Raw genomic sequence first — 71,604 nt, 5'->3', positions numbered from 1 at the left:
ATAGTTCAAAGGAACATACAGTCTTTGCCTCCTCAACTAAAGCCAAAGCTTCATAGAGGACAAATCACCCTGCCATTCTGGTGAGTAGAGGAAGAGTTAAAAGAAATCAGAGAAGGACAAACTCACTAGCCTGGCAATAATTCCACAGGAGAGGCTTTTATAGTGAGTGACTAAGTATGGAAAAACTCTAGAAATTCCATGATCTAAGGATCTTATATGGCCTGAGGGCAAGACTTGAATTCTTTCGACAGTGATGGAAAGCTTAGGTCATAATACTACAACTCCCAGAGTGGTTCGCTCAGAATAGGGCTTCCCTCATAGCTCAGTCGGTAAAGAATCTGCCTGCAATGCAGAAAACACCCGGGTTTGATTCCTGGGTTGTGAGGATCCCCTGGAGAAAGAAATGGCAACCCATTTCAGTATTCTTGCCTGGAGAATCACATGGACAGAGGAGCCTAGCAGGCTCCTAGCAGGCCATGGGATCACAAGAGTCTGACACGACTTAGCAACTAAACCACCACCACAGACCAGTTCAGGACTTGAAAAGGCATGTGAGTCAAAGCACCCCAATGATGAAATCAACAGGCAGAATTTAACGGCTCAGACTGCAATTCCTGTAGCCCAAAAACCAAGTTTTCAGTAATAAAAGTAATGTGAGGACACAGAAGAAGAATCACCAATCCCGAGACTCTTTTTTACTCCACATTCCCCACTGACTTTGAGAACATGCCAAACTTACTTACCATAGATACTTGCTCACTCCTGCTGATCATGAATCCTTAATACTCAGCTCAGTGACCTGTATCTGCTAACTGCTCAGTAATGCATCTTCACGACCCTATGATTCCCACAAGGGCTCACTGTGAACTGTGATATAGTTCACAAGACAAAGTGGCTGACACTTCCCACCCCAACCCATCCATATATTCCTTTCTGGGACACTTTTCCTTCCTATGGGAGAAAAGAAAAACAGGTTCAGTCCAGAAATCACAGAACACTGTCCCCTTTCAGAAAGGTTTAGTATTGCAGTCATAAAAGCAAGATCAGGGTCCAGGCAGATTATTTCAGTGAACCAACAGGGGGTCATGAGAAGATAAAAAATTAATAACTCCAGCTTGTAGAGCCTGACAGGCTTGTAGGAGACAAAGAGGAGTCTATATTATTTTCTTTCTGTGATCTGATCCCTGAAAAGGAAGTCATGTACTTCCTTCCACAAGCTAATTCTGAATAATTAGTACATTATTCTACACTGTAGATATACACATATGAATACAGAAACGATCCCTGGCCTTGAAGAGTTCAATGTGTTATTCTTCAGCCTCTTGTTTCCTATCATTCCATTCATAACTCCTTAGGGATATAATTGCATTTTGTGGCTTGAACACTTGTACAGTGTGTTGACTCACAAATCTATAGTAAAATCTAGTGGTAACACTTTACTTGGAACACAGTTTTTTAATCTTATCTGAATGACATTCAAGATATGCTAGTTTGGTTTAAAAAACAGCAACAACAAATGTGCATTTTCCCCCCCAGAAAATTGCTTTGTCTCTGTAATTCCTCACCTTGTGAACAGCTTCACTGTCTATCCAATAGCTTAATGCAAAAACCAATCTTAGAAATTTGGGATTAAAATATACACACTACCGTATATATAATAGGTAACCAACAAGGACCTATAGGGAACCACACTAATTAACTCATAATAAATGGAGGGGAATGTAAAAAAAGAATATATATATATATAACATACATATGTGTGTATGTGTGTGTGTATTTACATATATGGGCTTCCCTAGTGGCTCAGACGGTAAAGAATCTGCTTGCAATGCAGGAGAGCTGGGTTGGATCCCTGGGTTGGGAAGATCCCCTGGAGGAGAGCATGGCAACCCACTCCAGTATTCTTGCCTGGAGAATCCCATGGACAGAGAAGCCTCATGGGCTACAGTCCCTACACAGGGTTGCAAAAAGTCGGACACAACTGAAGGGACTTAGCACACACACACACATACACACAATAGGAAATAGATGAGCAGGTACATTACAGGACAATAGCTCTTCATTACCTGACCTGCCAGTTAATTTTAGGCAAACAAATGTAAATTGGGAGTCTCAGAGTTTATTTGTAAAGCAGATATTTCACCTTTCACTAACTTCTCTGTGATAAATTGAATTTCAAGTGCAAAAATCAAATCTATAAGGTCAAATGAAGATATCTTTTTAAGGGGTGGGGGTGAGTGGATTGGGCCTGAATAAAGTAGGGGTTCAAAAATGTGGAATAAAGTGAAGGAAATAAGGAAGATCAAGGAAAACTTGTTAGGAGAACCGAAAGATAAAAAGACATTCTAAAAGCAGCAGTGTAACTTCTACCTTGAAATTCTGGAGTAGCTATTCTCAAAAGAAAAACAATTCAGACGAAGAAAACGCAAGTTGTATTGAATGGAATGTTATAAACTCTTTGGTTTACTAATCCTCAAGTTTAAAAAGAGCTTTTGATGAAATGAATTTTGAGCTAATTCCTGAGCTAGATATCATCCTTCTTTTGCATTTATTCCTTGCTAGATACTGGTCTTCTTTAATATCAAGGCTCTCTTGAACTATTTTTTTTTGGCTTTTTGCTCTGGTCCTTCAAGGTGCTTTCCCTGGAAATATCTTTCTTCAGTGGGCTCCTTTGAATATCAGCTCACATTTCTCTTCTTACTCGTATTTTTCATCTCTTAATTTTACCTTTTCTTCTGAATAGACTTCATTAAGATGTGAGAGTAAAAGATCTGGCTATACATCGTGATTTACTTATCCTAAATTTCCACCTACACTTTGTCATCAATTTCAGGAAGAGAAAACCAATTATGAACAAATTCATTGTCTTCTAGCTATACTCAATAGAATCTAGTTAAGCAATTTTCCTCCAAATTAAAGCAGTAATTAGACATTTATTTTCCCTGGACTTAGGCATTGTCTGTCACCTTCAGACCTCTTCAACCTGATCAGTGCTGCCAGGTGATCTTTTCTTATATAACATTTAGACATTCAGAATATTTCATTCCCAACTACACCCTACAATCTCTCTCTCTTTCACACACACACATACACACACAAACTCCTTAATGATTTCCCAACAATGTCAAGACAATCCAGTGAGGAAAAAATATGTTCCTGAGACAACAGGCTGGCTATCCACACTCAAAATAATAAAACAGAACCTCTATCTCACACAGTAAAAATGAACTTAAAATAGATCATAGCTTTAAGTGTGAGAGTTAAATTATAAAATCTTTAGAAAAAAATATAGGAGAAAGTCTTCAGGACTTTGGGTTGGGCAAAACCTTCAAAGACATGACATCAAAAGTACAAGTGACCAAAAAAAAAAAAAAAAATGGATTTCATCAAAATTAACAATCTAATCTTCAAAGGGTGCAATCAAGAAAATTAAAAGACTACCCTTAGAATGGTAGAAGATATTTACAAATCACAGAACTCATAAAGGACTCATATTTAGAATATATGAAAATCTCAGAAAAAGACAAATAACCCAATTAAAAAAAGGACCAAGGACATGAATAGACATTTCTCAAAAAAGGTACACAGACAGTAAAGTGTATGAAAGGATGATAAACACTATTAGTCCTTAGGGAAATGCAAATTAAAATAATGATGAGATAGCACTTCACACAAAGTAAGTTATTATAATAGAAAACAAAACATATAATAACAAGTAGAGGCAAAGATGTGGAGAAACTGGAACCCTTCGTACAAAGCTGGTGGGAATGCAAAAATCACAGTCACTTTGGGAAACAGCCCGGAATTTCTTCACAAAAGTAAATACATGATCCAGCAATTCTATTCTTAGGTATATAACCAAGAGAAATAAAAAGCCTATGCTTATAAAAAAAAAATTGTACAAGAAAATTCATAGACACATTATTCACAACAGCCAAAAAGTAAAACCAATCCAAATGTCTAAAAACTGATGGATGAACAAAATGTGAAAAACCCATCCAATAGAGTATTACTCAGGTGTCAAAGGAACAAAATACTCATACAGGATACAACATGGATGAACCTAGAAAATACTATGTTGAATCACAGAGCCCTCTGCTCTGATTTTTATCTGGACACCCTCATATGTCCAGGTCCCCCTTCCCTATCTGCCTTCTCAGACTAAGTCAGTTTCCTTGGGGCAGAAGTTTAGCCTTTCTTTTCTTCTCAGAATTGCTGTGCTATTAACCCCCTACAGTTGAAGTTCCTGAAGCTTCATAAAGCTTGCTTGTATTCCTAAAGACCTAAGTAGAAACATTGACAGTCTCTCAGTTATATCGATTAAAATTAATACAGTTATATCCGTAATACAAGTTCCAATTATAGTCGTAATTTTAAATTGCTAAACTTTAATGATCTTTTTGCAAAGCATGCCGTTATAACACCAAGTTGTTATCTTTCCTTATCCATATAACTTTATACTTTTATTCGGACATTTAAATTGATACTTTAATATGGAGTACAGGTATACTCAATGTTACTAACACTGACATGAAGTCGGAAAGTCAAACTGAAAACAATCTACAAGTACCATCCCAGGCCTTCAGGTGTTGGCCGAGACCTCCCAATTTGCGGTTCAACCGGTAAGCAGAACCGCCCTCTGGAAGCCGCTTGCGGCCCTGGAGTGCAGGACCCAGCGCGGCGCTGGACAAATCAGCAGCATCTCCTCCCCCCGGCCCCGCCCCCGCCCCTTCCCCCGAGCCTCTCTGCCTCGGTGGCGGCGGCAGCAGCTGTAAAGCCTCGGCTCTGATCCAAGTCACAGATTCCAGGTTGGTGAGCGAATCCATTTTGTGGCCAGCCGCCGCTGTCCCCACTAGTGTTCAGAGTTTGACCCGTCCTACAGGTTGGTTGGGGGTGTTCGCGGGTGGAGGCCGAGTGAGGGAGACCTCTGCAGTTTGGAGACGACGCAAGTTCAGGAAAGGAGTGAGAGAGAGACACCTTTGGAGCTGGGAGTGGCCTGTGTCAAGGTGGTGATAATGAAACCCTGCTTCTGGAAGCTAAAGGATGTCGGGGAGTCACCTCTGAAAGTCCTGTTAGGGCATGACGTTAGGGAATAACGGCCGACCTGGGGACTGGCTTGGATCCAGAGGTCAGCAGCCCTTCCCCCATCGCCAACTTTCCTGCTCCAGGAAGTGAGCTCGTTTATCCTGCCCCACCCCCACGCCCACCCCTGAGGCCCCGACTCCTCCCGGAGGGAGTTGGGAGATGAGCCTTCCGGACGCGCTCAGTCGGACCTGCGGGCTGCGTGCAATTTCCCCGGAGCGGGCAGGGCGGCGCCCCGCTGAGCTCAGGGGGGGGGGAAAAAAAAAAGACCTGTTAGTGAGCGTTGTCTGTTCTTCAGAGACTATTTGAAAAGCCGTTCGTTTGCCTTGACTATCTGAAGTCTCTACGTGCCCTTCACCCGGAGATGTCTGCCCTCTGTGGCTGGACCACTTACTGTCACTTGAAGTGACAGGGCGGTAGAAGAAATGGGATCCCTTCCCTTGTGGGGCTCATGATACAGATCATTTATCTTTATTTCTTTCTCATCCTCACTGCGAATGAGCTCAGCGAGATTAGAGACAACGTTTAATCTGTCAATGAAGACAGAAATGTGTGGTTAGGAGCATAGGAGCTGCGGCCAGAGGGCCTGGGCTCAGCGTCAGCCTCGGACACTTAGACCCAGAGTCTATGTGCCCCTTACCTATTGCTGGAGCTTCAGCTTCTTCCACCTATATAATGGACAGCGTCAGAATTACATTCTAGAGTTTTGGTGAGGTTTAAGTGAGGCAGAAGTTTAAAGACAGGAGAGCGCCTGAAAAAATCGTAAATACTCAAAATATTAATCAAACTCAATACCTACCTTAGAAAAGTACGAAATCAAAATTTTGGAAAGAATACCGATATACTGACTTTTACTCTGAAAGCCGTTTTAATATCGAGTTGTGAGCTTTCATTCTAAAAGATGTTTCAGATCTAAGTATCAGTTCATTCTCTGTCCTTCCCCACCCACCTTCCCCCCTTCCTATTTTGCACCCTAAATTGTATTTACCTGGGAAGAAGGCAGGGCTTCTGAGGACCTACTGTGCATACGAATCGCCTGAGATCTTATAAAAATGCAGATACTGAATTGGTCTCTCTGAGACCCAGAAATTCTGGATTCCAGTGTGGCAAGTTAGCACACCACTTGACCATTTTCTGGAGGCTGCTTCTTATGTAACTGGTCCCACCCAGTCCTAGATTTGGCTTCTTTCATTTGCTAATTTGGGCTTCCCAGGTGTTGCTAGTGGTGGAGAACCCGCCTATCAATGCAGGAGAGCCGTAAGAGAATGCAGGTTCGATCCCTGGGGTGGGAAGATCCCCTGGTGGAGGGCAAGGCAATCCACTCCATTATTCTTTCCTGAAGAATTCTCACGGACAGAGGAGCCTGGCAAGCTACAGTTCATGGGGTCCTAAAGAGTTGGACCGGACTGTAGAACTTTCAGTTTCATTTGCTAATTTGATCTTCAGAGTTCTTCCGCTTAGGCTCTGGTATCTGCTCTCACACAGCGGGACTAGTTTCTCTACCGCTCACACTGCTCTCGAGACAAGGGACTCGGCTTTTCCTGTGTCATTTGGGATGCATTGAGCAGTAGCCATTGGTGAAGGGCCTAATGGGATGTGGGCAGGGCTCACTCAAACCCTTTATAGCTGAATGTCAGCTGAGTCTGTTTTCTTCCTTTCCCCAGGTTCAACTTCATGACAAGAGACATCAACTCTTACATAATCTTTTCTGTTCAAGAATCTTACTCTGCCTTGAATATCTCAAGTAGAGCATTAGATAGAAAAGTTATGTAGAATTATAGGGCCACATATATAATTTAAATTTTTCTATTGGCCTCATTAAAACATTAGAAGAAACTGATTTTAATATATTTAACTTCATGCTCCTCATAAATATATTTAGGCAATGTAATCAATATTTATAAATCCATTAATGAAATGTTTTAGATTATTTTTTCTTACCAAATTTTTCTTACCAGATTATTTTTTCTTACCAAATCTTCAGTGTGTATTTTATACTTAAAACATCTCGTTTCCAATTAGCCACATCTCAAAGTGCTCAGTAGCCACATGTGGCTACTGTGCTTGACAACACATTTCTAACTTGTGTTCAGGAGATCAGAAAATTAAGCCTCAGTTTTTCGTATTGTATTTCTTCTATTTTTTGTTAGCTCTACTGAGTTGTCATTTACATTTAATAACTTAGCAATTTTAAGCCTACAGTTCCATCAGGTTTGACCATATATAGTTGTCCAAACAACACAGTCATGATACAGTCATGATATATACAGGAGGTTTCCATCATCCTCCAAACTTTTTTGTGTCCCTTTGTAATTCATCCCCTTCTGACAGCCCCGGGCCCTGGTATCCACTAGTCTGTTCTCAAATAGTAGACTTTTTTGTCGTTTTTAGGATTTCATATAAATGAAATCATACAGTACCTTATCCTTGCTGTCTAGTTTCTTTCATTTTGCATAATTCTTTTGAGGTTTATTTTGTTGTATATATCAGTGCGTCCATTTTATTGTTTGGTAATATGCACTGAGGTCATGGTTTCAGCTCACTAGATCCCTAGCAATGCCTTATACTCACTTATCTCACAGATTGTTTTCTTGGTCTGGGGCACTTTTTTAGGCTCTTCTGTAAGGGCTTGCTACTGACAGGCAACTTGATTTTTTTTTTTTAATCCTATCACACCCTCAAGAGGGGAAAATTAATGTCAATTACAGGACCTGTCACCAGATTCAATGGGTCGATATATTGCTTGGGGTGCATCGCCAATGGACCACCAACTACTGATTAAAGTAGAAGTGTTTCTTACTTGTGACAAGTAAGGAGACAGGGAGAAACTCTCAAAAACTGTTTTTCTGAACAGCAGGATCAGGGAAATTTTGTATCTGGGGTGCATGGCTATTCATGAAATGGAAGGCTTGGTCTTCCATATAGAATGGGTTTCTCTAGCTTGCCAAAAATGGCGAGCAAACAGGTGCTTGGTTGTTTGCTCACACTGTGGTTATCTTGTTGATTGGAATGCACTGTATCCTTTGTGAAACATCTGGTATTTGGAAATTTTTGCAACTTTTTGCAATGGTTAGTTTCTTCAAAACAATGCATACCTTGGTTTAACTCCATCAGTTCCCTGCTGCTGCCTAGCTAACAGATTTTGCCCACACTGAGCATGTTGTACACAGTGTACATCCACCTTTGCTGGGGGCCAGTCAAGAAACATTATGGAATTATAGCTGCTCTCAGTCACTCTGTGGCCTACCTTGTACATGAGGGTCACAGCTGGAATCAGAGGTAGTGTACCTTCAAGAAGGCAGTGCCTTTGTCAGCTGGCTCTTCTTTGGTGACCCAAACTAGATTCCTAGGCCCATTCCTATATAGGCAAGTGGAACATGTGGTTTCCAATGAGTGATTCAATGCTGGAATACTATAAACAAATAATTTTAAATGTCTTTAAAATTATGTGATTTAAACCAACAGTACTATAATTTAATGACTGAAAACTTTCAAGAATGAGAAGATATTTTTCAGTGAGGACACCTATATTAAGCACAGACAAAAAATAAAGTTAGGGTCAGTTCCAATATCTTGAGTTGTCTCATCAGAGAAGCTACTAGCTTCCCTAACTAACTCTTATGTGAGGCACAGAAAAAAGACTGGGCCAGGTCCAGCTTTCTCACCTTGTTCTTAAATGACATCTTATTAAATCTTGTAATGATTTGAGATAGTGGATTTTTTCCCCCTAGGTCCAAAAGTAGGAGGAAGATCTGAAAGGGATGAGAAAGTGATGCATTTATCATTATAACAAATATTTATATAGAGCTATCCATTCATCAGATTTTGCTGTATCCCTGTTCCTGGTAAAAATATCAAAGAGGCTCTTTTCATCATGGTACTAGGGCAGAGCACTAAAGGACTGGCAAGCAATGATGGTATAAATGTAGTGACAGCCAGTTTTTACTGAGACTCTTCCACACAGGTTCAGGTAATTTATGACAAGTGTGCTATAAGGGAGGACTTGTCATCAGCAATTCACAAAACCACATCTCAGATCAGGAATTACCCCAGTGTTCCAGAACCAGAGACGACAAATTCAGGATTCAGAGCTGCATCTGTATTACCTCAGTTGGCAGTGCCTTCTCTTCTCATCTCACACTGTCAGGGAAAGGGAAGCATGGAGTCCCAGGGATGTGCCATGAGGAATGAAGCACAGCAGGGCTGGAGAAGGAGCTGCAGATAGCTTAGGAAGTGCTGTAGGATGCTTTCAAACATCAGAAGAAGGGAGCTATCGTGCTGAATCAGTACAGCTGAAAAATGAGACAAGCACCAGTCAGGAGTGGGTAGAAACAAGCTGAGCCACTTTGTGGTCTGAGTGCCTTTGTAGGTGGTGTGGGGGGTGGGGGGTGCGTAAAGGAAACATTCTCTTCTTTTAAGGACCAGCCAACAACTGAGGTTTGGATTTGCATAAAACTAGATTATAACCTTTGCTTCATCAGTTATTCATTCCGAGACCTTTGGTAATTGAATTTTAAGAAGTTCACTTTTTGCATTTGTAAAAAAAAACAAAAGGGTGTTATTCCATTTATCTGATTGAGTTATTATGGGATTAGATTATATAATGCCTGTAAAAAGTTCAGCCATTGCCTCTCATATAAAAAGCAATCAGAAAATGGTCTCTATGATTATTTTTTGTTTTCCACTGTCCCTTGCAACAAATAACTTCATGTGTACATACTTGCTTGCATTAATAATGATTGTCTTTGCTGTGTGTTCAAAAGAGGATGTGTTTCCTGCTCAAAGTCTGAATGGTACACTTCCTTGTACAGGATTTATTTCAACCATCCCTATCTCCCCATATCAACTACAGCACTGTGCTTGACTCAGGTCTTTTCCCACAGCTGCCTTGTGTAAAAGCTGTGGAGTTGGGAGAGCTCTGAACCAGAAGTCACAAGATAGCCTCTCCCTCTTTTTTTTCCTGTCATATAATTTTTAAAAATTGAGATACAGTTCATATACCATAAAATTCACCCTTTCAAGGTATACAAATAAGGTGTTTTTTTTTTTAATCACAAAGATGTTCACTAGTACCACTGTCTAATTCCAGAATATTTTCATCACCCCCACAAAGTGACTCTACGTGCATCAGTAGTCATTCTCTATTCCCCATCCCACCAACTTGTGGCAACCACTAATCTACTTTGTGTGTCTGTAGATTTGCCTACTCCAGATTATTTTTAAATTTTATTTATTTATGCTGCACTGGGTCTTCATTGCTTTTGCGTGGGCTTTCACTAGTTGCAGCAAGTGAGGGTTACTCTTCGTTTTGGTGTGCGGGCTTCTCATTGTGGTGACTTCTCGTTGCGGAGCACAGGCTCTTAAGTGCATGGGCTTTGGTAGTTGCAGCACACGAGCTCAGTTGTGGCATGTGATCTCTAGGGCACGGGCTCAGTAGTTGTGGCACATGGACTTTGCTCCGCTGCATGTATAATCTTCCTGGACCTGGGATCGAACCTGTGTCTCCTGCATTGTCAGGTGGGTTCTCATCTATGCCACCAAGGAAGTCCTAGACATTTCTTATAAAAGGAGTTATATAATATATGATCTTTTGTATCTGGTTTTACTCACTTAGCATGTTTTCACAGCTCATCCATGTTATTAAAGGCATCAATTCTTCATTCCTCTTTTTCCTCCATTTTTATCCTTTTCTCCTATTAGCGATTCTGAAATACTTTCCCCAAATGCTATAAGACCTCTTTGTCCCAAACACCCCACTTGCATACTTCTGCCTAGGTCTGCTCTCGGTGAATTATCCTATCCCTAGACCATATGTGACCTCAACTGCCTACCTGTCCCTTCCTCTCCCATTCACTTGGGCCCCTTAAGCCTGCTAGAGTTTTGGACAGGCCTGGTGAAGTCTTGTCCCCAAAGCACCAGGTCTGTCCCGGACTTTGAGCACCCATAAGACCATCTTTGCAGTCCATGGGATCTCAAAGAGTTGGACACGACTGAGCAACTAAACTGAACTGAACACCATCTTTCCTGGAGAAGGAAATGGCAATCCACTCCAGTATTCTTGCCTGGAGAATTCCATGGACAAAAGAGCCTGGCAGGCTACAGTCCATGGGGTTGCAAAGAGTTGGACATAACTAAGTGCTAACACAAACACACCCCCATCTTTGGGGTTAAAGTTACAAGATTGAGGATGGAGCTTTGAACTAGGACTCTGGACGTGAGAAGTGTTGCCGACTCTGTGATTTATAAGCTGTTTGATTTTTATAAAATCGCTTAGTTTCTCTGTTTATCAAAAGGCCAAAAATAATTTATTCATAGTTTTCCTATGAGGGATAAAGCAGGGGAATGTGGTTTTGAAATCACAACTGGTTATAAAAGTGTTGGTTGTAAAGATATGACATCACCTTATTGCGGTCATTGTCATTTCTTTGGGTTTTTCTGGGAAAGTGACTGTGAAAGATGAAAGGGCTCTTTGTAAAGCTCTGCTAGAAGGTGGTCGTGTCTTCCCAATAAGTGATAACCTTTGAATTTGGAGATTAGATCCTGGAGAGCCATGCCAGCAGGATGGCAAAGAGAGGTGAAGAAGCTGATGAGAAAGATCTAATCATCTATGGAGAGATGAGGAGGTTCTAGTTTTCTTCATCAAAAGTTGAGGACCTGTGTGTCAGGCACTAAACTCATTCAGTAATAAGCAAAACAGTCCCTGATCTCATGGAGCTTATATTCCAGTGCGAGGATTCAGGCAAATACAGATGCGTATTGTTGTTTAGTTGCTTAGTCATGTCTGATTCTTTGTGACCCCATGAACTGTAACCCACCAGACTCCTCTGTCCATGGGATTTCCAGGCAAGAACACTGGAGGGGGTTGCCATTTCCTTCTCCAGGGGATCTTCCTGACCCAGGTATCAAACTTCCATCTCCTGCATTGGCAGGCAGGTTCTTTACCACTCTGCCACCAGGGAAGCCCCCCAAAAGAAATGTGTTAGGTGGTGATAAAAAGAAAAATCAAGCCATTGAGTCTATGGAGAAGGATGGTGTGGGTGGCTGTGCCTTAGCTAGGCTTGACAGAGAAAACCCTTCTGGTAAGTAAACGTGTAGGGAGAGAGTTGCAGGAAGTCAGAGAGTCATGTGGATACCAGGGTGAAGGGGCTTCCTTGCAGTAGGAACAGCAAGTGCAAGCATCCTGAGGCAGCAGCATGTTCTGGTGCTTTGAACATTGAGGATGTGTGTTGGTGGGCTGAGAAAAGGTTAAACAGATGGTGACTCACCCAAGGCCACTTCTCTCCAGGATCTCATTGTCCCTTTATCCAGTGAGTAAAAAGAAATTGTTTTATTGCTATAATGCGGACCTCATTGCTATAATGAGGGTGCAAATTGATGTCTAATGTGAGGCAGGGGCAAAGAACATGTTTGAAGTTAGAATGAGACGTTCCCATTACCCCAGTGCCTGACCTCTTTATCCAGAACAGTCAGCTTCCCTTTGTCTCCCTCATTTCTTACCCTGAACCCTTTTTTGTGTGCCCATCTACTCAGGATTCTAAACGCTGGAAGCACCTTAGAAGTCAGGGCTGGCCAGGCAGAGGCCAGGAAAGTGGCTACAATGACTTCAGCAGTCCTGGTGGACATCCAAGATGAAGTGACCTGCCCCATCTGCCTGGAGTTCCTGACCGAACCCCTGAGCATAGACTGTGGACACAGCTTCTGCCAAGCCTGCATCACTGCAAACAACAAGGAGTCCGTGCCTGGCCAAGATGGGCAGAGCAGGTGTCCCGTGTGCCAGACCAGCTACTGGCTTGCGAACCTGCGGCCCAATCGGCACCTGGCCAACATAGCTGAGAGGCTCAGGGAGGTGGTGTTGGGCTCAGGGAAGCAGCTGAAGGTGATTCTTTGTGCACACCATGGAGAGAAACTCCAGCTTTTCTGTGAGGAGGATGGGAAGCTCATTTGTTGGCTTTGCGAGCGGTCTCAGGAGCACCGTGGTCACCACACATTCCTCATGGAGGAGATAGCCCAGGAGTACCAGGTGGGGGCCCAGGTGGAGGGAAGACAGGCAGGAACAGACTGCTTGGTAGATTTTAACTTTTCTTTATGCTCTAATCTAATTTCTTTGTAGTCTTCTCATTTACCTAGAGGGTGAACCTAGAAAAAGCCCTTCTGACCAAGAGCAGAGACCGTCTCTTTCTTGCTTGCCACGATTGGCTCTGCATGTGTAGAGACTGCTGCTGAAGGCCAGCAGGGGGCTGGACAGGTTGAGGGCAGGGGATATATTGGCAGTGAGAGTAAAGAACTTAAAGTGATTCATGGTCAGGTGGTTCCCCTGCAGAAAAGAGAATGTGCCTATTCTCACTGGTTTCCATCCCTTGTTTGTAAAAGGTAACTTTGACTTTCTCAGTTTTTCATTCCAGGGTTGGCATTTGGTATCTCCTGAGGTCAGCGTAATCTCTCCCCCATTCATTCCATGTCTTGGCACTGAGACAGTTTGACACTTGACCCTACCTGACTTGATGTGTTTCTTCCAGGAGAAGTTCCAGGAGTCTCTGAAGAAGCTGAGGCAAGAGCAGCAGGAAGCTGAGAAATTAACAGCTGTTATCAGAGAGAAGAGGACATCCTGGAAGGTAAGAGAGTCTTCTGAAGGTGTCCTGGAGCAGAAATCAAGCCAGGGCATGGGAGCTGAGGGCAAAGGAGACCCAGTTTTGTCTGTTTCCCAGTTTGGCTAGATAAGCTTCCCTTTGCCCAGTTCTTCACTGCAAGCCTTCCAAACAAGGGTATTGTTCTTGGTGCACAGTAAGGGGGAGAGAAGGGGAAATAGAAATGAACATATCAAAGGGAATCTAGGTTTCTGAAGATAATTATATGGGAAAATGACCATAGTCATTGGCAGCCCTTAATTAAGGATTCTGGACCTTGTTCTATAGTTTTAAAAGTTGGAAAAATAGGTCAGGCACAGGCCAGTCATTATATCAATATTGATAACTAGAAGAGGAGGCTGATGCCAAGTCCTGACAGGCCAGAGAGGGTGTTTAGAAACTGAACCACCCCCAGGAATCAAAGTCTCTGTCTTAGAAGCCTAGATAAGGCAGCCTGGGACCAGTGGTCCGAGAAGAGCTGAAGGGAGAACAGGAGGAAAGAGCAGGTTCTGCAGGGCCTACTCCCCGATTTGCTCCTCCATCCTAGTGAGACCTTCCAGGAAAACAATGCTGAGCCTGCCTCCCCCACCCCTCCGCCCCTTATACAGGAGACCCTCAGCTCAACAGACTAGCAGCCTCTTTTTTTCCCTTGTTCCTTAAGAATCAGATGGAACCTGAGAGACACAGGATCCAGAAACAGTTTGATCAGTTGAGGAGCATCCTGGACAAAGAGGAGCAGCGACAGCTGAAGAAGCTGGAGGAGGAGGAGAGGAGGGGGCTGAACATGATAGCAGAAGCTGAGGTCGAGCTGGTCCAGCAGAGCCAGTCCCTGAGAGAGCTCATCTCAGACCTGGAGCGCCGTTGTGAGGGGTCAGCAACAGAGCTCCTGCAGGTAGGAATGGGAAAGGGGCCTGTGATCTGAGAGTCAATACCAAGAGAAGATAACTCTCCCCTTCTGATGTGGGACTCCTATCCTGGTGGAGGAAAGAAAAAAAATCTCCTCTGAGAGAATAGCACTGAAACATGTTGGATGCATGAGACAAGTGCTCAGGGTCGGTGCACTGGGAAGACCCAGAGGGATGGGGTGGCGAGGGAGGTGGGAGGGGGGATCTGGATGGGGAACACAGGCAAATCCATGGCTGATTCATGTTAATGTATGGCAGAAACCACTACAATATTGTAAAGTAATTAGCCTCCAACTAATAAAAATAAATGAAAATAGATATTTTAATGCAGTAATAGACAACTAAAAAAAAAAAAGAAAAAATCTCCTTTGATCATATAGTGCCTCTTCACTATTAGACAGTTCAAGGTTTAGCCATAGATAAAGCACAGGATAATTAAAAGTACAAATGCTAAGGGATTGTTTCATTTTTATTTCCTATATATAAAGGATACAAAAGTTCATTTAATACTATGTCAAAGATCTCATATAGTGAGTGATATTTTATAGCATCATTTCTGAGTCTTGGTACTATTGACCTCTTATGCTCTGTTGGGATTGGTCAGGTTCCTTTCACCCAGATTAGTCACAGGCATACACAACCAAACTCAAGTACTTTAGAGCTTTTTTTATGTAATCACCAGCCTTTCTTTGCTGTGACTCTCTTCTTTAGGACAGAATCATTGAACATGTTGTAATAGACGTTCAAACAGAACTTTTGAGGCACAAAGAAAGAACTCTGGTCTCTGTGTGTATATAGACTGGGAGGGTGCAAGCTGTCAAATCCAGAAATCTGAGTGGCTATTTCTTCATAGAGTGAATAGTGTGACTGTTAAGTTGAAGCAGGATGTACCTTGAGACATTCTGAAACCTTCAGGCTGTTCCTCATTTTCTGTTTGGTTTCTTGCTTTCCTCTTGCTGTCTTTGCTAGTGGAATAATCATTTAGTTACTTAATTTTGGGCCCTAGTATTGGAGTCAGTTCAGTTCAGTTCAGTCGCTCAGTCGTGTCTGACTCTTTGTGACCCAAGCACGCCGGGCCTCCCTGTCCATTGCCAACTTCTGGAGTTTACTCAAACCTCATGTCCATTGAGTCGGTGATGCCATCCAACCATGTCATCCTCTGTCATCCTCTTCTCTTCCTGCCTTCAGTCTTTCCCAGCATCAGGGATCAGGGTTTTTTCAAATGAAATCAGTTCTTCGCATCAGGTGGCCAAAGTATTGGAGTTTCAGCTTCAGCATCAGTCCTTCCAATGAATATTCAGGACTGGTTTCCTTTAAGATGGAAAGGTTGGATCTCCTTGCAATCCAAGGGACTCTTAAGTTTTCTCCAACACCACTGTTCAAAAGCATCAATTCTTCGGCCCTCAGCCCTCTTTATAGTCCAACTCTTACATCCACACAAGACTACTGGAAAAACCATAGCTTTGACTACACAGACCTTTATTGACAAAGTAATGTCTCTGATTTTAAATATTATGCTGTCTAGGTTGGTCATAACTCTTCTTCCAAGGAGCAAGTGTCTTTTAATTTCATGGCTGCAGTCACCATCTGCAGTGATTTTGGAGCCCCCAAAAATAAAGTCTGCCACTGTTTCCACTGTTTCCCCATCTATTTCCCATGGAGTGATGGGACCAGATGTCATGATCTTAGTTTTCTGAATGCTGAGTTTTAAGCCAACTTTTTCACTCTCTTCTTTCACTTTCATCAAGAGGCTCTTTAGTTCCTCTTCACTTTCTGCCATAAGGGTGGTGTCATTTGCACATCTGAGGTTATTGATATTTCTCCCGGCAATCTTGATTCCATCTTGTACTTCATCCAGCCCAGCGTTTCTCATGATGTACTCTGCATATAAGTTAAGTAAGCAGGGTGACAATATACAGCCTTGACATACTCCTTTCCCTATTTGGAACCAGTCTGTTATTCCATGTCCGAATCTAACTGTTGCTTCCTGACCTGCCTACAGATTTCTCAGGAGGCTGGTCAGGTGGTCTGGTATTCCCATCTCTTTCAGATTTTTCCTGTTTGTTGTGGTCCACACAGTCAAAGGCTTTGGCATCATCAGTAAAGCAGAGGTAGATGTTCTTCTGGAACTCTCTTGCTTTTTCTATGATCCAACGGATGCTGGCAATTTGATCTCTGGTTCCTCTGCCTTTTCTAAATCCAGCTTGAACATCTGGAAGTTCACGGTTCTCGTACTGTTGAAGCCTGGGTTGGAAAATTTTGAGTATTACTTGACTAGCATGTGAGATGAGTACAATTATGTGGTAGTTTGAGCATTCTTTGGCATTGGCTTTCTTTGGGATTAGAATGAAAATTGACCTTTTCCAGTCCTGTGGCCACTGCTGAGTTTTCCAAATTTGCTGGCATAATGAGTGTAGCACTTTCACAGCATCATCTTTTAGGATTTGAAATAACTCAACTGGAATTCCATCACCTCCGTTAGCTCTGTTTGTATTGGGATCATCGGGTAGTTCGTATTGGGGTCATGGGGTCATGGGGTAGTTGTTTTCCACCTCTTGGAGCTTTTCCTCATTCACTGCTTCTGGTTTCATGTCTTTAGCTTATTCTTCTTCCTTTTTTCTTCATCTTTGATGTTGGGCTGCCCTAATGCTTCCTTCTAACCCCACTTATTCTAACCCCTTTACAAGTGTCCTCAAACTGGAAACATTGCTTCATAAGTACAAATGGATAATCAGTTTGTTTAATAGTTATTTGAGGAACCCGCTCGACTCTTCTACCCAAAACACCCAATGGCCGTTTTAACTAGAGTGTTATCTTAGTCAATTTTCATAGAACTTGCCCATCACAGACACTTCCTTCTTCTCTTTTCCATTATCTGTTTAACATTGTTGTGCATGAAGATTTGACAGCTGGATACGTGCCTGCAGCTTTCAAGTTTCAAAATGTGAACCCTGAGAATAAAGTTAAGCTAAGAGGAAGAGGCATGAAGTGGCACCCTGACTTGATCATTTGAGTGTCTTTAGGACTTCCCTGTAGCTCAAACGGTTAACCTGCCTGGGATGCAGGAGACCAGCGTTTGATCCCTGGGTTGGGAAGTTCCTCTGGAGAATGGAATGGCAATCCACTCCAGTATTCTTGCCTGGAGAATCCCATAGACAGAGAAGCCTGGCGGGCCACAGCCCATGGGGCCGCAAGGAGTCGGACACAACTGAGCAACTAACACACACACACACATTAATAAGTATGCCTTAAGATTAATACAGTCTTGGGACTCCCCTGGTAGTCCAGTGGTTAAGACTCCGTGCTTCCACTGCAGAGGGTGCAGGTTCAATCCCTGGTCAAGGAACTTAAGATCCCACATGCAGTGTGATATGGCCAAAATAAAAATTGTTACAAACCTGAGTCTACATCTGCCACTTTACATATTCAAGCCAGTTTGAGTTGTGTTTTTACAAGATACAACCAAAAATAGCTCCACTACTATGAAAATAGTTATTCTTATATTGCACAGATCAAACCATTGGCCTTTTCTTCTACTGAATTGAAGTGTATAGAGCAGAAGTTAGGAAGATCAATTAAGAGGCCATGAGATAATTCTACTCAAATGAATCAGGCAGTGGTAGTGATGATAGTAAAGAGCAGTAGCTAAAAGAAGTTAAGGGTGTGAAATGGACTACTTTGGTTTAAGATGGGATGTTGGGGTGAATATCAGTTTTTAAGACACTACTTTGCCTACAATTGGTGACTGAATGTTGATGTCATTGAAAAACATGGAAAGGAACAGAGAAGACTTTGAGGTTGCAGAAAAAGTAAGTTTTCTTTCAGACATCTTGAAACTGGTTCCTGTGGCTTCTGTTGTTTTAGTTGCTATGTCGTGTCCGGCTCTTTGTGACCCCATGGACTGTAGTCTGCCAGGCTTCTCTGTCCATGGGATTTCCCAGGCAAGAATACTGGAATGGGTTGCCATTTCCTTCCCCAGGGGATCTTCCTGACCCAGGGGATTGATCCCACGTCTCCTGCATTGGCTGGCAGATTCTTTATCACTGAGTCACTAGGGAACCCTGTGGCTCATGTACTGGGGTATATAAAAGAAATGTGAGCATCATCAACAGGTGTGTGTGTTGAAATCAAGAAAAATACAAAGCAAAGCAACATAGAGGGTTAGGGGAGGTGGGATTTGAGAAACAGCCTCATTTAAGGTCTTGTATCCTCAGCAACCAGAATGTAAGCCTCTAGATCACAGAAATTAGGACTTAGTCATGTAAGAGCATCTAGGACCATGCACAGTGCCTGGCCAATAATAGATGATGTACATATATAACATCACACACATACACACACAGTTATAAAAATAAATGCACTATGGCATGAGTTGAATCATTTCCTGATATGCCTGGATAGGGCCTCAGGGAGAGTCTGCTTTGAATTCTTACCTCTACTTTGTGGCCTCCATACTGGATATCTCTATCCCCAACATATCATGGGGTGGTGAGGGTGGGATGATAGGCATGGATGTGGTTTAGTAGAGGACAAGGTCTATTACTCCTTAACCTCTCTCTTTCTTTTCTAGGATGTGAGTGATGTTGCGAAAAGGTATGTGTAGAACATGAGGTGGTTCCCTTGGGTTGGCGAGATTCCTATACCCTGTGAGGAGGGGTAGGATGCTCCTATGGTAGAGTTATCTTACAGTTAATGAGAAAGGAAAAAAAGGTCACCAGGCAGGGAAGATTTAGGACTGTGGTGTCTTGAATTGCTTAGCATGAGAATTTGGGGTCCTTCAGAATAAAGGGAATGGCTTGGTTTCTGTGTTAGGAGAAATTGGGTTGCGGTAGGTCACAAATTGAGGACAGTGGTGTCCTTAATCAAGGATTACAGTATCACTGATTTACCTTGTACCCTGTGATAGAACAAACCTGTCTATACCTGCTTCCAGCCCTGATTCCAATACTTTATAGCTACCTAAAAATACACAGCGATTTTCTTTGCCCATATACTTTATTACAGGGAAATTTCCCATTTGCTTTTTTTTTTTCGGAGTTCAGGAATCAGCTCTAGGGACCTCTGCTTAAGTTTCCCTTTCTCTCTTGGCTTTGGAACAATCTGTACCTTGCTACCAAGTTTTCCTCAGACTACCATTTTTCTCAGTTATAATAAAAACATAGACTGAGGTCTTGAAAAAAGTGACTTTGGCCCTGGAACAAGAACATATTCTGTATCACATACTCTAGAATTTCATTCTTCAAGGTGACCCCTAAAGTTGCCCACATACCTGGTATCTTGAGGCTCCTATGGACATGTGACCTGTGGAGCCTATTGTCCCTTTGGAAGTTTTCATTCTCAGTCTGGAGGTGAGGACATTTCCTTTCTCCAACTGAGGTAACATTCCCAGAGACTAAGGGACTGTTCTGCAGGTCTTTCTCCATAGGCATCTGTAAGATAATTAAGACCTAAACTACAGACTCTTCAGAGGCAACCCTTCGTCTGATAACTCTGAAGGCCCCATAGCAGGTCCTGATGTCCTGCCTGTCCACACAGATACCTGTAGACTCTCTAAAAGTCACTGATGTTTTAAATATTTTGTGTCTTTTTTAGAGGTAGCAAAAAATTTCCCAGCCATTATTTTATTTAATATTATACAGTCTCTGGGCTTCCCAGGTGGTTCAAGAGGTAAAGAATCTGTCTGCCAGTGCAGAAGATGTGGGTTCAATCCCTGGGTCAGGAAGGTCCCCTGAGGAGAAAATAGCAACCCACTCCAGTATTCTTGCCTGCAGAATCCCATGGACAGAGTAGCCTGGCAGGCTACAATCCATGGGATTGCAAAGAGTCAGACACGACTTAGTGACTTAGCATGCATACAGTCTCTAAGATGCAGACAAAGAAGGGGAAATTTTTGTTTCACAAAACAACAAACCAAATAAAGAAACCAAAATGAGGCTTTGAGGGATAAATTCTATCAACTTAAAAAAAAATTGTTGTATATTTGATTCAAAAGAGTATATTAGTTTAAGGTATACCACATAGTAAATCAATATTTTTATACATTACACTCCATTTAAAGTTATTATAAAATATTGGCCATATTCCCCATTCTATACAAAAGATACATGCACCCCAGTATTCGTTGCAGCACTGTTTACAATAGCCAAGATGTGGAAGCATCCTAAGTGTTGATCATCAGTTGGCTGAATAAAGAAGATGTGGTGTAGATATTAATACATAAATATAGATACAGAGACAGATAGAGATACTGTTTTTGTGACTCTGTGCTCAGTCATGTCCAACTCTGTGCAACCCCATGGACTGTAGCCCACCAGACTCTTCTGTCCATGGGATTCTCCAGGCAAGAATACTGGAGTGGATTGCCATGCCCTCCTCCAGGGGATCTTCCCAACCCAGGAATCACACCTGTGTTTGTTGCATCTCCTACATTGGCAGGCGGATTCTTTACTACTAGTGCCACCTGGGAAACCCAGATGTAGGTACTACACAGTCATAAAAAAAAGCATGAAAGTCTTTTCAACATGTACACATATGGTGAGAAGCTAGTTTTTAGCAAGGTCTTCTGGCTCCTATGCCAGAGCTCTTTGCAAAATGATGCTAATTTTCTTCAGGAAAGAATGTTGAAGTTCACCAGTGGGCCTGGGCCACAGGAATTAGAGGCACCCAAGTTTAGCAGTGTTGGAGTTTTGTAATGTCTTTTCTCTCTAGGAGTGAGTTCTGGACCCTGAAGAAGCCAGAGGCTCTCCCCACCAAGCTGAAGAGTATGTTTCGAGCTCCAGATCTGAAAAAGATGCTGCGAGTGTTTAGAGGTGAGGAGTTTCAGGGAACAGAGTTTGGATGGGGGATCATGGTAGTAGTAGGAAATGAAAAGAATGGAGGGCATAGTTGGTATTTGGGGACAGTGGCAGAGGGAGAGACACAATATGCTGAGGAAGATGGGGTTCATACTCAAAAGGGGAATCAAGTGGCCAGTTCACAGCCGTAGCGAATTCCCAGACACTCCCCTCACCCAGGTAAGAGAGAGACAGCAGACCTGAGACTGCTGGTGTGATTGACTCTTTGTCATTACAGAGCTGACAGATGTCCAGAGCTACTGGGGTAAGTAGAAACTGTGGCCTCTTTAAGCTGACCTGTGCTTATATCCTCACTCATAGCCACACACACTCTCAGATATGAGGTGTCCCTATTCCCCACAACCACCCAGCTCCATTTCCTTCCACTCAGAACCTACGTTTGCTCTTCTCAGAGTCATAAGACCATGTACCCATCCTCTGCTGATGCTGTACTTTTCTCCCACAGTGGACGTGACCCTGAATCCACACACGGCTAATTTAAATCTTGTCCTGTCTAAGAACCGGAGGCAGGTGCGATTTGTGGGTGCCCAGCTGTCCGGGTCTCATCTGGAAGAGCATTACGGCTGTGGTGTCCTGGGCTCTCGGCACTTTTCCTCAGGGAAGCATTACTGGGAGGTAGATGTGGCCAAGAAGACTGACTGGATCCTGGGGGTGTGCAGTGATTCAGTGGGACCTGCTTTCTCTTTCAACCAGTTTGCAAACAATCGGAATGTTTACTCCCGATACCAGCCTCAAAGTGGGTACTGGGTGATTGGATTACATCACAAGCATGAATATAGAGCCTACGAGGAATCGTCCACATCCCTGCTCTTATCCATGACAGTGCCCCCTCGCCGCATTGGGGTGTTCTTAGACTATGATGCCGGCACAGTCTCCTTTTACAATGTCACCAACCATGGCTTCCCCATCTACACCTTCTCTAAGTATTACTTTCCTACAACCCTTTGTCCGTATTTTAATCCTTGCAACTGTGTGTTCCCGATGACTCTGCGTCGCCCAAGCTCTTAAAACTTTGTGAGTTTATACACTGTACTCCAAGCCTCTCCTCATCTCAGTTTATCCTTTCTTTCCTGTTGACCATTTGGTGAAGATTTTTCTTTGTTGATGCAGTATTAGAAAATACTGTTCTGTCTGATGTCAGTTTATGTACTGAATGGAAAATTGAGTTTCAACATGTGTTGTGTCTATAATTACTGAGATAATTACATGTCATTTTTATTCTGTTACTGACTATATATATTGATTTGTTTTCATTTTAAAACCAACACAAATTTCTGGAATAAACCACTATTATTATTCATAGGCAATACTGGATTTGTTTTTGCTCATATGTTGTTTAGGTTCTGTTTTCATCTCTGTTTGTGAAATAAAATTGACCTGTAACTTTATATTCCTGTAACATTGTTGTCAGCTTTTATAAAATGCAATATATGAGCAAAGAAATTGCTGGGTTTCTTGTGTAAGTATACATAGAATTGAGTGCTAAAATCCATTGAGTGTTTTTTTTGTTTAAGTATATAAGATTGAATGCTAAAACATTAATTTTGGTGGTTTTAAATTCAATTTAAAGAAAGGTTCTAACTTCAATTTTCACTGCATACTTCATGGATTTTAAAAATCTTAGGTACTAATTGAAAAAAAAATGATTATAAATGCATTGAAATAAAAACAGGGGAGAAGAGGAAAATGACTAATCCAATACAGATTTTTCTGCCAGAATGTGGGGAAAATGTAAAGAGAAAATAATCAATATAAAGCACTTTTAGGAAGAGAATGATTTCTTCTAGTTTCTCCATACCTCCTTTTCTTTATGTTCATGAACAGCTTGTGTATAAGTGCCTTTGGTAAACAGGTGCTGTATGCTTTTTGAGCCAACTGTAAAATTACAATGAGGTGGCTGTAAGGATGGAAACAAATATCAAGGAGTTGAATATCAAGAGCTTGGCTGTCCATTATGGTAGCCAAGAGGTTCTGGTGGCTCTTGAACACTTGTCTGAATTGAGGTGTATCATACGTATAAGTTGCACACTGAGATTTTGAAGACAGTTCAAAAAAATAATGTTAAATATCTTAATGTCTTTCACATTATAGATAGCAATGATAATGGGCTTCCCAAGTGGCTCAAGAGGTGAAGAATCTGCCTGCCATGCAGATGACCTGGGTTTGATCCCTCGGTCAGGAAGATCCCCTGGAGAAGGGAATGGCTACCCACTCTTTAATATTCTTACCTGGAGAATCCTGTGGACAGAGGAGCCTGGCTGGCTAGAGAGTCCATGGGGTCACAGCATCAGACATGTCTGAAGCGACTTAACACCCATGCACTCATTCACAGTAGTAAAATAGTTCAGTTATATGGTAGTATATGGTTAATTTTTTAACTGCCAAACTATTTTCCAAAGTAATTATACCATTTAATATCTTTTTTATCATTGTAGAAGTTATTCTGCATCCTTGCTATAACTTGATTTTGTTTCCCTTTATGTGTTTTAATAGATGTATGTAGTGAGGTATCTCATTGTGACTTTAATTGTTGCTTATTTTCTCATTACTGAGTTTTGAGAGTTGTTTTTTATACATTCTTGATATGTTTCTCATTATATATATGCTTTGCATATATCTTCTCCTAATATTTGTCTTTCCTATTTATTTACTCTATTTATTAAGAGTCTTTCAAAGAGGATGAGTTCTTAATTTTAATAATGTCCAAATTAGCAAGTTTTTCTTTTATGGATCTTGATTTTGATGTTTTATCTAAGAACTTTCCTAACCAAACGTCGCAAAGAATTTTTCTTTAGTTTTCTAGAAGTTTAGATTTTATACTGTCTATGAACCGCTTTGAGATTTAAAAAAGAAAATAGTGCAAGGTATGTGTCAAAATCCATGTCTTTGTATATGGATCCAATCATTCCAAGCACTATTTGTGGAAAAGACATCCTTTTCCAATGAATTGGCTTTGTAGCTTCGTCATGTCTCAATTGATCATATATATGTGAATTTTTTTCTGGATTCTGTCCTTTCCCATTTATCTACTTATCTATCTTGATATCAGTATCATATGTATCAGTTATTGTGGTTTCATAATATATCTTGAAATAAGAGTATTAAGATTTCTATCTTTTGTTCTTTTCCAGATTTGCTTTCACTGTTCTATATCTTTTGCAGTCACATGTGCTGTTGTTCCTTGATTGATCTTATTGTGATCTCTGTCCACATGGTCTTTTATTCATCTATTCTAAGCTTTCTGAATGGCTACTGGGTTCCAAGAAGGCAAATGAAAGCTGCAAGGTCCATATGCCCTGGAATTCACACATCACTTCAAACTCATTCTGTTGATTAAAGCAACTCACAAGGCCATCTCTAATTCAGGGGGTTGGAGAGTAGGCTGCTGCTCATGTATAGGGGAGTGGCATGTGTGTACAGCAGATGGAACAATGATTGACAGCCATTTTTGTACATGGTCAACCACATTTGGTAAATTAGCAGGTTGATAAATGTTCAAAAGCTTGACAATACACTCTGCTGGAAAGATTATAAGAAAAAAGACGCTCTTACTGGAGTAGGTTGCCATTTTCTTCTGCAGGGGCTCTTCCTGACTCAGATTGAACCCACATCTTCCTCATTGCAAGCAGATTCTTTTATCACTAAGCCATTAAGGAAGCCCCTATACATTGCTAGTAACAATCAAAAATGGTGCAATCACTATGAAGGAATTTTCAATATCTAGTAAAACTAGTATATAAATGCAGTTATTGTTTGACCAAGGTAATTGTGTTTCTAGTAATTAACCTTAAGATTTATTAATAGAATTACCCAACTAAAGAAGAAAGAAAAAGTGAAAAGATTCTTTGATAATAATGCAACCATATCACAAGATTGCATGTAGCTGGAATCCCAAAGTGAAATGAGAGAATGAGACAAAATTCTGGAAGTAATTATTACTGAAATCTGGCAGATTAGGTAAAAATCGTAAATTTACATGTTCAAAACTCTCGAAAAACTTCAGAGTATAAAAACAAGAAATGCTACATCTAGATACATCACAATCAAATTAAAAATTAACATAAGTTGAAAAGACTCAATGCAGTTAAATGAGGCAGGGAAACGAAATACAAATGTCCAAGTTAATAAAGACTCAGGACTCTTCTGTGAATCATTAAGCATGCACTTTTATATTGCCTCAGGTAATAGTTAAACATAATTCATGACTCAAATTTGAAACTTATAAAAACTCAGGGGGTGAATATTTTATAACTTCAATGGGATCCTTTTCATGACTAGCAAAACTTGAAAAATTGGTGCTGTCAAATTGCAACTATTTATATTCCTGTTGAAAATAGATTTCATATTAATTAAAATGAGCCTGTAGCAAGGCTAGATTAGGTGGAAAAGGCTTTCATATCAGAACAACCTGAAAAGAGCAAAAATGAGAAGTTGAAGAAAGAGTGGCAGATTGGCAATGGTTATAGAGATTTAGCCCTCTTGGGAAGAGGGTGAAGTTGGTAGAGACAGCTCTGTCCCTGGAGTCCTGATGTGCTTCCCTCAAGGGCTCCACAAAGGAAGATAAACAGCCCTACTCCTGACCCGTCACATAACAGATCTCCTGCTTGTCTGATTCTATAGTCTCAGCCGAAGGCTGGTGAGTGAATTCAACATCTGTTGAGTGGGTTGTTTTCCAGAATCAAGGAAGGAATGTGTGTGTATTACTTGCTCTATCATGTCCAACTCTGAGACCCCATGGACTAGCTCGCCCTGCTCCTCTGTCCATGGAATTCTTCAGGCAAGAATACTGGAGTGGGTTGCCATTCGCTTCAGGAGATCTTTCCGACTCAGGGATTAAACAGAGGTCTCCTGCATTGCAGCAGATTCTTTACCATTTGAGCCACAAGGGAAGATGCAGATAAGGACTAGGCTAGTGTCATGTCCCAGACAGGCCAGCAGGGACAGGACTCTTGGAAACTATTGGTATATGTGGACAAGGAATGGTAAAGACCAGAGGTGCAGATCTGATTGGTGATAACAGATGTGGGGAATGGAATCTGGAAAGGGATGTTGAGAGCATGTAGGGGCTAGATGAAGGATACTGAAGTGGGGTAAATAATGAGAAACAATTCAATAAATGACAAATATCCTAATAATTAGATGAGAGATGAGAAAACAGAAAACATATTTACTTAGACTATAGTCTCCTCTTGGAAAACTATGAAAGGAGCCCTGAAAATGGCAGGAGACTGTGGTCACCTACCCTGTACCAGACATTTTAAGGAGCTTTGAGGAAACAGTTAGGGAATCTTGAAAGATATGAGAACTAGGAGACAATTTTCCTCCCCAGAATGATAAATCAGAGGTACCAAGAGGAGGAGCTGGAGTGGAAGAAATAATGAGCATAAAATATACCTTAGCCACTGAGCTAGATATTTTAAGATATTCCTTAAATATTCTCAGAAACCCCAAGAAGAGGGTATTCATTGTTTGGCTTCATTTCTCTTCATTCTGTGAAAGGTGGATAGCCATGGCTGTCTTCTCAGAAGTATCATCTGGGTCCATTACACCTGGAACATTTTACAAAATTCGTCTACTTACATATCCACCATGCTCTCAAATCATCTGTCCAAATAGGACTCAGGCACCTGGTATGATGCCTGAAATACAGTCACTGCTCAAAATGTACTTGTTGAATGATTAAGCTCATGAATGAAGTAAAGTGTTTAGTAGGAAATAATTGATGAAATATGTTCATTTCTATCAACTGAAGAATCTTCCACATACCAACTACTGCAACCCCCTGCCCTCCAGCAATAAATTGTTTCTTTTTTCAATGTCATTTATTTCTAAGTGTAGCCTTTTAAAGTGGGAACATCAGGGGTGCCTCGTCTCTGCCATGGAAACCCTGTCTATGTAACCCCTTAAAACTTTCATGACTCCCTTCACAAGTAAGCAAACTGTAGGTAGTGAAGTCAAAAGATTTTAAATTCATTTCTATCAAATTGTTTATTGTGAAATTTGACAGGTGATTCACGTCTCTGTGTCTCACTTTTCTTATGTGTGGAACAGAGGTAGCATCCACTTCCTAGAGTGGATATCTACTTCCTACATAAAGAATATATAACATGTAACCTACATACTATAATCCCTGGGATAAAACAATGCTTAATAAATATCAGTGATTTTTTGTGGCTTTATTATATTTAGATCCATTCTACTTCTGGAATATAAATAATCTTTTAGCACCAGACTCTTCAGTCAAGTACTAATAAACTTTCACAGACAATCATTCTAACTAGAATAATTGTTGTACACTACTTGCTTCAAGACATCTAATGGCTACTCCCCATGTAAAAGATGGAGTCTAAATGTAAGCTGTGATCAAGGCCTTTAACAATCATGGATATCTGCCTGTACAACCCCTATGAAAATCTTAAGTACCTGTTACTATGTGCTGGAAGTGTTCCAGGAGCTTCCTTTATTGCAGAGATCTATATATTTACCTTGTGTTGTGCTATTATATGTTTCACTTCTCATTCATAATTTATGATAAGCTCATCATTTCAAGGTCAAGCTCAAGTATCAATATGTTACCAGGTTTATCAGACATGAATACTGATTTCTTCCCTGTACTTAAATTTTCTCTTTGGAAGAGAAATACATATAATAGCATCTCTTTGTTTAGTTGGAGGTAAGTGTAGTTGGCTATCACTCAATGGAATGCACACCATATCCTTTCACCTTTGCCTGTTTCCTATGATCTGCATGTTCAAAAAAGATGGAGAGTGTGAGATAGGCCAAAAGCTCCTGGTTTATTTGTCACAGAGTGTGTTTGTATGGTGGTGGTGGTTTAGTTGCTAAGTCGTGTCTGACTCTTGTGACTCCTTGGACTGTAGCCTTCTGGACTCCTCTGTCCATGGAATTCTCCAGGCAGCAATACTGGAGAGTGTTTGTATGATTCCTCTTAATAAGTATATTAAAGAATATATATTTTCCTTGATCTCTGTGAATAGGAAGTGCAGTCCCATGTCATCTGCTCCAGGTATGACTTCCTTTAACCATACCGGTGTTAGCCACACAGTCTTCCACTTGCTGGGCATCCCAGGCCTTGAGGACCAGCACGTGTGGATCTCCATCCCCTTCTTCATGTCCTATGTCATCGCCCTGCTTGGGAACAGCCTGCTCATCTTCATTATCTTCATGGAACGGAGCCTCCATGAACCCATGTACCTCTTCCTCTGCATGCTGGCTGGAGCAGACCTTGTCCTCTCCACATGCACAGTCCCTCAGGCCTTGGCCATTTTCTGGTTCAATGTGAGGGAGATCGCCCTGGATCGCTGCATCACCCAACTTTTCTTCACCCATTCCACCTTCATCGCTGAGTCGGGGATCTTGCTAGTAATGGCATTTGATCGCTACATTGCCATATGCTACCCTCTGAGATACACCAGTATTCTTACACACACACTAATTGGCAAAATCGGTGTGATTGCCTTTCTGAGAAGTTATTGTACAATTTTGCCCATAATATTTCTTTTGAAAAGGTTGACTTTTTGCCAAAATAATGTCATTCCACACACCTATTGTGAACATATTGGCTTGGCCAAATATGCTTGTAATGACATTCGAGTGAACATCTGGTATGGGTTTGCTATCCTCATGTTAACAGTGGTCCTAGATGTTCTATTAATTTTTGTTTCTTACGTTCTGATTCTCCATGCTGTCTTCCACATCCCTTCCCAAGATGCTCGTCACAAGGCTCTCAACACGTGTGGTTCCCATGTCTGTGTCATCATTCTCTTTTATGGGCCTGGAATCTTCACAGTCCTTACTCAGAGGTTCGGCCGCCACATTCCACCTCATATCCACATCGTGTTGGCTAATGTCTGCATGCTTGCTCCACCTATGCTGAATCCCATCATTTATGGGATCAAGACCAAGCAAATCTGGGAGCAGGTAGCTCATGTGTTGTTTATAAAGCAGAAATAACTTTAGCATAAGATGTGAGTTTTCAGAATTTCTAGCTATCTGTGAAGAAGTCTATGGAAGTGGTGGGAGGGATCAGCTGAAACACTAGGAAATAACTCAGTGAGTCCTGAGAACAAGTTCACCAATGAGATGGCAGGATTTAGTCTTCTGTTGTCAAAACAACCTGGCAGAGTGAAGCCATGTTTGACTAAGCAAGCAACCTCCTTCAAAGACCCTGGAACAGGATGGATTGATTTTCAGAAGTCATCTATCCTTAATGACACTATAGTATAATCTTCAGAATTAGATGAAGTGAGAACAGTGCTCTAGCTTGGGATTTTGCTCAGCTACACCTGACTGAATTTCTCCCGCTCTGAGACAAACCTCTTTTACATACAAACCTCTGTGCCTCAGTGTCTCTCATTCTAGCTACATGACATTCTTAGAATCAGTGATTCCTGGATTTTACAGTTATTCCTATTATATCATAATTTATATCCTATCGACATGCATGTCTATAATAAGAGGATGTAAATACAAATATGTGTGTTTCATATTTTGTAGAACAACTCTTGAGGAGACTGAGGAGATTGAGAATGATCTGAGAAAAATAGCATATTGTCCATAGTTCTATTTTAATACTTATTTGACTAAAATCTATAGTTTTTGTAGAAAACATTAGAAAAAAGAAAAACATGAAATGAAACTCATGGACTCATAAACTTAACAGCCCTCAAGCAATTTTATCATTAAAATTTTTTTCCGTAGTTGTACATCTGTATTTATATACTTATATATCTATGTCTGTCTCCATCTATATCTAAATCTATATCTTACTCTGTGTCTGTACTTTATTTCCTTCTGAATCTATTTTTAGCTTTATCTATCCTTTTGCTATAAGGAAATATTATGATACATGTATAGATGTGTAGATTATGGATGATACTATATACATGGTCTATAACTTATCTTTTTTTCTGGCAGAATATTGCTGATACTGGGAACAGAAGTCAACATAAAGCCTGACTTTTTGCCAAAATAATTTCATTCCACACTCCTATTGTGAACATATTGGCTTGGCCAAGTTTGGTTGTAATGACATTTGAGTGAACATCTGGTATGGGTTTTCAATCCTCATGTTAACAATGGTCTTTGATGTCCTATTAATTTCCAATGTTTATGAATTTATAAACTCATTACTATCTTTATATAGTATTTCATTGCAAGGCTTTACAATAACTTATTTAGCCAAGCATTCCCTTTTTAAATCCTTTTACCTGGTATTATGACTATATATTCACAAATTTAAGTCTCATTCAATTTGTTATTTAAATACACAGTCCAGGTGTGTTCTAAATAAATTATTTTAAGTATTGTCTTTTAAAATAAAATGCAAATGCTAGATGTAAGACAGTTGGGAAATAGCAAAAATATTTTTAAAAATTCCTAGTCAGGAGAAAACTAATGATAGCTTTTCTTTATGTTATCCCACCTTACATTCTTTGTTCCATGGATATGTAATTTCATACATTTTCAATATTATCGTCTATTTAGAGCTTTCTATTTTTAACTGTATATACAAGACTTCTCTGAACATAACTAAGCTTGTTCTGATCTTTCAATTTTTATTTTAAGAATAAAGTCTCAGAAATGCTGTTGTGGATTGATTGGATTTTTAATGAATCCTATAAAATTACTCTCAGAAAAGATTCATAATGTATCTTTCTGCACTAATAATGAAGCTGAGTATTTTCATTTTTAAGAACAAAAATGATATTGTACTATAATTTTAATTTATTTTTAATTGCTATTGAGATTAAACCTCTATTGGAGATTCATATTTCATCTTATGAAGTAATGATAGCTACCATTTGTTAATGACTTGTGTTACAGCTCCATGCTAAGCATTTTATGAACATTACTTCACATCGTCGTCATTTGGACCCCTTAAGACAGTATTACAGTTGAGGAAATGGAAATCTACTAGGGAAAAGGCAAAAGCAGGAACAAATCTTTTTCTTTTGTCAAGTTTGTTTTCTTGGCTATTAAATCTCTGAATGGTTCTGATTGTTTCTGCTTTTTACCATTGAAGTCTCGAAAATTCTATGTTGTCCTTATTGCTCTTTATTATTTTTTACAAATAACATAATACTCTGTGTTTTCACTGTCACATTTTGAGTATTTGCTTATTTTTAGTTGTTAATATTTTTATAAACTGTTTTAAATATTAATAGCTATGTGTAAGTTTTTTCTCTTGTGTCATTTTTTTATTGGTTACTCACAGAAAATTCTCCTTAAGCTTGAAAGCTTTGAGGCTTTGAGTATTATTCATATCTGTCTACTTTCACTTCCTCATCCTTAAATTAGGATTATTTAATCAACATTATGGAGTTCATATGAAGATTAAATAGGCTAATATATGTAAAGTGCTTAGAATGGTGTCAGGCATATAGTGTTATATGTATTTGATGCATAATAATAATTATTATATTTTTGTTTGTCTTAAGACATCTTTATTTCACATTCAGCAAATTTTTTAAAAAGTTTTTTATTCTGAAGTAATTATAGATTAATTATCACTGATAAATAATTAAATGTAAGTTTTTATTTCTCTAGAGTAAATGCTCAAGCACACAATTCTGTGTTGTAGGATGTTTGTATTTATTTTTATAAGAAGACACCAGACTGTTTTCCTGAGTGGCTCCATTTTAATATTCCCACCAGCAGTGCATGAGTGATTCAGATCTTCCGTTTCCTCACCAACATTTGGTGTCATCACTATTTTTTATTTCAGTTAGTTTGCTTTTCACTGTGTTTTAGTTTGCATATTTCTAAATGCTAATGATGTACATTTTTCATGCTCTTGTTTGTCATCTGAATACTCCTCTTTAGTGAAATGTCAGTTCATGTGTTTTTTTTGTTTGTTTGTTTGTTTTTAGGGCTCTACCAGGTCTTGGCTATGGCACATGGATATTTGATCTCCACTGCAGCATGTGGTATCTTTGCAGCATGAGAATTCTTAGTTGCAGCATGTAGGATCTAGTTCCCTGGTCAAGGATTAAACCTGGGCCCCCTGCCTTTGGAGCATGGACTCCTAGCCACTGGACCACCAGGGAAGTCACATTGCCTGTTTTTTAACTGGATTCTTTTTTTCTTTTTAACTGTTAAGTTTAGGGAGCTTTTTTTAAAATATAATCTAAATAAAAGGCATTTGTCACATGTGTGGTTTGCAGATAGATTTTCCCAGACTGTAGCTTGTCTTTTCATCTTAACAGAGACTTTTTCAGAGTAAATGCTTTTAATTTTTAAAACTTCTTAAAGTTTTTTAAATTGATAAGTCTAATTTATTAATTTTTGCTTTTATGAGTTCAGCTTTTGGTGTCCCCTGAAAACTCTTTACCTACTTCTAGTTTCCATGGATTTTCTTTCTTACAAAATTTTTCTAAATGTTTTATGAATATTTATTTTATATTTAAGTCAGTGATCAACTTTGAATTAATTTTTGTATAAAGGGTTAAATTTAGGTCAAGACTCATATTTATTTATTTTTTCCCTTTGGATGTTCATTGCTTCAGCACAATTTGTTGACAAAAGCAATTATTTCTCCACTGAATTCCATTTGTGCCTTTGTCCAAAATCAGCTGGGCATATTTCTGTAAGTCTGTTTTTGGTTTTTGTCATTTGTTCCATTGATCTGTGTGTCTATTGCCCTGCCAATGATGACTATCTTGTTAATGACTACTGGTTAATGTAGCCAAATATTAACCTTTAACATGAAGTACAGTGACTCCTCACACATTAGTTTTTCTTTAATTGTTTTAAATATTTTAAGTCTTTTTTTTCTTTCCTTATAAATTTTGGAATAAGTGTGTCTATATCTACAAAAATTCTTACTGAGATTTTGATAGAATTTTGTTAAATATGTATATATCTATTCTGTAAAAATTGATATCCCATCTCCCTCATGTTAAGTCTTCAAATTCATAAGTCTGTTATGCCTCTCCATTTATATGCTTCCTTTTATTTTTTATCAGCACTTCCTAACTTTCAGCATACATATTCTATCCATAGTTTTCTAACTTTATACCTAAGTACTTTTTTCTTTTGCTCTAAGTGTTATTTGGATGTAAAAAACAGCATGTGTGAGCATGAAACATAGGTCATAACTACTGATCTATTTATCTAAGTCTATAACTTGTTGTCTATTGATTTTATTCTAGTTTTTATTATCTAAATGGAAAAGGAATAATCACTTTCTTAAAAGTGGTCAAAGGATAGGTCCACCTATAATAGATACAGAAATTTTTACAAGAAAGTTGTTAAGATTTCAACAATTTGGGGGACTCTCTTCCTGCATTGGATTTGTCCTTCATCTCTGAGTCAGAAGATGGGAAAGGGCAGAAGGGATAATTACACCTTGGAAAGCAGTTTCCAAAGGTGGCATTTTTTCTTATGTAATGTGTTCTCCAAGAGTATAGGAGAACCCAGGATTTCCTCAATGGATACAGCACAAAAAATTAGCCCAGGGACTTCTCTTGTGGTGCAGTGGATAAGAATCTGCCTGCCGATGCAGGGGACACAGTTTCGATCCCCAGTCCAGTAAGGTTCCACATGCTGCAGAGCAACTAAGCCCATGTGCCACAGCTATTGAGTCCATGCTCTAGAGCCCACGAGTCCCAACTACTGAGTCAGCATACTATAACTACTGAAGCCCATGCGCCTAGAGCCCGTGCTCTGCAACAAGAGCTACCACAAATGCCTGTGCACTAAAATGAAGAGTAGCCCCCACTCACTGCAACTAGAGGAAGCCCCCACACAGCAACAAAGATCCAGTGTAACCAAAAATAAATAAAATAAATACATTTTTAAAAAGGGATTTTTTTTAAAAAAGTAAAAAAAAATAAATAAATAAAAATAGTCCTTTAATTGTATTTCCTCAACAAAGCTAAATAAATAAAACTTTTCATGGAGACATAATGTGCTAGGATTATCCTGTGCCCAAGAAGGTGGGAGACTTTTGATAGGGGCTTCTCTGCTCAAGATTATTCCCATCAGGTGTGGGTTCAACTCCCATCTCCTAGTAGATGGTGTAATGCTTTTGGGGAGCAAATAGAACATTGGACAGGAAGGGTTGATTCAAACTGGTTGACTGGGGGACTTTTCTGGTAGTCCAGTGGTTAAGACTCTGCACTCCCAAAGCAGGTGGCCCAGGTTCGATCCCTGGTCAGGGGACTAGAAGATTGAAGATCCCACATGCCACAACTAAGATATATCACAGCCAAATAAATATTTCTTTTTAAGATGGTAGACTGATTGAGGGCCTGTGCACAATTATGAAAGTGGTGGAGACCCTCCACTTCTAGCTGGTCTAGGAAACAGAGCTTCTCGACCTCAGCATTTTGGACAGGACACTGTTGTGGGGGTCGTCATGTTCATTATAGAATGATTGGCTGCATCCCTGGTCTCTTTCCACTAGATGGCAGTAACATCCCCCACAACCACATTTGTCACAGAGGCCAAAGGCCCCGCCCCTCTGGAGAACCCCTGGCTTAAAGCATTACTCACCAGTGGCCCTAAGGGACCGCTGCCAACTTGGCCCAGAGTTCCTTCCGTCTTCCTCTTCCTGCCAGGCCAAGATTTCACTTTCGTTTCTCTGCCAGCTCCTCATAAGAAACTGCTTCATGCAGACAGCCTAGTTTGGTGAGTGAATTCTGATCGTGATGGCCCCTGCTTTTCTTCACCACTGAAACCAAGAGTCTTCTCTGGAAGCTGAAGGTGTGTGGGGAGGTTTGTGGAGGCACAGAGGGTAGGAGACTCTGGAAGGAAAGTAGGAGGCTTAATTGGATGAGTTTAGATTGTGGCCCAGGCTTGCTCCAAAGGTCAAAAAAGCCAACTTGCAGGCTCTCTGCTGAGTGCAGACAGATGGCAGCTCTGAGTCTAGAGAAAGAACAGCCTGGAAAGAAGTGAGTGTGGAAGAGGCAGAGGGCCTTGCTTGCTTCCTGGAGGAGCGCTTATTTCTCCAGGCTGAGTCCATCCGTGTCTCTTTCCTATACCATAGCTTTGATTGTCTACCTTCCTGAGAGGAAATAGAATCCTCTCTCTCTGTCTCTGTGTGTGTTTATCTTTCTCTCTGTGTGTGTATGCATCTCATAAAGAGATGAACAGAAAATCTGCTCACCTCCACCTCCTTAGAGGAAAACCGGGTGAAGGAGGTCCCTGTTCTACAGCTGTGTGAAGCCCTAGCTTCTTGTATGGAGCATCAGACAGAATGGAGCCTTGGGAGCATGGCCAGGGGCAATGTTGAAGTTGATCCTTTCACCCTCCTCCTGGCACCACTGAGGGGCTGTCTGTAGCCCTCCTGACATCCCCTCAGCTTCTGTCCTGCCTGAGGATGGCAGGTTGGATGTTATGACAACTGCCCACCCCTGTGGCTTCCACTTATCGTGTGTCCCGCTGAGGTCCAGTCTCAGGAATCTGCTCGCCCTTCCCTGAATAGACCTGCTACTCTCTCTTTAGTAGTCTCTCCTGCCTTGGAGCTTTTCTTACTTCTTCTTCCACTTAGGCACACCTTTGCAGTAATTGCTCCCTCAATTACTTACTATTTACAATAGACCACTAATTAATAAGGAGTTGATTATTGCTCAGAAGGAGCCCAGACTCAGTGGTCTTACCAGGAAGTTTGCTCTTATTGATTGACATTAAGGATGTCCCATCTTAAGCTCACATTTCACAGTGATTGATATCTTCTTTTATTGCTATTATCCTATCTTATTTTTATTTTAAAATTTATTTTATTGAAGTGTAGCTGATTTACAATGTTGTGTTAATTTCTGCTAGGCAGAAAAGTGATCCAGTTATATATATATATATTATTTTTTTATATGCCTTTCCATTAGGTTTATCATAGGATATTGAGTATAGTTCCCTGTGCCATAGAGTGGGACCTTAATGTCCATTGATAGAAGAATGGATAAAGAAGCTGTGCTATATACACACAAGGGCTGATGTCTTACTTACATTCTGATACATGGCCACTCTGTTCTATGTGCCCACTTTTTAGAAGTCTTTGTTACTGCCTTTCTGTGAGTCTATGCCTTACTCTTGAATAGGATCCACTTCTGCCCAGATAACAGTTGTCTTCTCAGGGTCAAAAATAAGATGCCATAAATAGGAGGAAAATGGATTTATTCATTTGTTGTTAAGATGTAATTCATGGAACTAAAGCAGGCTGCTGGCTTTTAAAAGTACAGTGAATATCCATTCAACATACAATAAATGTTAAATACATATAGTAGCTTACATTATAGCTGGGAAGAGATAAACAAACAAAACTAATGTAGTATATAAGAAGATGATTAATATTATGGAGGAACATTTTTAAAATGTTGACTCAGGTTGAGGGATCTGCAAAGACCCAGTAAAGGTCTTTGCAATTTTAAGTAGTGATCTTGAAGCCTCATTGATTTATTTTTTACAAATTTTGGTCACACACTGTGGCATGTAGGACCTAGGTTCCCCAACCAGGGATCGAACTTGCATCCTTTGCATTGGAAGGTGGAGTCAACCACTGGACAGATAGGGAAGTCCCAAAGGCCTCATTGTGAAAAGATAATTGAGCACAATCTTACGAATGTGAGAGACTTAAAGGCCTGCTTTTCTCATTGGTAGTTCCTGACTCAGGAAACCCAGAGAAGTGTCTGGGATGTTGTCTAGAAGCTCTTAGGGCCATCCTTCCCTGCACTCCACTTTCTAGAGAACTTTAATTTTACTATCTAATCTGCAGAGAAGCATAGAGTTTACAATATCACAAATCCACTTGAGAAGACTCAAGTGTAGGATTGACACCATGGCAGCTATCTGACTTGGGAGTTCTATCAGGTAGATACTTCTTGTATTCCCTTCTCCATGTCCCTGAAAGATGGCTTCTGGGCTATTGGGTCATTCTTGAGTCTTGGTTGGGTCACTGCCCATGTTTGGGGGCTCTGGCTCCTCTGCACCTTTCTCCTTTTGCAGCCATTATGGTGGCATCCGCTTTGACATCAGTTCCTTGCAGCCAAACTCTAAATAGGAGGTCCAAAGCCCCACAGTAGAATGCATGTTCTACTCTTCCCTCCTCTGTAGACTCTTAGTTTTTCTCAGTATTGAGTGGATTCTGAATAGAATGAAAACATATCTTGCCAATGTTGGCTCATAGCTTCAGTTGTAAGCTAGGATGGACAATGTCATATTATGTAAACCCCTGGCCTTGCCAGTTATCAGAGCCTGATCTGACACATAGTCAGTGCAGCCAGGAATTAACAACATATGGCCTTTAGACAATTTTCGGTATCTCTACCATTGGCTAGATTATACCCACCAGCTTTCCTTCTCACCAGGTTCACTTCATGGATGATTGGTGAAGTGGACAGATTTCTAGACCTAAACTTATCTCCATGCAGCTTTCATCATGCCCCTCTCCCTGACTCTTTAGAGCAAGGGTAAGTTTATAGTTTATGAATCCCTCAGATCTTTGTTTCAATATCAAACCTTTGCAACTGTGTTAGTTTCCTAGGACTGTCACAAAGAAAAATGTGTCACAAATTGGGTTGTTCAAGGAACGGTAATTTATTTTCTCACAATTCAGGAGGCTAGAAGTCCAAAATCAAAGTGGTGGTAGAGTTGTTTCTTTTCTGTAGGCTCCAAGGGGGACTCTATTCCATGTTCCTCTCCTAGTTTCTGGTGGTTTTCAGCAATCCTAGGCATTTCTTGCCTTGTGGCTTCACTACTCCAATCTCTGCCACCATTGTCACATGGCCTTCTCTCCAATGTGTCTGTGTGCCCTCTCGTCTTCCTAAAGGATATTGGTCATTGTGTTTAAAGCCCACTTTGTATCAGTATAATCTCATCTCAACTTGATTACATCTGCAAAGACCTTATTTTCATATAATCTCACATTCAAGCAAGTGAATGTATTTGCATAGGGGACAAAGAATCCATCATAGCAAGTTCCAAGATATTAATACCTACTGAGATATTCCTTTATTTTTATTTTTATAATTTTTTGCTTCGCAGTTCCTTGTACATAAGGAGTCCAGGTTCTGAGAGTCGGCATCACCATGATACCACTCTGTGACGGGACCTCTGACTGACCACTAGCGCTAGTTTCAGGTCTGGTTTGCCATTCCCACTCATGTATCTTAGCAGGGCAGAAACCAACAGGTTCACTTAGCCTAGCAGGGGCATAGAGGAGAGGAGACCCAGAAGTCAGTATGGCTGCCTCTGGCGGGCTCTCAGTGAGGGGCCATATTGTGGTACGTCATCTCTCTCTTCAGGTCATTTGCAAGAGAACAAGATCAGGTCTGTATGTATGAAACTAATGTAGTTTAAGTAAGTTTTGTGCCAACAGACTGATTACTTTGTAAGAACCAGAAGCATAGCTTCCAGGACCCTATAGGTGACCCTATAAGAGTCACAACTTTTTTGAGGAAGCTGAGGTCTCTGTTTACCAAAAATAACAAAAGTAAAGAACTAGGAGAAGGTAATGCCGATGTCTTCCTTTTTACAGGAAGAAAAGACTTAAGCCTGATGATAATCCTTCATCCCCATATACACAGTCTCTAACTCCCAAGCCTGTCATTTTGTCTCATCTCTCACTCTCTTCTGCTTCTCTCCATTGTCTCCATCAACTTGTCCCATGAACTTCCATCACTGAAGCTCTGCTCTTTGGAAGGAGACTTCACATCATGTGTGTGTGTGTGTATGTGTGTGTGTGTTAGTCGCTGAGTCATGTCTGACTCTTTGCGACCCCATGGACTGTAGCCCACCAGGCTCCTTTGTCCGTGGGAGTCTCCAGGCAAGAATACTGTAGGAAGTGTAAAATTTCTGGTCCCTTCTGGGCTCTTGCAATGCCGAAAGCCTAGCAGCTCTCTGCATACCAGTCAGGCTGACATTTTAAAGCAGGTCGAAGATGCCGTGCCTTTCACTAAAAGGACATTGACATATGTGACTCCCTCTCTCTAAAATATTTTTTTCATCTCATTTCATATTCCCTTCTCATCATTCAGCTTTGCATTCAAATCTTACTTATTCAGCGGCAATATCTTTGATATTTTCCTATTTGGAAAATTATTTGATATCTCAGAAATATGTACCTCTAGGTGATAGTGTTTATCACACCCACCAGGCCTCTGAAAGAGGACCCTGAAGACACTATGAGTGAAGTGAGTGAAGTCGCTCAGTCGTGTCCAACTCTTTGCGACCCCATGGACTGTAGCCCACCAGGCTTCTCCGTCCATGGGATTTTCCAGGTAACAGTACTGGAGTGGGTTGCCATTTCCTTCTCCAGGAGATCTTCCTGACCCAGGGATTGAACCTGGGTCTCCCGTATTGTAGGCAGATGCTTTACCATCTAAGCTACCAGGGAAGTCACCCCAATTCAACTTACTGATTTGAATGATCTTTGTAAGTCACTTGATTCTATTTATGCATCTGAATAAAGGGAGTACTCATTTCACAAGGATTTTTGTATGCAGAATAAATAGGTTAGAGTGACTTATAAATTCTAACTGGCTAGACAATTGTTACAGCTATGAAAAGAAGAGAAGCAAAAGGCGAAGGAGAAAAGGAAAGATATACCCATTTGAATGCAGAGTTCCAAAGAATAGCAAGGAGAGCTAAGAAAGCCTTCCTCAGAGATCATTGCAAAGAAATAGAGGAAAACAATAGAATGGGAAAGACTAGAAATCTCTTCAAGAAAATTAGAGATACCAAGGGAACACTTCATGCAAAGATGGGCTTGATAAAGGACAGAAATGGCATGGACCTAACAGAAGCAGAAAATATTAAGAAGAGGTGGCAAGAATACCTGGAAGAACTATACAAAAAAGATGTTCATGACCCAGATAATCACAATTGTATGATCACTCACCTAGAGCCTGACATCCTGGTATGTGAAGTCAAATGGGCCTAGGAAGCATCACTACGAACAAAGCTAGTGGAGGTAATGGAATTCCAATTGTGCTATTTCAAATCCTAAAAGATGATGCTGTGAAAGTGCTGCAGTCAATATGTCAGCAAATTTGGAAAACTCAGCAATGGCCACAGGACTGGAAAAGGTCAATTTTCATTCCAATCCCAAAGAAAGACAATGCCAAAGAATGCTCAAACGACCCCACAATTGTATTCATCTTACATACTAGTAAAGTAATGCTCAGAATTCTCCAAGCTAGGTTTCAACAGTATGTAAACCATGAATTTCTAGATGTTCAAGTTGGATTTAGAAAAGTCAGAGAAACCAGAGATCAAATTGCCAACATCCGTTGGATCATCGAAAAATCAAGAGAGTTCCAGAAAAACATCTATTTCTGCTTTATTGACTATGCCAAAGCCTTTAACTGTGCGGATCACAACAAACCCTGGAAAATTCTTAAAGATATGAGAATACAAGACCACCTGACCTGCCTCTTAAGAAATCTGTATGCAGGTCAGGAAGCAACAGTTAGAACTGGACATGGAACAGACTGGCTCCAAATATGGAAAGGAGTACATCAAGGCTGTATATTGTCACCCTGCTTATTTAACTTATATGCAAGTACATCATGAGAAATGCTGGGTTGGATGAAGCAAAAGCTGGAATCAAGATTGCTGGGAGAAATATCAATAACCTCCGATATGCAGATGACACAACCCTTATGGCAGAAAGTGAAAAAGAACTAAAGAGGCTCTTGATGAAAGTAAAAGAGGAGAGTCAAAAAGTTGGCTTAAAGCTCAACATTCAGAAAACTGAATTAAGATCATGGCATCTGGTCCCATCACTTCATGGCAAAAAGATGGGGAAACTGGAAACGGTGAGAGGCTTTATTTTCTTGGGCTCCAAAATCACTGCAGATGGCGACTGCAGCCATGAAATTAAAAGACACTTACTCCTTGGAAGATAAGTTATGACCAACCTAGATAGCATATTAAAAAGTAGAGACATTACTTTGTCAACAAAGGTCCATCTAGTTAAAGCTATGGTTTTTCCGGTAGTCATGCATGGATGTGAGAGTTGGACTATAAAGAAAGCTGAGTGCCGAAGAATTGATGCTTTCAAACTGTGGTGTTGGAGAAGACTCTTGAGAGTCCCTTGGACTGCAAGGAGATCCAACCAGTCCATCCTAGAGGAGATCAGTCCTGAACATTCATTGGAAGGACTGATGCTGAAGCTGAAACTCCAATACTTTGGCCACCTTTTGCAAAGAACTCACTCCTTGGAAAAGACCCTGATGCTGGGACAGATTGAAGGTGGAAGGAGAAGGGGACGATAGAGGATTAGATGGTTGGATGGCATCATCGACTCAATGGACATGAGTTTGAGTATACTTCGGCAGTTGGTAATGGACAGGGAGGCCTGGTGTGCTGCAGTCCTTGGGGTCACAAACAGTCAGATCCAACTGAGTGACTGAACTGAACTGAGACAATTGTTAATCATAATATTACTTTCCTCTTATAATGTTTATTCTGTCTGTTGGTGTCTCTGGGGAGTGACTATAAGTATGTGGAAGGACTCCTTATAGAAAGGTATATTGGGAGAGACAGATGGAAAAATCAATTGATCGATCCATAGATAAATCTTCACTGGAAACCTATCTGTGGTCCTAAAGCTCACTTGTAGGAGAACAGCTAATTAATGGAAAGAAAAGAGGAAATGCTGATTTTTTTTTTTTTTTAAAGGTCGAATTTCCTCTGGGGAAGTGAGAAGATCCTTTATGTATTCATCAAATGTTATGTTCCCTGTGCTAGGCATTAGGGATACAGCAGTGAATAAAAACAAGTGCCTAATCTACATTTTTGGAGTAGGATACTTCAAGAAAGGTATCATATATTATGCAGTGATAATAAGAAAAAAATGGTAAGTGCACACAAAGCGATGTATTGATGCTTGTGCTGTAGATGAGTTAATCACATAAGGCCCTTCAAAGGAGAGGCCTTGTAAGGAGTGAGTCAGATGAAGCATAACAGGAAGTCATGCAAATATCAAGGGAAAGATCTTTGTAGGGTGAAAGAAAAGCAAACTGCAAAAGCCCTGAGGCCTTAGAGGCTTTCCCAGGCCATTGAATTCCATTTGTTCTTTCTTGTTCTTCAGTATTTCAGTCTTAATCAGTCTTTAATGCCTGATTGAAATCTTTTTTATCTATGCCAGTCTTACATATCTCTCTTCAATCTGCCTAACCATCCCAGAATCCTTAAGCAAGAAGAGCTCCAGAAGTTTGGACAGGAGGAAGCCAGGGAGCAGCTGCTATGGCTTTAAATACTGTGGTGAACCTACAGGAAGACTTATCCTGTCCCATCTGCCGGGAGCTTTTAACAGAACCCCTAAGTCTAGGCTGTGGTCACAGCTTCTGCCAGACGTGCATCACTGACAACAAGGAGACAGATACCAGCCTAGGAGGGGACAGCAGCTGTCCTGTGTGTGGTACCCAGTACTTGCTTGGAAACCTATGGCCTAATCAGCATCTGGCCAACATAGTGAAGAGACTCAGAATGGTCAAGTTGAGCCCAGAGGAGGGGCAGAAGACAGGTCTCTGTGTGCACCATAAAGAGAAACTCCTACTCTTCTGTAAGGAAGATAGAAAAGTCATCTGTCGACTTTGTGAACGATCTGAGGAGCACCACGGTCACCACACATTCCTCATGGAAGAGGCAGTCAAGGAAAGTCAGGTAGGGCCCAGGATGGAAATTAGTACTTGGTGGAAAACCTCACGTTTTCATTTGCTCTGTTTGGCACCATAGTAGTGAGCTCTGTAATCTCTGATGTATGTCTCTTACTGTATGTTCAACTTCTAATGTCTCAAGGACATTTCTGTGTTTTTCTTTGGTTACATAAAGGGGGAGCCAAAAGTATAGATTCTTGGCTGAAAGTGAGAGGATTTCTTCTTTTGTCTCTTGTTTTATTGATTGGCAATTCCTTCACCAGATTAGTTCTAGTTGCTGAGATTAGCTCTCAGCAGAATGGGTGCTGTTGAAGATTGTGGATTGGACATAGAAAGAGTGTCAATGAGAAAAAAGGACATTCCTTGCCAGAGCAGAATCAATAATTATGCTAAAAAAAGACAGAGAATTGGCAAGGATAGTGACTTTCACCACTTAGGAATAAATGCATTTACCTTCTCAGATATTCCTCCATCCCATGCCATCAATTTTAATAATCAGATTCAAACTGGTTTCCATAAACTGGTCTCTTCTGAGATCAACATGATTTCTTCCCTGTTTATTCTCTGTCCAGGTGCTGAAAAAGCCCAAAGTTTGATGCTGATGTGGTTCCTCCCTTATAGGAGATGCTCCAGGCAGCTCTGATGAGGCTGAGGAAGGAGCAGCAGAAGGCTGAGAAGTTGGAAGCTGACATCAGAGAAGAGAGAACTTCCTGGAAGGTGGGAGGAGACTCTTCCTAATGGATTTCTGAGTTAGGAGTTGGCACAACCGTCTGTCCTCCTGTCCTAATCATGAGGAAGCCCCTTCCTCTTGTTGCCTGGCATTGAATGAGTCCAGGTGCCATTTTATTTGTTCTCTCCTTTGCCCTTTCCCTGTGGAAGTAGGGGCTAGAGAGTGGATATGTTTCAAACATACACAGAGCTTTGGAATTCAGCATGAAGACTGACTTTATGGTGAGTCTGTGTTGTTGTGCTCAGTTGCTTCAGCGTGTCCAACTCTTTGCAGCCCTCTGGACTGTAGCCTGCCAGGCTCCTCTGTCCATGAGATTCTCCAGGCAAGAATACTGGAATGGGTTGCCATTCCCTTCACAGGGGATTTTCCTGTCCCAGGGACTGAACCCAAGTCTCCTGAGTCTCCTGCATTGCACACATGTTCTTTGTCACTGAGCCACCAGGGAAGCCCTCTATGGTGAAGAAGTCTGGAGACCTCTGTCCTTCATTCCTCCTGCAAGACACCTTCAATGGAGGACAATGGGCAAAAGACTGAGCTTTTTCTCAAGGTTCAAACTTAGGGACTGTAGTAGTGCAGGGAGGCATGAGTGTCTAGGACAGCTATCCACAACTCAAACCTCACTCGGGTTTTACATTTTGGTCCAGGGTTGGCAGATAAGATTGCCTGAGACCTTTTTGATCTGTACTGAAGGGAAGATAATAGGCAAAAATTTAAAAAGCTGAGCTTTCCCCAAAATTGCTTGCCTACTTTAACTCCCCTCCTGGTAAGAAGCCCCTGAAAAATATTTTTCTGGCTCTTAATCCCTTATCCAGCTGACAGATTCATTCCCTCTTCCCCTTGTCCAACCTTACAGTATCAGACTCAGACTGAGAGACAAAGGATACAAACAGAGTTTAATCAGCTTAGAAGCATCCTGGACAGTGAGGAGCAAAGAGAATTGCAGAAATTGGAGGAAGAGGAGAAGAAGACCCTGGATAGCTTGGCTGTGGCTGAGGCTGAGCTGGTTCAGCAGGGCCAGGTGCTGAAGGAGCTCATCTCAGATCTGGAGCGCCGCAGTGAATGGTCAACTGTGGAGCTGCTGCAGGTGAGGAGGGCCATCCAACCTGTGGTTCTGAACCCATGTCAGTTACCTTCTCATCTGTGTCCTTGGGTTCTAATCCTGTTGCTGTCACTAAGAGGCTCCTTTGAAATATTTATCAAGCTTATTTTCACTTATGTTGATGGCTTTTCTAATGTTGAAGCAACCTGGCATTTCTGGGATAAATTCAAGTTGACTATGATGTATAATGGGGCTTCCCAGGTGGCACTAGTGGTAAAGAACCTGCCTGCCAATGCAGGAGACATAATAGATCTGGGTTTGATCTCGGGAATGGCAACCTACTCCAGTATTCTTGTCTGGAGAATCCCATGGACAGAGGAGCCTGGGAGGCTACAGTCCATAGAGTCAGAAAGAGTCAGACATGACTGAATTGACAGTATGCATGGATGCATGATGTATAGTCTTTTATATTTTGCTGGCTTAAATTTTCTAGTGTTTCATTGAAAAAGTTTCATGTCTATATTCATAAGGGATATTAGCCTGTAGTTTACTTTTCTTGTAATATCTTTGTCTCATTTTAGTATCAGACTCATGGCCTCATGGAATGAGTTGGGAAGTATTTCCTCCTCTTCTGTTTTTTGGAAGAATTTGTGAAGTATTTGTATTATTTTGTCTTTAAAATTATCAGAATTCACCAGTGAAGCCATCTAGAACTGGACTTTCCTTTGGAGGAAGTTTTTGATTTTCAGTCCAATCTCTTCATGTTTTAGGTCTATTCAGTTTTTTTATTTCTCTGTGAATCAGTGTGGATAGTTTCTGTGTTTGAAGGAATTTGCCCGTTTAATTTACATTATCTAATTTGTTGGTATACAATTTTTCATAGCCTTTATAATCTTTTAATTTCTGTTAATTCAGTAGTACTGTCTCTTCTTTAGTTCTTGTTTTAGTAATTTGCTTCCTATGTATTTTTTTCTTGAGATATCTAGCTAAAAGCTTATTTATTTTATTGATTTTTTCAAATAATTTCAAATAATTTTGACTGCTCTGTTTTTCTCTATAGTTTTCCTGCTCTTTCCTTAATCCTACTGTTTTATTTATTCTCCTTGACTTGTGTTTTCTCTCTTCCTCCTAGGACATGAGTGGAGTCATGAAATGGTGCGTATGGGTGATCAGGAGTCATGCTCATGTTGTATAAAGAAAGATTTGTAGCTATGAGAGTTATCTGGTCAATCAAAATGAAAAATCTCCCCAACCAATGAAATTTTGATGTAGTATTATTTTAAATTGTGGTCATAGATGAGGATTTTAGTGTTCTATGTCTTTTGAGAATGAGCTGGATTCTATGTTAATGAATTCGGTAGTTGGAATTCACAGAGTTAGGGCCTGTAAGGGTAAAGAGGATAAAGGATTTTACTATCAGATTCTTGTGACTTCACTCATTTAATTCACCCTCTGTCCTTCTTTGGTTTCTTTATTTCACTGGTGCTTGTGTTAGCACATGGGCCTTGTCAAGCCCTAAAATAGTTATGCGGGTCAGCTTTAAAAAGGGAAAAAAAAATTTGTTTTAAATTTTGCCTACATAGAAGTAGAGTGGGACTGCGTCATTCCACAAGGTTCTCTTTAGATTTCTAAAAGCAGACCTGAGCCTTGAGGTTATTGTTTTGACCCTGGTGGCAATAATTAATCTTTTCCTAGTCACACATTTTAGAAACTTATATGGGAAAGTGTAGTCTTTGTGTCTAAAGTTTGCTGATCCATCTAGCAGCACCAAACTCTTTACAAACACATGAAGTTCTAACCACCTCCAGTTCAGTAGTCGTAACTTCTCCTTTGCCAGAAGTTTTTAACTTTTTCCCAGAACTCCTAAAAATCTCCAATGTTGTTTGTAGGCCACACCCCTGGAAGTAAAGCTTCGAACCAGGTCACAGGCTTATAGGCTCTCCAAAAATAGACCCATAAAAACACAGTCAGGATCTGTAGCCTCCCTACTGATCTGCCTGGGAACATCCATCTGGGAGACCCATTGTGTATGATGACTTCTCCATATTAGTACCATTTTGGAGGTAGCGAAGGGTTTCCCTGGTGATTCAGACAGTAGAAGAATCCACCTGCAATGCAGGAGACCTGGGTTGGGAAGACTCTGGAGGAAAGCATGGAGGAATACTCACTCCAGTATTCTTGCTTGGAGAATCCCCATGGACAGAAGAGCCTGATGGGCTACAGTCCACGGGGTTGCAAAGATTCGGACATGACTGAGCAACTAAGCAGAGCAGAGCACAACACAGAGGTAGCAAAAGCCCTTCCTATACAGTATTTCACCTAGTTTCATATTCATTCCATGAAGTATCAAAAGAAGGATTAATATGTTCCATTTCTAGAAGGAGACAGGTTTTTATTTTATATTTTCAAGTGAAGGTCTTCTTCCTAAGTGAGCAGGTAGACATGAGCACATTTCTTTTGTCTGCAGTGTCAGAGCCATCACGTCTCCCCTCCTCGGGTTTCTCAGGGAGGAAGGTTTAAGTGCATCAGTGCATGGAAGGAGAGGAAGGCAGTGGTATTAAAAGGATGGAATGTAAGAGATGTAGGGTCAACATTTTTGTCATCTCTAGGAGTAAGATCTGGACACTGAAGAAGCCAAAAACGGTTCCCAAGACACTGAAGAATGTATTCCGGGTTCCAGATCTGCGTGGAATGCTGCACATGTTTAAAGGTGTGGAAGCCAGGGCAGGAGTGTGGATATGGGATTCTTGTGGTGCCAGGGACTAAATTTGGGCACAAGTCGGGGTAGAAAGAAGGAGGGTGTTCAGAGAAGGGGTATTGCTGAAGAGGACGTGGTCATATAAAGGGGAGAATGGCTAGGTTTCTGGTTCATCCTCTCATTCACCACTTCATAGTTTCACAGTGGTCCTACCCCCTGCCCTCACCCTAGAAAAGAAGTAGGTATCAGTGTTTAGCCACTTGCATCAATCAACATCATTAAATCTTTTATCATTTCAGAGCTAACACGCGTCCAGTGCCACTGGGGTAAGAAGATTTATTGGGTCTTCAAATTACTGTGTCCTGACCCCATTTCAGAAGTTTGCGGTTTCGAATAGATTTGGTCATAGCCCCACGTGTTCACTTCCTGATACATACATATAATATGTCACTCTAATGTTTGAACCCCTTTCCCCAGTCCATCAACACAAGTTCTTCACAGTCAATTCCCAAGTTCCCTCTTCACAATGTCACTGGATAAGCTTAACCTATATTTATTGCATGTTTTGATTTTTTTTTTCCTCTGCAGTGGACATCACATTGAATCCCCTCAACCTAAATTTGAATCTTGTCCTTTCAGAAGATCAGAGACAAGTACTATCTGTGCCAATATGGCCTTTTAAGAATTATAATTATGGTATCTTGGGCTCCCAATATTTCTCATCAGGGAAACACTACTGGGAAATAGATGTATCCAAGAAGACTGCCTGGATCCTAGGGGTATACTGTAGAATACGTTCCTGTAATATAAAGTTTGCTGTTCAACAAAGCACGAATTATGAAAATGCTTACTCCATATACAAACCTCAATTTGGCTACTGGGTTATAGGGTTAAAGGACAAATTTAGGTATGAAGCCTTTGAGGACTCTTCCACTGCTCATCCTGACTCAAGAGTCTTGACTCTTTCCATGACTGTTCCTCCCCGTCATGTTGGTGTTTTTCTAGACTATGAAGCAGGCACTGTCTCATTTTTCAATGTCACAAACCATGGGTCACTCATCTATAAGTTCTCTAAGTGCAACTTTTCTCGGAATGCCTATCCATATTTCAATCCTTGGGACTGTCCGGCTCCCATGACACTGTGCCCTCCAAGTTCCTGAAACTTCTGTTCCCTCTCCCACTTCTGATAGTGACCCTTGCCTTAGATTTCATCTGCTGTACCTGAGCCCATCTGTGCCATTCACACCATCTCTTCCTTCCAGTCTCCCATCTCTACTTTAGAACTTGTGCTCATCTTTGGGATGCAGAGTGAATCTGCTTTGAGTTAGCAGACATGCTTATTTACCCATTGACTCTCTTTTGTATTCTCAAAGAGAGACCTCTAATCCCTTCTAAAGACAAAACAGTAATGGTATAACATCTTTGCCCTCATAATCCTCCATATATTTCTTTTTTGATCACCAACATAAAGAAACATGGCAAAACCTGTCTGCCACCATCTATGATATCCAGGACAATCTACAATCACTCCCCACCCACTACCATCAACTATTTGAGTGAATGTCTGTTGCCCAGGACACACTCAGTTCATCAAAGGGTCATGGAAAGGAAAACACAAACAATATCTGTACACAGAATAACAATTTTATGTTCAGAGTGTTGGAGTTCTAATCCTCTCTTGACTTTTACAAGGTGTGTAATGATGAAAAAATTCTGAGCTTCTTTTACTTAAATACAAACTAGGGTTTAAAACTGTGCCTTAACTTTTAAGATCATTGTGTAAAACTAAATGTCAGTGTAAAACAACTATTTAACTGTCCTGCATAATGTAATAAAGATTTGCTCTGTGATTGCTGAAAAGTATAAGCTGTGTCAATGTCCTGTGTACATATTTGTGCCCTTCAGATGAACAATAATGGACCTATCCAGTCCCATTTTTCAAGTTCCTAGACTTGGCTGGCAAGACCACTCCAGTTCCCATCTTGTTTTACAGAACTTTTTTATACTGAGGCTGTTCTATATGGGACCATTTTTAAGACCCTTTACTGGAAATGGGTCAGAAAGAAAAGTATAAAAGTATGAGTTTCTGAGTGAAACCTGTCTAGCAGAGGAAGCCATGTCTAGGGACAGCTGTTCTTATTAAGGATAGCCTTTCTATTTTCAGGTCTTTCTCTTATGGTAAAACACAGTATAGGGCTTCCCAGTTGGCACAGTGGTAAAGAATCCACCCTTTGGATCGACCTAAAGATGGAATGCTGGTTCGATTCCTGGGTCAGGAAGATCCCCTGGAGGAGGAAATGGCAACTCAATCCAGTATTCTTGCTTAAAAATTTACATGGACAGAGGAGCATGGTGGGCTACAGTTCATGGGGTCAAAAAGAGCCAAACAGGACTGAGGACACACGCGCACACACACACACACACACATTCTACAGTATATGCCATACCATGTACTTTTCTTTTCTGTTCTTTTTCTTTGTAACTAGTTTCAAATTCATGATGAGAAATTGATCTAGGATAGCAAAGGAGCAAGCTTTTCTTGGAGAAATATATGTTATAAATTAGAGCAGACTACTATACAGAGTCTACATCAAATTATAGAAGGGTAGTACCTTGTCCAAGTGAAATGACAAAGCATATAATCTGGGAATGGTATATATATACATACCCATATGCACATGCATGCATGTACACATACATAGAATTATGTGTATAAATATACATATGTACATAGAGTATCTTTATCCCAGTAAATCTTCAAAAATATCATATAAAGAACAAATTCTTATCAGGTCATTAAAGGAATACATAAACTTATGAGGTACATCCAACATTTCATGTCTAACAGTGCAGAAGACAGGATGATTAGGCCTAGGACAATGTTTCTTCAGCACAGGTGCTCTTTCAATAGAATACTCTCCAAGAAAAGGTAGAAGCCAGCTTCCTTAAGATGTGGAGTAGGAGGGAGAGACATTAATGAAGCAAGAGCCAGTCATGGTAATGGCTAAAACAACAGCTAGGGTGCTCTCATAGGTCACAGGCTTTAGTGGGGGACCACTGTGGACAATTAAGAGTTTGGGCTTTGAAATAATATAAAATTTTATTATCATACTTACTAGCCCTTATTAAAATTAAATTGATTCAGTTTTTCATAAGAAATAAAAGTACTAAGACTTAGCTTATAGGCCTATTGTAGTAATTAAATAATAGAATATTTGTAATAATCTCCCAGCATATAAGCACTGATCCAAACTGTTATCAATTAATTTTCTTTGTGACTAGAAATGCATGTTAAGAATGAATAGGAATCTACTTTTATTTTTTTCCATTTTTAACAAGTATATTTAAACAACAAGATGCTTGACTCATAGGGAAAACTATTCAGGATTCATTTCTTTTAGAGTAATTTATCTCTACTTAAAGACAGATTGCTCTACATGTAACAATTATGTACAAAAAGTTATAAAATTCTTTTTGGTTTGACAGTGATAAACAAAAAACATTAAAATTCTCCAATCAAACAAGGTATGCAAGAATTTTTTATGTCGTTCTTTTTTTTTTTTGTTAACAATGAGAGCAAAATAGCTTACTGGAGTACAAAGATAAGAGCTGATGAGCATGCCACTAATGGAGAAAAGGGGGTATTTTCACAGAATCAGTACTTTTCCCTATCCCATATCCATTTGATGTTGAGCAAAACATATCATTGGCCATTTAGTTTAAAAACATGCAATATGCTTGTGCACATACACCAGTTACTTCAAGTAAAATAAAGGAATGGGTATAAGGGAAACAAAAGAATACAAAAACTATACTGCAGTGGTCAGGATGTGATGGAACAAAATTGTGGTTTTTTTAACTGACAAGGTCTTTTGGTCTGTAGGAACAGAATTCTGTAGTAAAGTAGCAGGTTCCCTTTTTAGTAGACACTTCCATCTTGCTGCTGGAATATGTCGATTGTATCTTCATCTTCCATCTCCGACAGTGCCGGTGTGTGTGTTTCATTGATTAGCTACCCATCAAATTGGAATCTGATTTGCCCCATTGATAAATCTTGTCATTCACAATAGGCTTTTTTTTTTTTTTTTTAACAATAGGCTTTTATTAGTTTACTACGTGGTGTAGGTAGGGTAAGGGAGTTAGAGAAGGCTAAGTGAGCTGAGCGCCGAAAAATTGATGCTTTTGAACTATGGTGTTGGAGAAGACTCTTGAGAGTCCCTTGGACTGCAAGGAGATCCAACCAGTCCATCCTAAAGGAGATCAGTCCTGGGTGTTCATTGGAAGGATTGATGCTGAAGCTGAAACTCCAATACTTTGGCCACCTCATGTGAAGAGTTGATTCATTGGAAAAGACCCTGATGCTGGGAGGGACTGGGGGCAGGAGGAGAAGGGGACGACAGAGGATGAGAAGACTGGATGGCATCACTGACTCGATGGGCATGAGTTTGAGTAAACTCCGGGAGTTGGTGATGGACAGGGAGGCCTGGAGTGCTGCAATTAATTCATGGGGTCGCAAAGAGTCCGACACGACTGAGCAACTGAACTGAACTGAACCGAAGTTCAGAAAAAGAATGAGACTGGCACTTTACAGGAACAGATAACCTTTAATGAAAGGAGAAGGGGCAGCAGTCAGATTAGTGAGCTGCTGCAGTAACCCAAGAAAAGAGTAAGTATATATAGGCATATATGTGGAAATCTACTGTCTTAAGGGGACCATTCTTCTCCAAGGTTGCTCCGATTAGTTATCTCTTAAACGGCTGGGGCAAGGAATTCTGGAGATGGGCCAGAGGCTGGGACTGGCTGGGAGCTGGGCATAATCTACCTTAAGGTCCATTTTTTCTTCAGGAGAGAGAGTTCTTTGTTTTGCATAGGATGGTGGGGAGGACCCGGAGGGGAGTTTTAACTCCAGGCTGTTTTGAGCCCTGTAACTCTCCTTCAGTGTTTGCCTCTGAATCTTAAACCGCACCACAGGACCATCCTGCCCCACCACCTTCAAATTAATATGATTGAGGTTCTCAGTCTTGACATCTTCCTTGGGCCTTTTGTCTACCATGTTGAGGACTGGAGTCTCCTCAGCTTCCGCTTCACAAAAGAGGTATGGGGTCCAAACCCAATGAGCGCACAGCAGCACCAGAAGTGAAAGAAGAAATGGTAATCTACTTTAAACATTAGTAACTTTTCTTTGCTCTGATAAGGAATAATTTGATTAGGGACTTTCCTGGTAGTGCAGTGGTTAAGAATCCGCCTTCCAATGCAGAGTATAAGGGTTCTATGCCTGGCCAGGGAACTAAGATCCCACATGCCATGGGGCAACTAAGCCCGGCATGGCCACTACTGAGCGTGTGTGCCCTGGAGCCCATGCACCACACTAGAGAGAAGCCATGTGCGCAACGAAGAACCCTCATGCCGCGGGGAGGACCCCACATGCCATAGCTAAGACTTGATGCAGTCAGGTAAATGAATTCATATGAAAAAGAATAACTCGATTAAGGAATCACAAATAATTTTGTATAATATTTATTTTTTCTTAAATCTTTAAATACTTTAACATTACAGATAGTGTTCTGAATTTACAATTCTAGATTGTTATTTATTTTCTCTAAACATTCTATTTGATTCTACTATTTAATCCTCTGCTATCAATCACATGGGCTCTTTTATGGTGGTAAGAATATTTAACATGAGATCTAAGCTCTTAGAAAATTGTTAAGGAGTTGCTGTTCAATGACTGTAAAGTGTCAGTCACACAAGATGGATAAGTTCTAGGATCTACTGTACAGCATTCTGCCTGTAGGTAACAATACTGTATTGTGCATATAATAAAAATATCTTCATTGTCAAAAAAAAAAAGCTTTTTCTCTTCATAGCTACCCAAGCTTTTATTTTAATTATGGGAACTGCTTCTTTAATGTAAGAATATACTAGCTAAAAGTTGATTCAACATTTTTTTTTTCTATTTTTGCAGTAATTCTCTTTCATTGGAAAACCTTTTCTCTGTTTGCCCAGTTACATCTCCATTTTTTCAGGGTCCTGGTTCACACTATGATCTACCACAAAAGAAGGGTCAGGAGTTCTGTCCTGGGCTCCCTCAGCCAAGGGATAGGTCAGTGTTTCCTGTTCTTGGCCAGCCTCACTCTTTCTAGTGAGGTGAAAAGCTGCAGTCATCCTCAGAATGAAGTCAAGGGTCTCATTCTCCAGTGAGACAGAAGGGCAAGTGTTGCTACAGTGAGCGCACGCACAGCACGTGGTGGCAGCCATGTGTCTTTTGGCTTTTCCATTTCCAGTTCTTGCCCAACCTATTTGAGAGCTGAGAGAAAAAAAAAAAGGACTACTTGTCCAAACAGTATCTGTTGGGATAAAAAGAAGTGCTTCAATGGGAAAATAAGGGAAAGTGAGAGCTTAATAATTTAACACCTGTTAGTGTAATAATGTAGTATTAAGTTGGCCAAAAAGTTCATTTGGATTTGTCTGTACTATCTTATGGAAACACCCCAACGAACTTTTCAGCCAACTTCATATTTCTGTATGACTCTCCACATAAATTTCCAGTTCCCAGTCACTTCTTGGTTTGGAAGCCCTAAAGGTATGACAGGTGCCCTGCTCTGCAGTTTCTTCTGTGTTCACAAGTCCTGCAAGATGTCCAAGTTTAAAATCAGGGATTTACTGCAGTTCCCCCCAAGTCACTAGCCCTGCTCATCCTTCTTGAGCCCCATCTGCAACCCAGATACAGAGCTCAGCTGAGAGATCAGAAGCAAGAAGAACAAGTGAGAAGAATTTCCATCAGGGACATCTTTACACTTTTAATAAAACAAAGAGATGCTTGATTGGCTTTAATCATGTGAAAAAATATCAAGTAAGTAGCATGATAACAAGATTCTGAGACTTATGAGAAAACAAGATTAAAATAGAAGTGACTATCTTATCACCTATCTTCTTGGGAGAGGCTTTGATGCAGCCCAGACTGACTCCCTCAATGGTAAATCCAGTCAAAGCTCTTTTCCTTCATTTCATTTTCTTAGTTTACTCTGACTTCCTCATATCTAAACAGATCTTACTAGATTAAGATTGATGCATTGGACATTTTTGTCCCTGCAACATTTTCCTTGTACCCTTAACTGTACCAATGACTGTTTGGCACACATCTTTGAACAATTCAATCATGTCATTATCCTTAATAGAGTTCCTGTGCCACCTAATGCAGAATTGGGGAATTGTTTCATGGCCTTCCCTTGTGGTTCAGCTGGTAAAGAATCTGCCTGTAATGTGGGAGACCTGAGTCCAATCCCTGGGTTGGGAAGAGCCCCTGGAGAAGGGAAAGGTTACCCACTCCAGTATTCTGGCCTGAAGAATTTCACGGACTAAGTCCATAGGGTTGTAAAGAATCGGATACAACTGAGCAACTTTCACTTTCCATTACTGTATTAGTCAGTGTTCTCCAAAGAACAGAGGAGTAGAATTAATATGCTGTATATATTAGTTAATGTGCATGCATGCATTCTACATTGCTTCAGTTGTATCTGATTTTGCAACCCTATGGACTGTCACCAGTCTCCTCTGTCTGTGGGATTCTTCATAATTATGTATATATAAATGTATATATATATGTACAATATTTATCAGGATGAATTAGCTCACTTAATCAAGGAGGCTTAGATGTTCCATTATCTGCCAAAGGCAAACTGGAGACACAGAAAAGTTGGTGGCTGGTGCAACTTAGTTCAAGTCTAACGGCTTGAGTCCAGGGTAGCCATGGTGTAAGTCCTTTTCCAGGGAGAGAAGAAAATCTATCTCCTAGTTCAAAGTAGACAGGAAGGCACAAAAATAGTGAATTCTTCCTTCTTCCATATTTTTCTTCTTTATAGGCCCTCAACAAATTGTTTGATGCCTACTCACTTCAGGGAAAGTTAACTTCTGAATCCATTCATCAAATTCTAATCTTATCTAGAAACAACACCCACACAGACATACCCAGAAAGAATATCTAGTCTGGGCAACCAGCGACCAGTCGATTTGACACACAAAATTCACCATCAACTAATTTTCCTGCTTCATTTTGATTATGTTAAGGTCATAGGGATTATATTTTAAATAGTATTAAGTAACATTGTACAACAAATGATACTTTCTATAATCTTTCTGAGGCTATTTAGAAAAAATGTAATTTTGGCCATATAGCATCCAGCTTCTGAATGTCAGCATCATTGAACTACCACTCTGTGATTACCCCTCTGACTGACCACCTCGTGATTTCAGATTTGTTGAACCATTTCCTCTAACATGACCTAATAGGACAGACTGGCCAGATTCACTTACTTCAGCTGGTGGACACAGGCCAGGGGAGAGCATGCCAGTGTTCTGCCTCAGGGAGCCCTCAGTGTGGGTCTCCACTGGGGTAAAGGGGGTACTTTTCTCCTTCCTCCTGACCGCTCATTAGTAAGGAAACAAGACAAGGTGGGTGTGTGAAATTGCATTGCTCAGGAAGTCTGGTTTTCCAAAGGATTGATTACTTTGAAGAGACTTGAGAACAGCAAGTCTGGTTTTCCAAAGGATTGATTACTTTGAAGAGACTTGAGAACAGCTTCTAAGAGAAGAGCTGAGATAGGAATAAAATGCACTCGCTGACCCAGGAGGCTAAGGCATAAAAGCCTTGTCTTTTCCCAGGGGCCCTATGTGGTCTATAGTTTCTCTCCTCCTTTCCTGTCCAAACTCCACCCCCTAGAATTTTACTTTCATTTCCCCTCATCTACTTCAGATCATCATAGGGGAGGTCAGGCCCCTGGTATGGTGAGTGAATCCTGAGCACATTTGCCCAGGGCCTGACTTCACCCTTCTCCAAGGAATCACAACTTATCCATTCTTATCTGAGGATAGCTCAGTGGTTTGTGGAGGGCAGAGTTTGAGACAGACCAAAAAATAAAAAAATTTAAAAAAAGGGATCTGCTTGGGTGAGTTTAATTAGATATATAGAAGCTGTTCTAAAGGGGGAAATGGCCCAGCCTGCAGGCTTCCTGCTGAGAGTGCTGACTGAAGATCAGTCTGGGGAAGGGGAAGTCTTAGGAGAAGGGGGTTTGGAAGAAGAGAAAGGCTTGGTTTGTTTCTTGGAGGGACTGTTTATTTCTCAAGGCTGAATCTACCCGCAATGCCTTCCCATTCTGTAAGTTACAATTGCACCTTGCTGAGGACAGTCAGGATCCCTGATTTTTCAAGAGGTAGAAAATTCCTTCTAACGGCAATAGGAACAAAGGCCAAGGGGTCTTTGAGTCCTGCTATTTTAATTTTTATCAGTGTATCACTTATTAGTATTTCTGCATGACTGTATCAATAAATTCTCACAGCCTCTGCCAGTCTGTGCTCAGAGGCCTGATGATGTGACAGCTGGCAGACCTTCCTCTGTGGTATTCAATGGTCCAGACACGGAACTGCTGTACTTCCTTACCTCCCTAACCTGCTTATGCTTCTCTTTGAGCTGGATCTGCCACCCAGAACCAGCTCAGCTAAGAGATCAGGGCATGAGGAACACCTGGGAAGAATTTCTAGAAGTGACATGTGGAAGCATCTAACATTAACAACAGTGACATCTAAATTTAACTTTTAAAATTTTCTTACTTGACTGGTGTTCATGATATTAAAAGATGTCAGAGAAGCATGATTTTTAAAAAATTTTAATTGGAGGCTAATTATTTTACAATAGTGTTGTGGTTTGAGAAGCATGATTATAACCACATCATGAGACCCAAAATGGAAGTAAGTTAGAGGAGCCTCTGTGTTTATTCCCCTTCTTCCTTATAGAAAGTCCAGCTATACCCACTGTACTCAGGGACAGAGACACAAGTCAAATCTCTTTCCTTACCAGGACTTCCCCTTTTCTGACCAAATCTTACTTCATCAAGGTTGACTTTAGAGATTATCATCTCTGCTACATATTTCTTATTCCCTCTCAGCCTTGGTCAGTGTTAGACCCTTGTTTTCTGAGCTCATACATATCACCCCTGTCAGACCAGTTACTACAAGGTGTCAGAACTGATTTGTTAATTTACTGTTTCAGGTTTTATTTTACTAGTATTGCAAGGAGTTTATATTAAATAATAGTAGATGAATGCCTGGGAAATAAAACAAAGCACAATTTCACTTTCCAATTCTATTTAGGAAAAATTACTCTTTTCATACAATATCCATAATTTGTGGTTTTATTGTATATAATATCCATAATTTGTGGTTTTATTGTACTTAGAGAAGCAGTTTCACTGCAATCACAAAAGAAGAAAGTTCTGTCTATAAATTTCCTGTTTGAACTTTTACATAATTATTGTCAGAGTTAACAAATATAGATTGTAACCCCTAAGATACTGTGACATTTTATTCTCATGAGCTCAGATGTCAAATGACTAACTTGTAAGGTGCAAACATCTGAAATATTATCTGAAATAGGCAGAGGCCACTCATGTTCCCACATCTGTCTCTCTGATTGCTGGTGTGTCCTTGGTCACCGCTTAGTGAGTGGTGGGGTCATTCTTCACGTGTAAAGACTAGTTCCTTCCACATCTGTTGTGCTTCAGCAGCTTTGACATTAGGGTCTTAGAGTGCTGCAGGTAAAATAAATTCTGTGACTACGTGGAAGAACACATGCTCTGATCCACCCTTCTGTATCAGTTCTTGGTACATTCATCTCAAAATTGGTCAGATCTTGAATGGGATGAGAACTAATTGGAGGTCCCACAACCATGTTTGGATCACAGCTTCAGTAATAAAGTGATATAATGGTTACCTCTGATTTTGTCATTCATCCGAGCCCCATCTGCCATAGAATTTTCAGCCAGAGGTAAGCTATTTGTGACTTCTAGGCTGTTTTTTGTATCCCTACCTTTGTTGTTGTTGTTTAGTCACTAAGTTGTGTCTGACTCTTCGTGACCTAATGGACTGCAGCATTCCAAGCTCACCTGTTCTTTACTAACTTCCAGAGTTTGTTCAAATTCATGTCCATTGAGTCAGTGATGCTATCCAGCCATCTCATCCTCTGCCGCCCTCTTCTCCTTTTGTCTTCAATCTTTCCCAGCATCCAGGTCTTTTCCAATGAGTTGGCTCTTCCTATCGGGTGGCCAAAATATTGGAGATTCAGCTTCAGCTTCAGCATCGGCCCTTCCAATGAATGTTCAGGGTTGATTTCCTTCAGGATTGACTGGTTTGATTTCCTTGCAGTCCAAGGACAGTCCAAGGGACTTGCAGTCCAAGGGACTCTCAAGAGTCTTTTCCAGCCCCACAGTTCAAAAGCTTAAGTTCTTCAGTGCTGAGCCTTCTTTATGATCCAACTCTCACATCCATACATGACTACTGGAAAAACCATAGCTTTGACTATATAGACCTTTGTTGGCAAAGTGATGTATCTGCTTTTTAATACACTGTCTAGGTTTGTCATAGTTAATCTTCCAAGGAAAAAGCGTCTTTTAATTTCATGGCTGCAGTCACCATCTGCAGTGATTTTGGAGCCCGAGTAAATGAAATCTGTCACTGTTTCCATTTTTTCCCCATCTATTTGCCATGAAGTGATTGGACAAGATGCCATGACCTTAGTTTTTTCAATGCTGAATTTTAAGCCACTTTTTCCACTCTCCTTTTTAACCCTCATCAAAAGGCTCTTTAGTTCCTCTTCATTTTCTGCCATTAGAGTGGTATCATCTGCACATCTGAGATTATTGATATCTGTCCCAGAAATCTTGATTCCAGTTTGTGATTCATCCAGCCTGTCATCTCACATGATTTACCCTGCATGTAAGTTAAATAAGCAGGTGACAATATATGGCCTTGACATACTCCTTTCCCAATTTTGAACCAGTCCATTTTTCCATGTGAGGTTCTAACTGTTGCTTCTTGACCCACAACAGGTTTCTTAGGAGGCAGATAAGGTGGTCTGGTATTCCCATCTCTTTAAGAATTTTCCACAGTTTGTTGTGATCCACAAAGTCAATGGCTTTAGTGCAGTCAGTAAAGCAGTAGTAGATGCTTTTCTGAAATTCTCTTGCTTTTTCTATGATCCAATAAATATTGGCAATTTGGTCTCTGGTTCCTCTGCCTTTTCTAAACCAGTTGGTACATCTGGAAGTTCTCGGATGATGTACTGCTAAAGCCTAGCTTGAAGGATTTGGAGCATAACCTTGCTAGCATGTGAAATGAGTGCAATTGTAAGGTAGTTTGAACATTCTTTGGCATTGTCCTTCTTTGGGATTAGAAGGAAAACTGACCTTTTCAGTCTTGTGGTCAGTGTTAAGTTTTCCAAATTTGTTGACATACTGACTGTAGACTTTAACAGCATCATCTTTTAGGATTTTAAATAGCTCAGCCGGAATTCCATTACCTCCACTAGCTTTGTTTGTGGTAATGCTTCCTAAGGCCCACTTGACTTCGCATTCAAGGATTTCTGGCTCTAGGTGAGTGATCACACCATCAAGGTTGTCCTGACCTTTTTTTGTACAGTTCTTCTGTGTATTTTTGCCGCCTCTTCTTAATCTCTTTTGCCTCGTTAGGTCCTTACCATTTCTGTCCTTTATCATGCTCATCTTTGCGTGAAATTTTCCCATAATATCTCCAATTTTCTTGAAGAGATCTCTCATCTTTCCCATTCTGTTGTTTTCCTTTACTTTTTTTCCTTGTTTATTAAGGAAGGCCTTCTTATCTCTCCATATTATTCTCTGGAACGCTGCATTCAGTTGGGTATATCTTTTCCTTTTCTCCTTGCTTTTCACTTCTCTTCTTTCCTCAGCTATTTGTAAAGCCTCCTCAGACAACTTCTTTGCCTTCTTGCATTCTTTTTCTTTGGGGTGGTTTTGGCCACTGCCTCCTCTACAATGTTGTGAACTTCTGTTCGTAGTTCTTCAGGCACTCTGTCTACTAGATCTAATTCCTTGAATCTATCTGTCACTTCCATTGTATAATCATAAGAGATTTTGTTTAAGTCATACCCAAATGGCCTAGTGATTTTCCCTACTTTCTTCAATTTAAGTGTGAATTTCACAATAAAAAGATGTTGATCTGAGCCATAGTCAGCTCCATGTCTTGTTTTGGCTGATTGTATAGAGCTTCTCCATCTTCAGCTGAAAGAATGTTCAGTTCAGTTCGGTTGCTCAGTTGTGTCTGGCTCTTTGTGGCTCCATGGACTGCAGCATACAAGGCTTTCCCGTCCATCACCAACTCCTGCAGCTTACTCAAACTCATGTCCATTGAGTCGATGATTCCATCCAAACATCTCATCTTCTGTTGTCCTCTTCTTCTCCTGGAGCTTACTCAAACTCATGTCCATTGAATATAATCAATCTGATTTTGGTATCGATGATTTCGTGACATGAATTTGTAGACTGTCTATTGTGTTGCTGGAAAAGGATTTGTGCTATGACCAGTGTGTTCTGTTGACAAAACTTAGTCATTGTTCTGTTTCATTTTGTACTCCAAGGTCAAATTTGCTTGTTATTCCAGGCATCTCTAGAGTTCCCACTTTTGAATTCCAGTCCCCTATGATGAACAGGACATCTTTTTGCTGTTAGTTCTAGAAAGTCTTGAAAGTCTTCCTAAAACCGGTAAAACTTCAGTTTCTTATACATCAGTGGTTGGGGGGCATAGATTTGGATTACTGTGGTGTTGAATGGTTTGCCTTGAAAATGAACTGAGATCTTTCTGCCATTTTTGAGATTGCACCCAAGTACTGCATTTTAGACTCTTTTGTTGACTATGAGGGATACTGCATTTCTTCTAAATGATTCTTGCCCACAGTAGTAGGCATAATGGTCATCTGAATTAAATTTTGAGTTAAAGTTTCAGTTCACTGATTCCTAAGATGGCGATATTCACTCTTGCCTTCTCCTGCTTGACCATGTCCTGTTTCCCTTGATTCATAGACCTAACATTCCAGGTGGCTATGCCATATTGTTCTTTATAGCATCAGACTTTACTTTCACCACTAGACCCATCCACAGTTAAGTGTTGTTTCTTCTTTGCCCAGCCACTTCATTCTTTCTAGAGCTATTAGTAATTGCCCTCCACTCTTCCCCAGTAGTGTACTGGACACCTTCTGACCTGGGGAGCTCATCTTCCAGTGTCATATTTTTTGCTTTTTCATCCTGTTCATGGTCATGGAGCTCTTGTGGCAAGAGTACTGGAATGGTTTGCCTTTCCCTCTTCCAGTGGACCACGTTTTGTCAGAACTCTCCACTATCAGCAGTTGGTCCTACACAGCAACTTACTGTTTGTCTTATATTGGAGAGCTTAAACTTTTGTCATCAAACTTTGGCAACCATCGAGACATGGACTATCTTTTGAGATCTTCTTTATTTTCCTTTATTGCTTCCAGCCCCATTTTCTCAAGCCCCTGACAGAACTTTTGAGTCTAGACTATAATTACAGGGCCATAGAGAATCCAGGTTGAGGAATGAGATTCACTGTGTTACCACTCTGTGATACTCCATCTGACTGACCTCCAGCAGTGGTTTCCAATCTGGATCACAAATGCCACCCACTTGACCTGATAAGGCATGAGATATCAGGTTTACTAAGCTTAGCTGGAGGTATTAGGACAGAAAGATACATCACTGAGCATGAGCGTTTCAGGTGAGCTCTCAGAAACGGTCCTTATGGGAGGTATGACATCTCCATCATCTCAGCTTTGTAAGGAACCAAACTAGATTGGATATATGTGACATTCTCATAGGTAGGATAAACCTAGTGCTACAAAGTACTGATTACCTTGCAAAAGACTGTGAACACTAGCTTCCAGGGGCACAAAAGAGACATATTTGTTGATAAGAGTCACAATCCTCTTGTGAAAAATAAGATGTGTGCTTACCAACTGGCATTCAAGGTCTATATAAAGTCTTCCTACCTCCAAATGCACTTTGCATGCAAAGTTGCTCCAGTCATGTCCGACTCTATGTGACCCTATGGACTGTAGCCCACCAGGCTCCTCTGTCCATGGGATTTTCCAGGCAAGAATACTGGAGTGGGTTGCTGCACCCTCCTCTAGGAAATGCACTTTACCTCAGACTAATTTTGCTATCAGTAATGTGGCCTTGACTGCTGACCTTCCACTTTGTTGTAGGTTTCCCAGAAAATAAAAGACACGTGCACACACACTTAGAAGAGTAGTAATTCAATATTATCTTTACAGGATGGAGTCCAAAACTGATGTTAACCCTGTTTGCACATATCTCATCCAACTCCCAATCTTGTCCTCTTACCTGCTCTTCTCTCTTACTTTTATCTGCTGCCCTGCCTTTCCTTCATTATCCTGTCCCTCCAGCTATCATCATCTCTCTCCTGAGGAGTTGTGCCTGCATCCTACCTGATCTTCCCAATTTCACTCTGTGTCTATCCAACATCTCACAGCCCAAGGACATAGCTGGTCATGCCCCTACTCTTCCCTGATGACAAAACATTAATAACTTCTCCTGACTCACAGTGCTGGGCTCCTAAATGTAACATATTTTAGGAAGTATCATATTTAATGTCACTTCCGCCTCTTGTGATACCAAGTGAAAGTGTTAATCGCTAAGTCATTTCCAACTCTTTGCAACCCCGTGGATTGTAGCCCACTCTGCCCATGGAATTCTCCAGGCAAGAATACTGGAGTGGGTTAAGGAATCTTCCCAACCCATGATGGAACTAGGGTCTCTTGCATTGCAGCAGATTCTTTACAAACTGAGCCACCACCAAAATCCGAGCAGTTTTCTGCCCACCAATGGTACAGGCATTTAGTAACCTATGTAAGATGTTATGTCTTCTAGGAACAGATCGTTTCCTCCACCTAAACATTTTTCCACTTTCTCATTGCATATTTCTTTCTTCTTCCTCAACTTTAAGTTCAACCCTTATGTTTCCTAGTGGAAATATTTGGATAATCCCTATTTACCCCATTATTTAAAATCTAACATGTATGTCTCTATACTAGCATTTTTTACACCTGCTCTTGTATGAATATATAGATATATAGGAAATATATATACAAACATATGACTAAAGTTTGATTTATTGTTGCTTTCCAGGTGAATGTCAAGTGCACAGTGATTTAAGTCCTCTTTTTAGATGCATCTTACTTTGTATAGATATTAGCCCTGTTACCAGCAAGCAATTCTTCATCAGTGATAATTAATTGAATGATCTGGCCTAATATTTTGAGGATTTTTTCCTTAGGATTGATATTCATTTCATCAGTGTTTATATGCTTTTAGATATCTGACTTCTGTGATCCTATGGATCTATTTATACTAACTCCTTCTCCACCATCCTCATACAAATACATAGTTAGATTCCTATCAATATCCTTGACATATTTTCAGGCCAAGGTGAAATCACTGTTTACATAGTAAAGATTTTGCAGAAGTTCCCAGTTGGTTTCTATTTCTTCATTTCCATATTACCCATTGCTCTGAGTATTAACTAGGTTCCTGAAATCTCTTTTCTTTTCTTATACTCATTGGGGTAGAAGATAGGTCTCTGAAGGAGGACCCCTAATATATTAGGTTCAACCTAATTTTGTGTATTGAAGATACATGATTATTGTAAGTTATCATCTCCATTTACACATCAGATAAAGGATTTTCTCTTATGTGTCTACAAACACATTGTCATATGTTATGTCATGATGAAATGGAAAATCATTGTATGTGAAAATTGCTCAGTCACGTCTGACTCTTTGCAATCTCATGGACTACACAGTCCATGGAATTCTCCTAGCCAGAATTCTGGAGTGGGTAGCCATTCCCTTCTCCAGGGATTTTCCCAACCCAGGGATGGAACCCAGGTGTCCCACATTTCAGGTGGATTCTTTACCAGCTGAGCTATAAGGGAAGCCTAAGAATACTGGAGTGGGTAGCCTATCCCTTCTCCAGGGGATCTTCCCTACTTAGGAATTGAACAGGGTCTCCTGCATTGCAGGCAGATTCTTTACCAGCTGAGCTGCCAGGGAAGCCTGGAAATCATTGTAAATCTACAGCAAATGATGGCAGTGGTTACAATGTAAGTAACTTAGATCAAGTCTTTTTGATGAGAGAATATATGAGGAGCGAATTTCAGTTCAGTTCAGTTCCGATCAGTCACTCAGTCCTGTCTGACTCTTTGCGACCCCGTGGGCTGCAGCTCTCCAGGCTTCCCTGTCCATTGCCAACTCCTGGAGCTTGCTCAAACTCATGCCCATCAAGTCTATGATGCCATCCAGCCACCTCATCCTCTGCCGTTCCCTTCTCCTCTTGCCTTCAATCTTTCCCAGCATCAGAGTCTTTTCCAATGAGTCAGTTCTTTGCCTCAGGTGGCTAAAGTACTGGAGCTTCAGCTTCCGCATCAGTCTTTCCAGTGAATATTCAGGACTGATATCCTATAGGATTGACTGGTTAGGAGAGAGTTTACTGAGGTATAAGAGTGATACTGGTATCAGTGGCAGCATCCAATGCTGAGAGAAGAGTGGATATAAAAACCCAAAGGCTTTAAGTGTTTTCAGCTTTTTTATATCGAGGATGCTTCCTGGGCATGGGAAAGAAAAAGTAGGATGGATGGCGGGTCATAAAGTATCTTAGTAGAAAACGTATCAGGACAACTTTTGTTTAGTAAAATTAAATAGCAAGAATCACTGCACAGATACGTATGGAATTTGCCACATGATACAAACTATGAACTGATAGTAAAGTATTTAACATTATTATGAAATGTTCTTTTGGCCAGGTCACTGGGATCCTTGTTTTTGCATGTTTCTTTTTATATCCTTCAGTAATTTAACCTTGGCCTGTATTTGATTTATAAGCAGCAACTGATATCATGTATTTCTACCTTTCTTAACTCTACCCCAATTATCTTTCCCAATTACACAAGGATCTGTGGACAAGAGAACCCTCAGAAGTCAGGATGGGTAGGAGCAGGGGGACAGTTACTGTGGCTTCAGGAAAACTGGTGAACCTACAGGAGGAGATGACTTGCCCCATTTGCCTGAAGCTTCTGACAGAACCCCTGAGCCTTAACTATGGTCACACTTGGTGCAAAAAAAGCGCTTGCATCAGTGCAAACAACAAGGGGGGTCCATGATCAAGCAAAAGAAAGAGTGTAGCTGCTCTGTGTGCAGAACCAGTCACGAGCTTGGAAACCTGAGGCCTAATTGGCACCTCGCCAATGTAAGTAGAGAGGTTCAGAGATTTCAAGGTGAGCCTGGAGGAGCAAGAGAGAAATTCCTGCTCTTCTATGAGAAAGATGGGAAGGTCATTTGCTGACTTTGTGAGTGGTCTCAGGAGCACTGTAGTCACCACACATTCCTCATGGAGGAGGTTGTCCAGAAGTACCAGGTAAGAGGCCAAAAGAGAGGGAAGACTGGTAAGAAAGCGGTAATTTAGGGGAAATGTCTATTTTGCATTAGGGTTTAATTACTTGGCCATCAAGAACCTGAGACCTATGATCTCTTCTCTTCTTATGCCCACCTTCTGATGTCAGAGAAACATTTCTGTGCATTCCCCCAATTATAACGTTTTAACTCTATGTGCAGACTCTTAGCCAGAAGTAGACATTCATGTTCCTTGTGTTAATACATGGAGATCTGGTACCTAGGAGAAGCTCCCATTACCCCTTTGAACCGGAGGAGTAACTAAGACACTTGCTGGATTAATGTGTAAGATGTTTCCCTGCTGCAGGATCAGATTTCTTCCAGAATAAAAGAAATCAATCTTCTCTTGGCAAGTGTATAGTGACTTTTACTGTTTGAGTCATAAAGGACACATATTCTACCTCAAATTTTTCTTTCCACATCACAGATTCTAAATGTTGCTCTCAGTTTCTGTAAAGTCTATTCTCCTTGGAAATCAGACTCAATCTTTCCTCATTTATCCTCTATAGTGATGGTGAGATAGCCCATAGATTGACTCTGGTGTGATTCTTTTCTCACAGGGGAAACTCCAGGAATCTTTGCAGAGACTAAAGTGGGAACAGCAGAAAGTTGAGATGTTGGAAGATGAAATTCAAGAAGAGATTTCTACCTGGAAGGTATGAGGAGATACTTCCTGAAGAAGTTAGACATCTGGGCAAGACCTTGGATTGGTCACAAGGAGCTGCCTTTTCTTTGTTCCCTGATAGCTATGTCATTTGACTTGTCCTTTTCTTTGTCCTTTCCCTGATAGGAACGAGTGCTGAAAAGTGAATATATCACAAATGAACATAGATAGTGGAAGGGAGGTATTCATATAGAGGGACTCTCTTGTGAGGATGATTAGGGAATTTCATACCCATTCCTGTCCTATCTATTAGTCTTGGGGAGACACCTGGTAATGGTTCTTGGTTCACCCTCAGTGTCAGCTTTTTGGCAGATGGTGGAGGGAAGGGGTCAGGAGCAATCCAAGGAGGCACAAGTGTCCCGGACAGCTGTGTAATGTCCAAGTCATATCTCCCAAAATTCCATTTGGACTCAGAGTTGACCTCAGTAATGCAGACTTGAGGCCATTATTTTGAAATGTGATGGAGAGGAAAAAAAAAACAACAGGAAAAGTTATGTTCCCCAAGAAATGTTCCTCCTCCTCTCTCTCTCTTTCCTCATTCCTGAAGAATCTAATACAGCATGAAAGAGAAAATATTCAGACAGAGTTTTAAAAACTGAGAGAGATCCTGGACAGTGAGAAGCTGAAGTAACTGCAAAATCTGAAGACTGAGGAAGAAGCTGGTCTACATAACCTGGCTGACTCTGAGAATAAGCTAGTCCAGCAGAACCAGTTTGTGAGCGAGCTCATCTCATACATGGAGCATCAGTTGCAGAGGTCAACCATTGAGATGATGCAGGTAAGACTGGGGAAGAAGCCTCAGCATCTGAGACATGAGGGAAATGAAGAGAAAATTTCCTTCTCTTCTGTGTTGCTGTGTCTTTCTGCTGTTGTCACTAAGGTTGCTTTTGAACCTACAGTCCCCCTTCCCTTCCTCTATTTCAGAGGCTGTAAGAATAAGTTAATGCAGGAATCTAACGCAGGAATAACAAGGGAAATTTTTATTCTTTTTTAAGAATAAAATATTCAGTGCAGAACTTTGTGGAGAGAAAATTAACTGTGTTTGATGGTTTTCTAAAGGCTCCTGTTATCTGCGATCTAGTATTCAGCACTTATCAGATCCCTCTACATGTTCCAGCTTTGCCACAGACAAATTCATTTCAGATGACAAGAGGCTTTTTTTTTCTCCTCAACCTGTTGAGATTTTTTTTCCCACTTTCTCTGTTTCTGAAGAAAATTTTTGAAAGATTCTTATTTATTCTTTAAATATTCAATGGAATTCACTAGAGAAACTATCTCACTCTGGTTATTTCTTATTTAAAGTGTTTAAAATATTTTACTTGTTTTAGGATTATTTAGATCTTTTACAATCCTGGAGTCAGTTTTTGTATCTCTTTGTATGGATTTGTCTATTCTAAGTTGTATGGTTTGTAGGCATAAAATTAGGTATAGTGATTCTTTATTATCCCCTAAATTTCTGCAATATTCACAGTAATGTCTCCTCTTTTATGCCTGATTTTGGTAATTTGCTTTTTCACTTTTTTCTTGATCAGCATTTAGTTATGTTTTGTTAATTTATTGATTTAAAAAACATATTCTTTGGCTATTTTGTCTATTTTAAAGCTTTTATTATTTATTTATTTCTACACTTACATTTACCGTTTTCTCTCTGTGTGTGTAGATGTATTTGTGTGTGCATGTGTGTGTGTGTGTGCGAGTGCTAGTTTAATTTACTCTTCTTTCTTAGTTTCTTGAATTGGAAACGTAGATCACTGATTTGAGACCATTTCTTCTGATATAGTGTTTAATGATATAAGTGCATTTAATTAATCATATTTTATACATTTTGATTGTTTAGCTTTAATCTTTACTCAATTCAAGTTATTCGCAAATTTTCTTTGCAGTTTTCTTTTTTGGTTTGTTTGTTAAAACTTGGATATTTTAAAGTGTGGTGTTAATGGCAAAATGCTTGGTCATTTTTGAATTTCACTTCTGCTCTGGATTTCAGCTGTAATTCTGTGGTAATCAGAGAAGTATGCTTTTCATTAGTTCAAACTTTTAAGTTTATTGACATTTGTTTATGACCTAAGATACTGGATGTTCAGAAAAATTTTTGCTATGAATTTAAAAACATGATGTGTTCCTCATTCATTGGGTAATATGGTTGTAGTTGTCACTTAGGTCAATTTGGTTGATAATATAATGCATGTCTTCTATAAATTTGATGGTTTTCCATATAGGCTGTTCTCTCATTATTGAGACTGAGCTATTGAAATCTGAAACTGTTATTATGGAATCATGTATTTCTCCTTTTATTTTTGCTTTGAATACTTTGAAGCTCTGCTGTTAGGTGCATTTACATTTATAATTGGAATATTTGTTTAATGTACTGAACTTTTTATCATAACATTTCCCTCTCATTCTCTCATAACATTTATCTTAAAGTCTATCTTGTTTAATATTAATATAAATGTTTGACCTGTTTTTTGATTACTGCTTGCATGTAATCTCTTTTACTTTTGTCCTTTTGTGCTTTGATTATGTCTCTTATAAATAGCAGTATTTGAATTTTTCTTGTTATCCAGGTCAACAATTTCTAATTTCAATTGAGGCATTAACACATGACATTTAATGCTATTATTGATACATTTATATTTAAATTTAGTATTTTGGTGTTTGCCTTCTATTGGGCTACTGTAGTTTTCATTTTTCTTTTTCTCCTTAATTACCTTCTTTTGTGTTAAACAGGTATTTCTTATGTAAAATTTTGTTTTCCTATTTTCTCATTGTATTTCTTTAGCTTTTACTTGGTGGTTGCTCCAGTAATTTCAATGTATTTCCTGTCCTATCCTGTTCTACTTCAGATTAATATCAGCTTAGTTTCAGTAAAAATAGAAATTCCTGCAGCATGGCTTCATTTCCTTCCAGCAACTACGCAGTGGTGCTTTTAATATTGGCATCTGATCCTATAGGCTAAGGGCTGAAGACATTCAAATGTTTTGCTATAACTGGACAAGAACTTCAAGAGTTTAATCAGGAAGTTTATGTTTCCTTCAGAAACTGAGGGAAACAGTCAATGTAGATTGAATAAATAGAATTGGAGGAAGACACAGATCAGATTCTGAGGACAATATTTGAGTTTCAAAGTAAACTAAAATTAAAACTGCAATCGCCTCCACCCCATCCTTTATTCTTTGTGCTCCGTGTGTGCTAAGTCATGCTGGTTCTTTGGGACCCCATGGACTGTAGCCCACCAGACTCCTCTGTCCATGAGATTCTCCAGGGAGGAATACTGGAGTGGGTTGCCATTTCTTCTCCAGGGGAATCTTTGACCCTAGCCTTCTGTGCCTCCTACATTGCAGGCAGATTCTTACCACTAATACCACCTGGAATTCTTTCTCTATTCTACTTTAATTTGATTTTTGTCACATACACAAAATAGCCATAATGCAGAGGGAATCTTTTTTTCCTTTGAGACTGAGATGTTGTCCTAGTTTTTGGTGACATAAAGGAAATAAATCTGAAGTAAAAGAGATTAAATACAGTGGTACATACCAGTTCAAAGAAATAAAAACATTAAATGTGATAAGGAGGTTAGATGGCTAAAAAATATTAAGGATCTGATTAAACAGACTCAGTAGAGACTAAAGTGCAGGAAAATGCTCTAGTTTTTGGACAGTGAGTACGTACTGGTAACATTATGAAAATGGAGTAAAAGAGGAGACAACTTGGTTGGTGAATAATGTTACATATTAGACATTCAAAATTACTGATTCCTTTGGCTCATTTACTAATGAATATATTAATATGTATTTAAAAGACAAAGCTGAGTAACAATAAAGAACTGGAAACCAACTGCTTATGTGTGTATGCTGAATTTAAAGGAGTGGAAGATGTCACTAATAGGTAGTGTGTAAAATAAGAAGAGCAAGACCTAAAAACACCTATATTAATACATTTGTTTGCTTATATCCTCAACAAAAGCCATATAAATGACTCAAGGAATATTAGGATTATATTTTCATGTTTGATTCTCCAAAACCTAGTTTAATGCTTGGCTTACAATAATACATCACTTCAGTTTTGTTGAATAAATGAAAGAACCATGATTTCTTCAAATCATCTCACGGGTCACCAGAGTTACAGGTCTCTTGTTTTTCCCATAAATATGTCTAATCTCCAGATAACAGAAGCCTCTTGCTTCCATCAGTGTTGGGGCTTTTTTACCTTTCTTGGAAACTTGACAACATCACATGAGTCTTCTGGAATGACCGGCTGCACTCTTGTTTTTACTTTTCGGCTGATACATGGAGACCATCTCTAGTCCCACAATCAGGACTGATGGGGATGAGAATAAGCTATTACTTCTTGACTCATGTCTTCTTTTCTCACTAGGATGTGAATGCCATCATGAAAAGGTAAGTGTGGGAAACCAGAGATGGTCATTTTGTACTGATAACATTATGTAAAGCTACTAGTTATCTGATGGTTACTTAAGATAAAACCATGCTCAGGACACAAAAACAGAGCATAGATTTGCTTTAAACTTCTGTTCAGAAATCATGACTAGATTGTGCTATAAACATTGAGAATGGATCAGATACTACAGTAGAGAAATTTGGTTGTAAGAAGTTGCAGAGTTTGGGTCAGTGTCACTGTTAGGAATAAACCTTTGGGATGTCAAGTCGCCATTATTTCATAAATTTAATTCACACTCTGTGTCACTGTGCAACTCAGGTTCCCATATTTAGTATGTGCTTGACTTATGATGGAAAAGTTGAATCTTTTTTACCTGCCAAACACCTAGAATTGGAGACAGTTTCTTTGTATGTAAATTTTCCCCTGGGTATGGAAGAGATCAGGTCCTTCTATAACTTTCTATACAGATTTCCAAAAACAGACATGAATCTTAAGGAATATCTTGCCTTGCTACAAATCATTGACCCATCTTTGTCACATACTCTAGAAGCCAGAATGGAAAGAGCATCCTTGTGTTTGAATTTGCACACCTACATGGCAGCATCAAGATCTTTACAAGCACATACAATTCTGACCACTCTTCATTTAGT

At 40.2% G+C, this 71,604-nt stretch overlaps 3 protein-coding genes and 2 pseudogenes across 15 annotated transcripts; 4 read left to right on the top strand and 1 right to left on the bottom strand.

Moving 5' to 3' along the window:
• The first annotated feature begins 4,681 nt into the window (after positions 1–4,681).
• On the top strand, positions 4,682–22,855 carry TRIM6 (tripartite motif containing 6). 4 transcript variants are annotated; one of them, XM_043905723.1, is made up of 8 exons: positions 4,682–4,808; positions 12,613–13,102; positions 13,599–13,694; positions 14,368–14,598; positions 19,182–19,204; positions 21,320–21,420; positions 21,683–21,709; positions 21,911–22,855. In XM_043905723.1, the coding sequence occupies exons 2-8, from the start codon at positions 12,680–12,682 to the stop codon at positions 22,471–22,473; spliced, it is 1,464 nt and encodes a 487-aa protein (XP_043761658.1). In that variant the 5' UTR covers positions 4,682–4,808; positions 12,613–12,679; the 3' UTR covers positions 22,474–22,855. The 4 variants fall into 4 exon arrangements, with proteins under 4 accessions (XP_043761658.1, XP_043761676.1, XP_043761647.1 ...); XM_043905712.1 differs by having other exon boundaries at positions 4,709–4,882; XM_043905731.1 differs by having other exon boundaries at positions 4,719–4,812.
• Positions 22,856–28,491: 5,636 nt separating this feature from the next.
• Positions 28,492–29,436, top strand: LOC122695629 (olfactory receptor 52B4-like). The gene has a single exon (XM_043905766.1). It carries the CDS (start codon positions 28,492–28,494, stop codon positions 29,434–29,436), a length of 945 nt encoding a protein of 314 aa, XP_043761701.1.
• A 5,560-nt stretch (positions 29,437–34,996) lies between these two features.
• On the top strand, positions 34,997–49,415 carry LOC122695576 (tripartite motif-containing protein 34-like). 10 transcript variants are annotated; one of them, XM_043905674.1, is made up of 9 exons: positions 35,066–35,115; positions 42,106–42,283; positions 42,613–43,092; positions 43,707–43,802; positions 44,669–44,899; positions 45,987–46,009; positions 47,464–47,564; positions 47,852–47,878; positions 48,141–49,415. In XM_043905674.1, exons 3-9 carry the CDS (start codon positions 42,673–42,675, stop codon positions 48,710–48,712), a joined length of 1,470 nt encoding a protein of 489 aa, XP_043761609.1. In that variant the 5' UTR covers positions 35,066–35,115; positions 42,106–42,283; positions 42,613–42,672; the 3' UTR covers positions 48,713–49,415. The 10 variants fall into 10 exon arrangements, with proteins under 10 accessions (XP_043761585.1, XP_043761619.1, XP_043761576.1 ...); XM_043905668.1 differs by lacking the exon at positions 42,106–42,283 and adding an exon at positions 37,791–37,892 and having other exon boundaries at positions 35,070–35,190; XM_043905658.1 differs by having other exon boundaries at positions 35,072–35,190.
• Positions 49,416–51,471: 2,056 nt separating this feature from the next.
• Positions 51,472–52,605, bottom strand: LOC122697515 (annotated as a pseudogene).
• Positions 52,606–65,426: 12,821 nt separating this feature from the next.
• Positions 65,427–70,859, top strand: LOC122702067 (annotated as a pseudogene).
• The last annotated feature ends 745 nt before the right edge of the window (positions 70,860–71,604 follow it).

The sequence above is a fragment of the Cervus elaphus genome, chromosome 1, assembly GCF_910594005.1.
Source record: "Cervus elaphus chromosome 1, mCerEla1.1, whole genome shotgun sequence".
Lineage (NCBI taxonomy): Eukaryota > Metazoa > Chordata > Mammalia > Artiodactyla > Cervidae > Cervus > Cervus elaphus.
Note: the sequence above shows the minus strand (reverse complement) of the source record. Positions and strands in the feature narration are given on the sequence as shown.

Bases quoted from the DNA above. Each gene is read 5' to 3' on its own strand.
- TRIM6 (XM_043905723.1), top strand. From the start codon at position 12,680: ATGACTTCAGCAGTCCTGGTGGACATCCAAGATGAAGTGACCTGCCCC. The intron at 14,599-19,181 runs GTAGGAATGGGA...TTTCTTTTCTAG, and splicing joins CAGCAACAGAGCTCCTGCAG to GATGTGAGTGATGTTGCGAA. The intron at 19,205-21,319 runs GTATGTGTAGAA...TTTTCTCTCTAG, and splicing joins GTGAGTGATGTTGCGAAAAG to GAGTGAGTTCTGGACCCTGA.
- LOC122695629 (XM_043905766.1), top strand. From the start codon at position 28,492: ATGACTTCCTTTAACCATACCGGTGTTAGCCACACAGTCTTCCACTTG.
- LOC122695576 (XM_043905650.1), top strand. From the start codon at position 42,673: ATGGCTTTAAATACTGTGGTGAACCTACAGGAAGACTTATCCTGTCCC. The intron at 43,803-44,668 runs GTGGGAGGAGAC...CCAACCTTACAG, and splicing joins AAGAGAGAACTTCCTGGAAG to TATCAGACTCAGACTGAGAG. The intron at 47,565-47,851 runs GTGTGGAAGCCA...TTATCATTTCAG, and splicing joins AATGCTGCACATGTTTAAAG to AGCTAACACGCGTCCAGTGC.